Source organism: Balearica regulorum, chromosome 2 (assembly GCF_011004875.1).
Source record: "Balearica regulorum gibbericeps isolate bBalReg1 chromosome 2, bBalReg1.pri, whole genome shotgun sequence".
NCBI classification, from domain to species: domain Eukaryota; kingdom Metazoa; phylum Chordata; class Aves; order Gruiformes; family Gruidae; genus Balearica; species Balearica regulorum.
In genome coordinates, this window is record NC_046185.1 from 62214618 (window position 1) to 62286706 (window position 72089).

At 38.4% G+C, this 72089-nt stretch overlaps 1 long non-coding RNA gene across 2 annotated transcripts; it reads left to right on the plus strand.

The window, feature by feature from the left end:
• The first annotated feature begins 21861 nt into the window (after positions 1 to 21861).
• LOC142600409 (uncharacterized) lies at positions 21862 to 33855 on the plus strand. Of its 2 annotated transcripts, XR_012833878.1 has the most exons (5): positions 21862 to 21984; positions 22550 to 22735; positions 27617 to 27712; positions 33099 to 33448; positions 33606 to 33855. It is a non-coding gene; the product is annotated as an uncharacterized LOC142600409 (long non-coding RNA). The 2 variants fall into 2 exon arrangements; XR_012833879.1 differs by lacking the exon at positions 22550 to 22735 and having other exon boundaries at positions 21871 to 21984.
• The last annotated feature ends 38234 nt before the right edge of the window (positions 33856 to 72089 follow it).

Genomic DNA, 72089 nt, shown 5'->3' on the forward strand with positions numbered 1-72089 from the left:
AACATTATATGAGATTCCATTGTAGGGTAGTGCTTTGGTGGCTGTGTTTTGGCCAGGGGTTTGGTTCATAGTTCTTCTTCCTCAAAACAATTAATTGTTTATTCTACCAGTGCTGGGTGTACTTTGCTTCCCAGAAGAATTCACTGGTCAATCAGTGCAGTCCACTTGCTCCATGTAGGGGTGGTGGTGCAATGGCTGGGTGGCACCTGTCTCTGGATACCCAGTGTGGTATTGGCAATCAGGGCACAAATGTAACGGTTGAACTGTTCCAGTATTTCAAGTGCTGCTTAGACTCCTCCATAGGTGGTAAGGATCTCTTTCTCTTGGGAGATGGGATCAGATATGCTGGGCCAATGCACCCAAACTGTGTGATAAATATGGGAATAAATATGAGTCAATTTGCCACAGCTAGATTACTTTTTAATTGTGCAGAGTTTGGGGGTTTAAGTACTGGTCTTCATTTCATATAGCTGTAATAGTCCATCAAGTCCTTCCTTCTCATCTTCCCAAATATGAAGGGGAAATATCAAGTAGCTCAGAAATAGAGAACTCTTGACTATGTGGCTTTGACAGGTGTTGCTAGGAAAGAGGTGGCCAAGTTGGGAAAAGCAGAATATGAAAACACTAAGACAGAAGGACATCCCAAAATATGTCAGTTATCACTCTTAATTACTTTTGATTGACGGTGGCTAAAAGAAGCTCATAGCTGTGAGCAAGAAAACAATCTCTTCTAGACTGATGTCTGCTACGTTTAGGAATTTTCTGAGATGTGGGAAGGGTAAATTCAAGTGCTGTTACATTCAATATCTAATACCAATTTGTCTTTTGAATTGAATTATCTACAGACTCTAAATTTTGTCTAGCAGTGTAGATTAGAAAAATGTTAGAACTAAACTGAAAATAGCTGTTCTCACTGAATGCTGTTTATATCAGAATTAAGCATCAGACACTCAGATTGAAGAAAAAAATCAGTCAAAGATAGGGCAGAAGACATGGAATGCAAGCCTAAAGTGGAAAAAAAAAAAGTTGTTTCTAGATTCTTTTTCCAAAACAACTGAATTTAGGAAATGGAAGTTGTTAGAAATTTATCTAGTGGTATGGTGAAGGAGTACATCTCGCTGCTAGGCATTACCTGGTGTTTCAGTCTCTGCCGTCACCAAGTGGCAGTTAGACTTCTTAGCTGATCATTCACTGGCACCTGTGTAAAAGAAAAAAAAAAGATTTTGCTATCAAGAATACTTTCATTTTCTCATGCTGTACTGCTTCTAACTGGACTACCTCATGCATTGTGTTACAAAGAGTTGTGGACATGCTAGAACAGAATTGGACTTTTAATTTGGATTTTGTTTTGATGTGACTACAGAAAGTTACTTTCACCAGATTGGCCTGTGTGAATAACACTTTTCTCCATCTGGTTGACAAACAGGAAATAAAGTAACACAAAGCCCAAACGTTAGTTTAGTTCAGATTGCTTTAAATTGGATTTACAATTATTTTATCTTGCTGAAATAACCTTTTTATTTATTTAATGCAAAACATTCCATACAAATCTAAGAATTTCATTTTGCTGCTTTCATGTCCTAGGTATTGGTTTACTTCAGCATAATCTCAGATATAATACAGAGCTGTAAGAATACTGAGCATTAAAACCCTTGCTTACATGGCTGGCAAATGGCAGAGAAAGGTTTAAAGCTTGTCCCTGGAAAAAAGTTCCACAGAAGCACCAATACCTACTTTTGTCACTTATTTTACTTACATATTTATACCCTCAGAAGTTATCAAATTAATTCTAAAATGTCTACTATCTTAGCATATCAAGATTGTTTGCTTTATAAATTATTTTAAAATATGCCAATTCTACCTTAACAGTAATACGTTATCCTTTTATTGCAACTGAATCAGGTGGCTTATTAAAAATATTTGATTTTAAACCAGTTCTAGGTCTATATATTGATGTCAAACATGTTATTACATTTCTTTCCCATTTCTCAATTAACTAAAGCTTTCTCCTAACAAAGAAATGATAGCATAATTCAGTCACTTATATGCCTTCTAATTAAGTGGACCTCTCAAGGGTCTAATTTTCTGCAAAGTTAAAAATCCCATTCGTGTGAATACAGTGAAAGAAAGTCAACAGCAGGAACTGAGGACATTTTATTTCAGAGTACTTAAGAACACAGACATCTCTGCATTTCCCTCTAATGTAGTTTAACTCTCTCTAGTAGAGATGAGATTTCAGCTGGGGTTCCCCTGTGTAAGGAATGATTCAGAGGCTGTATCCTTCAGCCAGAAAGATTAATTTCACTAACCTTAAACAGAAGCCTAGCAAATGTATTCAACTAAAATTATTTGTTGAATTGCCAGATAACTCTGAAATAACCTCAGCTTCATTTACTGACAAGTGTAGTTTCTCCCCTTGAACCCAAATAAAACACATGTTGAAGTCATGGCTCCAGGCATGAAGAACTTTCAAAACAAGCCTCCTCTGGGTGACACCAGTGCAGACTGATCCTCTCCACCAGAACTAACTGGCTTGCTCCAGAAACATTGTGTTAGTTGTACTTTGTGACAAAAACTGTAGGACTTGCAACCTATAGTTGCAACTTTCAACTACAAAGAACTCTAAAGACTTAACTCTCCTCTCTTTTCCTGTAATGCCATGTAGTTTCAAAGGTCCTCAGTCTGTCAGAAGGTACTGGGGAGATTGTGGCTCATGGTAAATAGGGCCTGTGGAGCAGCCACATGGTTCCCTGATTTTGAAAGGGAACTATACAGTCACTTGCAGTCTAAGCACTCTCAGTTTCTTCAAACCAAAGTGCTCAACTTCATAAAACTTTCTAAACCCATCTTTAACATAAAGTAAAAAAGCGATGAAGAGCAGTGTTTGTATCAGTGGTAGTATTTCTTTGAACAGAAGAGCTCCTCTAGCAGTGTGATGGCAGAGTCATGTATAAAGTGTCTTTTAGCAAGTAATGATTGCAGGTTGCTAAAATTCTTGTTGAATATTTTAAAATAATGCTGTTACCGCAGGAAATTACAAATTGAGAACTCTCTCCTTGGAAACATAGGAAATCAAGCTGGTAAACCAATGGGTTTTAGTTCTGTAATGAAAGAGTTCCAACCTCAAATTTTGAATTTAAATCAATGTAACCTTAACCTGCAGAAACAGAAAACTGTAAAGAACAAGCATTGTACTAACTTTGAAAGTAGGACAGAAACTAAATGTAGAATTCAGCATGATATGATGTTTCTTAAAGGTAAAATTGTGGTCATGCTGAGATGTGTGATTGACAGTGGAAAATCTCTTTGGACTACTCAAAGATCAATTTTAATTGGAAGTTAGGTCAGATGTAGGAAAGTAACTTTTGGTAACCAAAAATTTATGCCTAAAACTAACTCAAAATAATGATCAAAATTACAGGATTCGAAGGCTCAAAGTGACCTTAAAAAGTCTTATAATCCATGTGACTACTCTTAGGCAAGATCAACTATAGCTAACCCATTTCTGGTATGTCTAAACTGTTCTTGGACCTTCAGTGACAGAAAATTCAGTTTGCCATTGCTAAATACTTTCCCAATATTATTCTTAACTTTAAAAAGCTATGACATTCTTTTCTTTCCTTACTTGCAACTGAAGTGTAGTTATTCTTGTTCTATCTTTCCCAGATATGGAGAACAATTCATCCCCTTTCTTTGCAGTTACTTTATTAAGAATTCAAGACTATTGTTGTTAACTTACTTTGCTTTCCCCTCTACAAACTTGAACAATTTCAATTTAGTCTTTTTTTTTTCTTATAAGAAATGCTTTCTAGACATTACTGTTAGACTGTTTTGAAATGGTTTATATTTTTATTGTAATATTGTATTGAAACTGAATGCAGTACCTCAGGAGAGGTTTTGTTATTTATGAATAGAGTGGAAATTTTACTTCTTGTGTCTTATAAAAGGTTATGGTTTTTTGCATGGTGGTTTGGGGGTTTTTTGGGTTTTGGTTTGTTTTTTTTTTTTTTTGGAGTATGCTATTGGTTATATTTGGATTTACTGCTTCAGAAAATCACTTGTTACTCTGGGATATTATCCCCTCATTTCTCTAGATACAGTCTCTGCTGTAGCTTGCTAAAGCTCTCATCTGGTTTGTATATGTAGCTTTTATACTACATTTCAGCCAGGCAACATACAGCAACTGGGACTGGGAATGCTGAGAGAGTCCCTCAGCTGCGGTGACATAGGTCCTGCAACAAATTCCTTGTTCTTATAGGGCTCTCAACCAGGTAGTTTAATTTTCAGAAGAGCACACTGCCCACAGATCCTTCTGATTGCATTGCTTCAGCACTCTAAAAATCAAGACATAAGGTGAATCAAACATGGGTCATTAACCACAGGTCTCTAGAAGTTGCAGTGTTACTGAGCATAACTCCTATTGAAAACTCTTCTAAAATCTCACACTTACGACTACCAGTCATTGCTAGAGCAAAACTATGAACTGTTTTCATTTTTCTCTTTTCCAGTTAGTGCCAATTTGATTCTTATGAAATTGAGGTATTCACAGGTGACTTCATGATTTATAAAAGTACAAGCGTCTCAAAACTGAATTTGTGACCACTCCATCTATTACTTATCTACTCCCCTCCTGAACCATCCTGGCTACACCCCAGCTGATAGAGGGAGGTTCTTTTTGTAACAGTATGGGCAAATATGCATTGAAATAAAGATCTATCAAAGAAGTATCCGAGAATATCTAAGGAACCTGAAGGTGCACAAGTCCATGGGACCTGATGAGATGCATCTGCGGGTCTTGAGGGAGCTGGTGGATGAAGTGGCCAGGCCACTCACCATCATATTTGAGAAGTGCTGGCAGTCCGGCGAAGTTCCCACTGACTGGAAGAGGGGGAACATAACCCCCATTTTTAAGAAGGGTGAAAAGGAAGACCCAGGGAACTACAGGCTGGTCAGTCTCACCTCCGTGCCTGGCAAGATTGTGGAGCAGACCCTGCTGGAGACTATGCTCAGACACATGGAAGATAAGCAGGTGATTGGTGACAGCCAACATGGCTTCACTAAGGGCAGCTGACGTCATCTGCCTGGACTTGTGCAAGGCATTTGACACTGTCCTGCACAACATCCTTGTCTTTAAATCGGAGAGACATGGATTCGATGGATGGACCACTCAGTGGATAAGGAAGTGGCTGGATGGTCGCACTCAAAGAGTTGTGGTCAATGGCTCAATGTCCAAGTGGAGAACGGTGACGAGTGGTGTTCCTCAGGGGTCGGTATTGGGACCGGCACTGTTCAACATCTTTGTCGGTGACATGGACAGTGGGATCGAGCGCACCCTCAGCAAGTTTGCCGACAACACCAAGCTGTGTGGTGTGGTTGACATGCTGGAGGGAAGGAATGCCATCCAGAGGAACCTTGACAGGCTGGAGAGGTGGCCCCATGCGAACCACATGAAGTTCAACAAGGCCAAGTGCAAGGTCCTGCACGTGGGTCGGCGCAATCCCAAGCACGACTACAGGCTGGGCGAGGAATGGATTGAAAGCAGCCCTGAGGAGGAAGACCTGGGGGTATTGATTGATGAGAAGCTCAACATGAGCCGGCAGTGTGCTCTTGCAGCCCAGAAAGCCAACCGTGTCCTGGGCTGCATCAAAAGAGGGGTGACCAGCAGGTCAAGGGAGGTGATCCTGCCCCTCTACTCCGCTCTCATGAGACCCCACCTGGAGTACTGCGTCCAGCTCTGGGGGCCCCAGTACAGGAGAGACATGGAGCTGTTGGAGAGACTCCAGAGGAGGGCCACGAAGCTGATCTGAGGGCTGGAGCACCTCTCCTATGAGGACAGGCTGAGAGAGTTGGGGTTGTTCAGCCTGGAGAAAAGGCGGCTCCAGGGAGATCTAATTGTGGCTTACCAGTACCTGAAGGGGCCTACAGGAAAGCTGGTGAGGGACTGTTTATCAGGGAGTGTAGTGACAGGACAAGGGGTAATGGGTTTAAGCTGAAGGAGGGTCGATTTAGATTAGATGTTAGAAAGAAATTCTTTACTGTGAGAGTGGTGAGGCACCGGAACAGGTTGCCCAAAGAGGTTGTGGAGGTTCCATCCCTGGAAGTGTTTAAGGCCAGGTTGGATGGGGCTTTGGGCAACGTGGTCTAGTGGAGGGTGTCCCTGCCCATGGCAGCAGGGGGGTTGGAACTAGGTGATCTTTAAGGTCCCTTCCAACCCAAACCATTCTATGATTCTATGATTCTAAGTAATTTTCATAAGATCTTTTGGACAGTAGAGAAAATGTAAGAGGCTCTAAGTATACTCTTAGGTAAAGAACTCAGATTCTAGAATAAGCACTACATCACTACTGGTCTTGATTTTATTTATTTATTTTTTTAATAATTGGAAATTTTATTAAGAGAGAAAGAAATTATATTCTTCAAAGATTTCTGAAGTCCTTGAAAGAAAAACCTTGCTGGGATGCCTATGAGAACAGCGCTTTATAAACCTGTGCAAAGCATGATCCTCACTCAAATATCTTGTAATAAGTTTAAGTTGCACTGATGTCTACAAAAAAAATTAACAACAGGTCGAACTCCCAGTCTGCTGTGATTCTTGCCTGTTGTGCTGGCCAATACTGTCTCACAGTTGTTCCCTAATCTGTACGTATTGATCTACTGTGTCTTGTCTTATATGCAAATGCTAAGCTCTGTGGGACAGGAATTAAGTTTTTATACTATGTTTGTGCCTAGGATGTCCCATGAAAAAAGATCAGTAAGTGCTACAGCCATATGAATTATAGAAATCCTGTTGCTTGTTTTCTGTACTTCTGCTCCGTAGCCAATGTACTGCCAAATCGATCTCAATCAAAAATGCTTTCAGCATGAGAGATTTGTTCTGTTATGTTGTATAGGAGCATATGATCATTCACAATTATCTTGTCTGCATCTACTGCAATTTGTTGCAAGTGAGCAAGGCAGTTTATTACCAAGACCCTGAGCATCTCAGTTTAACTCTGAGTTTGAACCTGTTTCAGCTGAGGGAGGGACCAGGAAACCTCAGGAGGACCCTTCCACCCCAAATGATGTAAAACTCTATGATTGCTTTTTTTTCTTTTAAAATTATTTTTCATTTTTGTTCAGAGAAATTTTACTCGGTGGGTTGATATGTTTTCCTTTTCTAGGAAAAGATGTTATGCTGGTGGTTGGAAGGGTCGCTTCACTGTTTTGTCTCTTTTCTGCTCAAAGGAGTTGCACAGTTGTCTAAACTTATGGTTTCAAAGACATTAGGCTCCCTAATGCCAGATCTTCAGATTCTTCCATGGCTGACTCAGCCCTTCATTCTTTTGAGAAAATTAAACTGCAGCTTTCTGTGTACATATTTTTCAGCTGTCATCTTAAAAACCCAATGCCTTAACCATTTGGTCACTACACCCCTTTTTCACTCCGTCCTACTACTACATGGCTTTCTGTACACAGGTTTTAGTTAAGTGTCAGCACTGATCCAGCTTCTCAAAACACATAGAAAAAACTATAACCCGTTTGAATGGATAAATTTGGTAGCATGCTTGAGTAAATGGGATAAATAAAAAAATGCTAGTATATTACTGGAAGTTTTAGAAGACAGGTAAGAAGCAACAGTGACTGACTTTAAAATAATCCATTTTATTAACAAACATTTATCAGGCAAAATGTCAGAAAAGATTAAAATAAAGAACTTTGATGCTTCCATGCAGAATTTTTTAGGCTCTTAAAGTCCAAGCTTATTCTGCCTGACAGGAGTACAACTAATGAAGGGCTTTCTGAGGACTTTTGCTGTGATCCTTGGGATTATAAAAGAAGAGTGAAAAATGAATATTCTGCTTGCTGCAATAGTGATGTTCAGACATTCCTAAAATGCCTTGGCTCAAGCTGTTTTGCAGCAGTTGCACAAATTTGACTTGGCAAGACCATTAATGATTTGACCTTCATTTCAAGTTTACTTTGTGCTTGCGAAGAGCAGTGGGTAGTGATGAGGAATATTATTTTGTTCCTAGCGGCAATTAGGTTGTTCAGTAGCCATAGTGCTACTTACAAGGGGAAAATCCTGTCTAACCATCAGTACACTTCTCGGAACATTTACAGCATTTATGGCTTGCAATTCTTGCTCGCTCTGTGGTCCTCCCCTTGTTCTTGGCAAGTGTTTTAAGTGTTCCAAACTACCACTGGGTCCAAAATCTCCATTATTTGTAGCATTAAATAACAAATCTAACATTCTCATTGTGAAAACTAAACAAAAAATGTACATAGAATAAGACTGTCTATACTGCAGTACTAAACAGTCACATAGTCACCTCATGGCAGCACAATTATCCTTTAGAAGAATGTGTGTGTTCCTCTGAATCCCTTAGGACTAACCGCTGTGAAAGAAGAAGAAACGAAAACTAAAAGAAACTAGAATAAACAGAGTGGTGTTTTAAAATGGTCTGGCAATTTCTAATTCTCAAAATAAAAAAATATCTCAAAGTGAGAACATTTTACCCTGTATTTTCTGCACACCAGCAGAAAAGGTAAAGGAAGAGGCAGAGCATCTCATCTGAGTTACTACAAAAGATTCCGTGCCTGCCATTTTTCATTCTTTTGTAGAATTTAATTTAAAAAAAGAAATCTTCCTACTGTCTGTTACATACAGCTGATCAGCTTGCTCAGGTAGCAACAGTGTGAATGGAACCGGTTGCTGTGAGGAGCACTTATGTGTGTTGGGCTCTTGTCCTAGCTGAACCCCCTCTCTCAAGCTGTGTCTTATCAGTATGTGGCGTTCCTACATAAAGACGTTTGGCAGTTTCTCTTGCTGCAGGGTACAGAATATACTGGTGAATTATCTAATTCTTCTCTTTGTTTTATAATATGTGTATGCACACACAAATCTATATTTATAGCCTTATCCAGATCTATATGGATATAACTATACCTGCATATATCCATATATATACACATATGTATGTATACGTATGCATGTACTTTTTTATATATATATTCATACATGTACACTGCAGACACACATGTATAGATATATATTCAAAGGCTTTAGAGGTTTGGGTTTTTTTGGGAGTTTTTTGGGTTTGTTTTTTTTGCCTGGGTTTTTTATTCTACTGTAGAGATCTAGCTTGTTTTGGAAAATTCTTCCATAATATTGCTCTGCTTTGAAAATAACAGTATGTTACCTCATTGCAAAACTTAGAGAAAATGGACTCTGAAATACAAAGTCAGGAGAGGCGGATGGAATTTTAATCTGCTCTGTGAGAACATAAGGATGTTTCAGGTTAGAAAAATAATTTGATTTTCCTGTGCTGATGCCTGCCTTTCAAACAAGAATTTTGTAATGATTTCTCTCTGCTTTATATAAGCTTGGTCCTTGGTTAAAATTTACAGTTCCTCTACTGTATTTAATATATACTTCAATCCTTTTCTGGATCTGGAGCACTGTGTGATGGTACTTTCTTTGATCTCCAAACTTCTGCCCTAGAGCTTCCCACTCAGCCTTTTTGGAAACTGGTTTCAGATGACCTCCTTATCCTGAAGGTGTTCGTGATTATTCTTTAATTTTTAATATCTCTCTCCTGTCTTCAAATTAACCATTTTAATTTGATCTCCCTTTTACAGAGGATTAGTGTTTACTTTTCCATTTTGTCTGAGTGACACAGTGAAAGAAGACATAACTATTACAGTTTATATGACTAAAAATAATATCATATGGGCATTGAGGAATGTGTAATGCAGATAGTACAATATGTAACTGCAGATGAGCTGTGTAACTATTTTGTTTGTGTAGAAGGAAAGGTTTAATTCAGTTAGATTTCATTTCCTTATCTTTAGCTCATATTTTTCAAGGAGAGGTCATGAATCTGAGAACAAATGTGGTACATGACGAAAAATGCCTGTTTCGCATCTTAACAACTTCCAAATTATCTGACTTCTACTGTATAGGACACTGTGAATCTGTCTGTGCTATGATGGCTTCCAGTAAGTCCCTGTCACACAGTGGATGCTTTAATTTACAGTACAGTCCTACCCAGAGTATGGCCTCCAAATGAGCACGCTGCAGTTGATGCTGCAGTTGCTGGGAGTACGGTCCAGGCAACTAGGTTCTCCATCTCCTTAGATGGACAAGTGTTATTCCTGGCTCACGTCTGTTTCCTGTCCCGTTTGCTTGCTCCCCCGCTGTGATCTTTGACTCTCCTGAGCCTGGTTTCCAGCTCCAGCCATGCCAACCCTGCAGGTGGTACTTGATCCTCCATGGAGAGGCACATCTGCCAGTGGTTCTTCCTGAGCCACCGAGGCTTCCTTCCATCAGGCTTAACATTTTGCAGTGAACCCTTTATTTCGTGATCCGGTGGAAGTCCATGGTGAGAGAGAAACTATGGAAATACTCTGAGGAGTGAAGTACCGACACTATGACAAGAGACCATGTGGTGGGGGCCAAGTAGAAGCAGGAACCTGAAATGTGCTAGATGTTCTTGGCAGCAGCATCTTGGGAAATTTTTCTCTTCATCTTAACAAAAATTTATCTACAGTATTGATAAGTGATTTCTAGTGTTTTTATAGCCTTTTTGAATATTTGAGAGAGAAAAGTGTGCCCCCCTCCCCCCTGGGGGAAAAAAAAAAGAAAAAAAAAGAAAAAAAAAGAAAAAAAAAAGAAAAAAAAAGAAAAACACATCCTGAAATCAACCCCCCAAATCCCAAACCACCAAACCTGAGCAAACCAAGTATAAAGAGAGAAAAAAGACCACTCCACATTCTGTGGCATACTTTTCTGACAAGTATGTTTTGTGTGTTGTCTGCTGTTTCCAAATATTTTGGTGGTATCATATTGCACTGTTCGAATTGCAAGGCCAAATGAAATGTAGGGGAAATCCTGTACTTTCTGAAGAGGTTTTTTAGATCAGTTCTCTCCTTAAATAAACATGTATCTACCACACATCATGCTGTAGACACAAAGCTAGGCATTCTTGACCTTGAAAGGTCTCCTCTACTTCCCATGCTTCCAAGTACCAAAAACTCCCTCAGCTTTCCCTTAACACTTGCACCTTTTCCTGCCTGTCAACAGTTTTCAGGCATATACTTTCCCATGAAAGAGTGCAAAAGGGTGGCTGTGACCTGTGGTCTTTCTGGAATTTACAGTAGTGTTGAGCACTTCAAAAATGTACATATGATCCATAGCAAATCAGTATATCAGGCAATGGGTTCATTGCTAGTGAGGAAAAAACCTTAAGTAACAGCTGAATTGTATCATAAATATAGATATTATGTCATATATATATGTCAGGTATTGCCACATGCACCCAGTATGTCTGCCTAAACACATTGGAAAACTGCTTCTGAGACCTCGGTAGCCAAAGTTGTGACATATGTGCCCATCCTCAGTAATTGAACATATCAACAGTGTTCATTTCAAATACAGAACACGTTAGCAAAAAAATGGTCACGAACGATCATCATACCAAAATTTTGCAACAGAATAATTTAACCTGTGAAGAAACGAAAAATAAAGTACAACTTTTTTAAAGCCAAACTGCTGCAAAATTCCCTAACCCTCCCCCCCGCCCAAGTTTCCTTTTTTCCTTCTCAATGCTAAACAAATTATAGTAATATTTGTTTTGTGATCACTGAAATGAAAGTTTGTTTTTTAAACAACTGGGGGATTGTAGCAACTTGATCTGAAATTGTCACTTTTTAATGATTTGGTGAATTCCAGTGCATGAGTTCTGTAAAGTTACTTTGATCAATGTCTATTTTTCTATGGAGTGGCAGAGAATTTACTTAAATTAATCAGGAAATGTCAGCCTGCTGCTATGAAATAAAATTTTCTTTAATGAACAGAGAGCTATCGGTCTGCAGTGAGTAAACAATATAAGTATTTTTCTGTATTAACAATGGTTTCTCCTCTTAAAAATAAATTTTAGAAAATGGAAAATACTGAGAAAATAAGACTTCTTTCTCACAAACATAAACATCTAGATATTTAGGATGTAATTAGATGATACAAATCACTTGATACCTGGTATTTTTCACAGTGACAGTTTTTCTTGAAATGAGAAGGTGAAACAGCTAATTTTAATGATTTTGTATTTGTAAAAGTCTGCACACACACGAAAAATCTCCAACTGTCACAGCAGCCAGTAATTGGCAGAGAGGCGCTTTGATAAAGGCAGGAAGAGATCCCTGCTGGTTCAAGACAGGTGGACATCAACTTGAATCCAATTTACATCTTAAAATGCACAATAGAAAAGATTTGCATTACATTGCCTAGATGAAAGGGAGCTCTTAGTCTGAGCTCCTCATTTACTTTCCCCTCTTCTTTTTTTCTTGCCCAAGCACTCAACTATTTGTAGCTAAGTTTTAATGAAGATACCTTTTTCAGCTGCTGTTTGAAGCAGCTATTTACTTGACTAAGACTCAAATCTGAACTCATGCTGGGCTAAAAAAGAAAATCCAAACTGATAATTGGACATACCTGAAATCGGATAGCCTGCTTTACCCACAGCTTGAATCAAGTGAGTGTGTATCTTCAATGTCAAGTTATTTTTATTTGGTTGTCTGGTTGAGGTCCCTTGGAAATCTTTCTGGGGCTTCACCAAGAGAGCTGTAGTGGAATGTGCCTGCTGTGAAAGGTACAAGAAAGGGCTCCTGGTGGGCATCTTTGGAATATCCAAGTGATCCTAGCTACATGTTCAAATGGTTGATCCATATTTAAACTGTTAATTCAGACCCAAACTTCTATAGCATCCTGAAGTTTTCTGATTAAAAGTCCAACACTGTATTAAGTGAAGGAAAAGTAGGCTTATTCTTGTTTCAGAACGGATGCTGAAGACAGGTAGGTGGGGAGTAAGTAGGTAGCCTCAATTTTTGTTCCTCTGTAGTTCCTTCTCCCATGTTTGAGTCAGGACTGATGGTAACCAAAAGCTTGCTTACAGAAGCCTAAGAATTTTATGTGTGCATGTTTCAGGTACAAATTCCGATCTTGCAATCAGCAGTGTGAAGTCTGTGAAGCCTCTTCCAAATTTATAACATCATGGTTTAGGCCCAGCCAGCAGCAAGGTACCACACCGCCGCTCGCTCACCCCTCCCCCAGCATGGTGGGGAAGAGAAGTATAACAAAAGGCTTGGGTCGAAATAAGGACAGGGAGAGCTCACTAATTATCGTCACGAGCAAAACAGACTGAACTTATAAAAAAAAAAAAAAAAAGAGATTCATCTAATTTATTACTAAACAAAACAGAATAGAGCAATGAGAAAATAACATCAAGTCTTAAAACACCTCCCCCCACCCCTCCCATCTTCCCAGGCTCAACTTCACTCCCGGCTTCAACCTCCACCCCCCTCAGCAGCACGGGTGGGGAGGGGGGAATGGGGGTTGCAGTCAGTGCAGCGCACATTGTTTCTGCTGCTTCTTCATCCTCAGGGGGAGGACTCCTCTCAACGTTCCCCTGCTCCAAAATGGAGTGTCTCCCATGGGCTACAGTCCTTCACGAACTGTTCCAACATGGTCTCTTCCATGGGGTGCAGACCTTCAGAAGAAAACTGCTCCAGTGGGTCCCCCACAGGGTCACAAGTCCTGCCAGCAAACCTGCTCCAGCGTGGGCTCCTCTCTCCACGGGTCTACCAGTCCGGCCAGGGACTTGCTTCAGCCTGGGCTTCCCACAGGCCACAGCCTCCTTCAGGTGCCTCCACCTGCTCCAGTGTGGGGTCCTCCACGGGCTGCAGGTGGAATCTCTACACCCCCTCATCCTTCCTCCATGGGCTGCAGGGGGACAGCCTGCTTCACCATGGTCTTCACCAGGGGCTGCAGGGGGATCTCTGCTCCAGCGCCTGGAGCACCTCCTACCCCCTCCTCCTGCAGTGACCTTGGTGTTACATCTTCTCACTTCTCTCTCTGGCTACAAAAACTTCCCCCAACTGCTTTTTTTTTTTCTTTTTTTTTTTTCCCCTTCTTAAATATGTTATCACAGGGGCACTGATTGGCTTGGCCTTGGCCAGGGGCGGGCCCATCTTGGAGCCGGCTGGCATTGGCTCTGTCAGACACAGGGGAAGCGTCTAGAAGCTCCTCACAGAAGCCACCCCTATAGCCCCCACCCGCTACCAAAACCTTTGCCACGCAAACCCAACACATATACGTATACCTGAAGTTAGACTTAGACAGACATTCCACTATTTGTTAAATAATTAATTCTGAGTTGGCATCCTTTTTTAAATAATCCTTTCTTTACAGATAAGACTCAGTCTCTTTTCAAAGACAAAGCAGTAGATCACAAAGGTAAATACAGTCCATTGATTTTAAATGTAATTTTCCTTCTTACATGATGCATGTGATTTCATATTTTGTAAATTTCCTTGAAGTGTGGCTATGTATGATATCAGAAAAATAATCTAATATGCATTACTGCATAACTCTTTCAAATTTTAGGGAACTTTTATCTAACTTCAGCATGCATGTGAAATTGAGAGTTAAAATGAATGGAGCTACAGAGTACTTTGGGTGAAATATTAGCCCACTGAGTACAGGCTATTTTTGAAAATCTTTCAGAATCCTTTGTTTCTCAGGTGAGAATGTCTTCAACAGAAAATGTTGGCAAATGTACTTCCTTCACATACTTGTGTATTGGTACAGCTTAAGATTTATTCAACATTTTCTTATCTTTAAACATTGAAATATACTTTCAAATTATTTTGGGGCCCCCAACATGAGAAGGACATGGAACTGTTGGAGCGAGTCCAGAGGAGAATGACAAAGATGATGAGAAGGCTGGAGCACCTCTCCTATGAGGACAGGCTGAGAGAGTTGGGGTTGTTCAGCCTGGAGAAGAGAAGGCTCCGTGGAGACCTTACAGCAGCCTTCCAGAACCTGAAGGGGCCTAGAGGAAGGATGGAGAGGGACTGTTTACAAGGGCATGGAGTGATGGGACAAAGGGTAATGGACTTAAGATGAAAGAGTGTAGATTTAGATTAGGTATTAGGATGACATTTTTCACTGTGAGGGTGGGAGGCACCGGAACAGGTTGCCCAGAGAAGCTGTGGATGCCCCATCCCTGGAAGTGTTCAAGGCCAGGTTGGATGGGGCTTTGGGCAACGTGGTCTAGTGGAGGGCGTTCCTGCCCATGGCAGGGGGTTGGTACTAGATGATTTTTAAGGTGTCTTCCAATCCAAACCATCTTACAATTCTATGAAATGTTCCCATCAGGTAACTGAATCAAGCTACCTAGAAAGACTGACAGGAGTGCCTGGCTCCATCCAGCCTATCCACATGGATTTTCCTTCAGTGGAATCTAGACTTTGAAGGCAAAGGTGTACAGGGCATTCTAAAGTTGTCTTAATGAAGACACTACAGGAAGACACTTCTGAAGATGGGAGCATGGTCACAATTCAAGTATTTGAGTTTGGCCTCTGACAAACAAGTGAAGAATCATGCAGCCACTGAAACTGGATATAGGGTACCTAGTTATGGAGCACCCTGCATAACCCGTGGCCAACCCCTTTTTCAAGTGCTGAGACGAAGGACCTGGTCCATGTGGATCTGGAAGAAAGTGCCTCTTTTCTAAGACCATAGCTTTTATTCTTGTATTTCCTGCAGTGGATATGCTTTGAGGCACAGCTCAAAGTCACTGCTCTCCTATCAAACGTTTTACCTGTGAGAACTTGTTCGTAACTTCTTACCCAGAGAAGAATGATCAAGATCCAGGATAATGGAGCTGCCTCCCATGGCCCAATCTGAGCCTTATCAATGATGCAGAAAGAAGGCAGAGTAGCAAATATAAATTACCTTCTTTCTTCCCCAGGGCTCCTCATACATTCTGTGTGTGAAAATCACATATGGCCTTGTATGAACATGGTGGGCTGGCCCTGGCTGGACACCAGGTGCCCACCACAGCCACTCTATCACCCCCCCTCTTTTACAGGATGAAGGAGAGAAAATTTAACAAAAGGCTCATGGGTCGAGATAAGGACAGGGAGAGATCACTCACCAGCTACTGTCAGGGGCAAAACAGACACAGAGGAAACTAATTTATTACCAATCAAAATCAGAGTAGGGTAACGAGAAATAAACCCAAATCATCTTTCCCCCACCCCTCCCTTCTTCTTGGGCTCAACTTCATCCCCGATTTTTCTCTACCATCTTCCTCTGAGCTGCACAGGGGGATGGGGAATGGGGGTTGTGGTCAGTTCATTGCATGTTGTCTCTGCTGCTCCTTCCTCCTCAGCGGGAGGACTCCTCACACTCTTCCCCTGCTCCAGCATGGGGTGCCTCTCACGGGAGACAGTCCTTCATGAACTTCTCCAACGTGAGTCCTTCCCATGGGCTGCAGTTCTTCACAAAGTGCTCCAGCATGGGTCCCTTCCACGAGGGGCAGTCATTCAGGAGCAGACTGCTCCAGCATGGGTCCCCCACAGGGTCACAAGTCCTGCCAGCAAATCTGCTCTGGCGTGGGCTCCTCTCTCCGTGGGTTTACGGGGCTGCAGGTGGATATCTGTTCCACCATTATCCTCCATGGGCTGCAGGGCAGCAGCCTGCCTCACCATAGTCTTCTCCAGGGGCTGCAGGGGAATCTCTGCTCCAGCATCTGGAGCACCTCCTCCCCTTCTTTCTTCACTGACCTTGGTGTTTGCAGAGTTCTTTCTCTCACGTATTTTCACTCCTCTCTTCTGACTGCTGCTGGTATTGCTGCAGGTTTTTTTCTTCCCTTCTTAACTCTGTTATCCCTGAGGTGCTCCACTGTTGCTGATGGGCTTGGCCTTGGCCAGCGTCAGGTCCACTTTGGAGCCGGCTGGCATTGGCTCTCTCGGACACAGAGGAAGCTTCTAGCATCTTCTCACAGAAGCCACCTCTGTAGCCCCTCTGCTGCCAAAATCTTGCTATACAATGAACTTGTAGTTGAACAATTCAGTTACACTTCCCATATGTTCTTTCACTGTGTTTGCATAATTTTTCAGGTGAACCTGAGTAATGAAACGTTAATGACTAGGTAAAGCATGAATACATGCCAAAATGATATTGTCTTGTTAATTTTTTATATCTAATTTAGTCCGAAATTTACCTGAGTGTTAGACTAACAGGCTGTGCATTTCTGTGTTGGATAAAGAAACAAATTGAAAGTATTTTCTAATATCTTTGCACTATCTCTGAATGGTAATATATCGATGAGTGCGGTACTCCCAGCTCTGGAATATAATCTCTGAAGTGAAAAAAAAGAAAAAAAAAAGGGTTACTGGTGTCATTTCTGATTTTATAAGGTTACAGGCTACAACCTTGGGAGATTTTACTCTAAATTTGATTTTTATTGTTTCACAAAATGGGACCTGTTTTCTGACAGTCAATAAAACTGCAGGTGATATACCTCTTATAATAGATGTGAATGGACTATTACTCTTTGCTATAGCAGTTTAACTGCAGGGCAAGCTTATAACGGCTTTTGTTGGAAGAAACACACAATCTTTTTTTAGCCACAGGACTACTTCTTTGTTTTCATCAAGTTCACTGGTAATATCAGGATGTACTCAACTGAGGAGGTCTGAAATAAGCAGAAAGTTCTCTGCTTCTGAACTTCAAAACAAACTGAAAACTGAAAATCAGTATTGGTAGGCTAAAATGAAAGTAGTTTCAACACAGTATCAATAGCCTATCCTAAGATTTAAAACAATTTATCACAGGAAATATTGTATAAGTTTTATGTAAATATCAGCAATGTAGAAGTCACCTTCATGTCTTGGTGCTTTCTCTTAAATCACATGAAAATTTTCTAGTTATGAAAATCAGTATGAGGTATTTATACTTTGAATCACAGAATCACTGAGGTTGGAAGGGATTTTTGGGTATGGTCTAGTCCAAAGTTCCTTTTCAAAGCAAGGTTAACTAGAGCAAGTTGCTAAGGGCTGTGTCTGGTTGGGTTTTGAATATCTCCAAGGATGGAGACTCTACAACCTCTCTGACCAACCTATGCCAGCATTCCAAAACCCTCACAGTGAAAAATCTTTTTCTTGCCTTTAAATGGAATTGCCTGTATTTCAGTTTGTGTCCAATGACGTTTGTCCTGTCACTGGTCACCACCAAGCAGAGTCTGACTTCCTCTTCTTCATTCCCTCCCATCAGATACCAGTTTTCAATTCCCCTCGTTGTCCACTATCTAATCTATACTTCCTGTAAAACTTGCTAGTCCTAATGCAAACCTTCATGTTTTTTGCTGAGGTTAGACTCTGCCCCATCCTTTAGATCATTAATTGAACAGGATTGGACCCAATACTGACCCATGGGGCACACTGATAGTTACTGCCCTCCAACTAGACTTTGTGCCACTGATCACCAACCACCCTTTTTCTGGGCCTAGCCATTCAGCTGGTTTTCCATCTGTCTCACTATCTGCCCATCCAGCGCATACCTCATTAACTTCTCTATGAGAATCTTATGGGAGACATTGTCAAAAGCCTTTATGAAATCAAAGTACACAACATCCACTGCTTTCCTGTCATCTACCAAGCAAGTTACTTCATTGAAGAAGGTGATCAGTGGGCTGGTCAAGTGTGACTTCCCATTGATGGATCCATACTGAGTACTCCTGATGACCTCCTTGTTGTTCATGTGCCTGGAAATGGTTTCTAGGATTACTTGCTCCATCACCTTCCAAGGGATCAAGGTGAGGCTCAAGGTTCTCTGGGTCTACCTTCTTGTCCTTTCTGAAGACAGGAGTGCCATTGGCTTTCTTCCAGTCCTCAGGCACCTTTCTCAATCACCATGATGGTCTAAAGATCATCAAGTGGCCTTGCAATGACATCAGCCAGGATGCACTTGTGGGTGCATCCCATTAGGGCCCGTGGATTTATGTATGTCCAGCTTGCTTACATATTCCCTGACCTGATCCTCTTCCACCAATGGTATGTCTGTCTTACTCCAGACTTTCTCCCTGGTCTCTGGGACCTGGGATTCCTGGAGGCCAGTCTTGCTAGTAAAGTCTGAGGTTAAGGAGGCATTCAGGACATCAGCCTTCTCCATGTCCTGCGTCACTGTGGCCCTGCCCCATTAACAGCAAGCCCACATTGTCCCTAGCCTTCCTTTCATCCCCTATGTACTTACAGAATCCCTTCTTGTTGCCTTTGACATCCCTTGCCAGATTAAATTCCAAGTGGGCTTTTGGCTTTCTTGACTGCATCTCTGCATGCTTGCGCAGTGTCTCTATATTCCTCTCAAGTTACTTGTTCCTATTTCCACCCTCTGCAGGCTTCCTTTTTGCGTTTGAGTTTTGCCAGGAGCTCCTTATTTATCCACGCAGGCCTCCTGGCATTTTTGCCTGACTTCTTGCTCAAAGGCATGGACCATTCTTGAGCTTGGAGGTGATGATTACTGAATATTAACCAGCTTTGTTGGGCCTGTCTTCCCTCCAGGGCCTTATCCCATCAGACTCTACCAAGCAGGTTTTAAAGAGGCCAAAGTCTGCTCTCCTGAAATCCAGCATTGTGACCTTGCTTTACACCCTCCTCCCAGCGAGGCTGCAACCATGCAACTGCATGCAGATCTTTAACTCATCATGTTTGTTCCCCATGATGTGCACATTTGTGTACAAACGTGTCAGAGAGGCACCCCAGCATGCTGATTTCCCAGAAAGGGGTCTGGTTTTTTTCCCCATAGTGATGCCTTGTATGACCATTCTGGCTCGTGTGCCAATGATCGAGGTTACCCTGCTTAAGCTCCATTTTGCTGATTTTATGCATCACAAGTCAAAATTCTGAAATGAGAGTTTATAGCAGGATTCTTTTTCTGCTGGTGTCTAGGCCCAAGTTGCTTTGGACAAACCAATTCCTCCTTCTCATTCCATTTACAATTACAGTACTACTGTCTTTGGCATCCTTTCTATCTTTACATGAACTATGTGCTCACTCCCAACTCTCCTTCAGACTCTTATCCAACTGCAGTACTCAAGGTAGTTGTGAAGGATAGGCAAAAAAGTTTAGTAAAAATACAGGCCACATACATACATAAACATTTTTTTTTTAGTCTTTCTCATCTTTCAGTTACTGTTTTCAATCCTAAACAGTGAATGTTTGTAGAAAGTGTCATATATGTATATCTGTATAATACCAAAGTACATCTTCTGTTACTTTGCAGGGTGTTAAACTACTGTAACTTTGACCATGAGTCTGTGAGGATTGTATGATCTTCAAGCAGTGGAAAATCGTATGTGAAGTGTATTGTTTGAAGTCTTGGAAAATTTTCTTGTATCTAATTCTGTAGAATAGTAGGAGTTTAATGCATTAACATACCAGTGGCAAAATAATTCACTCCACTCTCTTAGTTTAAGAGAGTTAAAATACAGATGAAGTAAACAGAGTCAGCATCTTTATGAAGCTCTGTATCAACGCAAACCCTTTGCCTAGTTAGAGTAAAGGCAAGAGTGAATAAAATAGCCATAAATGTTCATTTAATGGTGTAGATATTTCCAGTATTTACAAATTTTTCCTAGTATTTTTAGTTAATATCTTCCTATTTCCAGTTATATTTTTTGAAAAGGTCTTCTGATCATTAATAGTTTCCCCGTACATGTCTTTTTTTCTTTCTTTTTTCTTTTTTCTTTTTAAGTACTTATCTATACTTATGTTTTAAATGGACTCCTTACGGGGTAGAATTGGAATCATTAGAGAGGAGCAATTGAGAAAAGAAACAAATAAGGAAAGATGAAAGACATAAAGTGTGTGAAAGAATCAGATTTTGTAGTCCAAGATCAGAAAGCTCAGTAAAGCATGTAAATAACAGTAAATGTCACCTGGCATTGGCTTATATTTGTGAATCTCATATGATGAGCTCATCATCACAAATGTTTAACATCTCTCTGGTGGGTTGGTCTTCACTTGCAGCTTTCTGATGTTTTACCTCCTTTATCCTTCCTTTAATTCTTTTGTAGACTTTTTGTTCATCATGTGGGATATTATGATATCTTACTTTGGGCGTAACGTGAGGATCTGAGCTTTAAACTGCAGCCACAGCACTCCTCTGCCTGCAAGCTACCCTGGTTTCTATCCCCTTGTAGCACACTTTGTCCTGTCTGATAATTATGGAGGACAGGGAACTCTGTAATCCCTCCACCCTTGATGTCTCATTTCTTTATCAAACTCAGTAACTTCTTGTGGTGTTGATCTGGCAATCACCTCTTGAAAATTCTCTTTATTCTTTTTCAGCTGCTAAGTACTTGCCATGTTTTAATAGAACAGGCCCTCTGGCTGGGGAAAAGTTGCCAGTTAAAGCTTGTAAGATGGATCCACTCTTTTATTATTATTTCTTTCAGCAGCTCTTCAGTGTCTTTGATGTTACCCATGCATTTGCATTAAAAGCTGTCAGTGATTTATTTTAACAAAATCCAATTATCCTTTTTAGTTCCTTGTGAAAAATTAATGGATGTTTCCAGTTTAATTGTGAATATAAGCTCATGGATGGAAACACACAAGTCACTAACAGAAATGTGGCGTTAATAGTGCCAGCAGCGACAATGAGGGTTAACAAATATCTAATGCTGTGCAGACTTCCATAACTTGTGTAGAACTATTTGGGTCCAAGGTGAAAAGCAGCTGTTTTCAAGGAGCTATGCTAGGATAATGCTAAAATATCATGTTTCTCACACAGTTCAGTATCTCCACATGGTTCTTATGCTGTGTAGATATGGGAAAAAGAAATGACGCTTCCAGGAGCTGGCCTCTTCCGCTTTCTAGGGTGTTTTTGTTGAACCTGATCTCTTACAACTTCGGTTTTTCTCTAGTTTCACAAAGAACAAAAATGGGAACTTCAGTCTCCTGAAGTATTAAATCATCACGCTCTCAGCTGTGTATTTTTAAAGCAAGCTTCCTCTCCTCCAGCAAATCCTTGATTTCCCCATACTGCTAACAGCAGGAGGCTATGCCTCCACTACCATCAGTTTTTCTTTATCTGAAATATAGGATTGGTTTCTTGGTACTACTGAATTTTTTCTGTTGGTGCAATCAAAGAGAAAGGAAGGGGTGAGTATCTCTCTTTTGCCTTAAATTTGGGCTGGTGTGGACCTCAATATCATTATAAAGTTATTATTTGCACCAGCCAACCACCTTTCCAGGTTGGTTGTATTATCTATAAATTAAAGCAATCTGGTTGTCTTAATGCTGAAAAAGGCTGGTTATAAACAGCCATGAGATGACACCAGTTTTATTTGGGACACTTTATAACTGAAAGTTGAGATGATTCAGTGATTGTCACATATCCCAGCTGAGACTCATTTGTGTCCCCATTTGAACACAGTAGGGGTAATGAAGTACCAAATGTATGTGTAATGTCATAGAATCATAGAATGGTTTGGGTTGGAAGGGACCTTAAAGATCATCTAGTTCCAACCCCCCTGTTGCTGTCAATCTGTTATGTCTCAGTGGTACAGATGACAACCCTTTCCCCCACTCACTGCACCCCCACTGTTTAGTTTTTGCAAAGAACCTTGTGGTGGACCTCAGCATTTTTTCATTAGCTTCTCTCCCCTGAAACCAGCACACAACCTGATAACTAATTTGTACAAAAAGCCTCTATTCTTATTTCAAGATATCAATAACATCTCAAAATGGAAAAGAGTACTCAATGATTATCACTTAGGAAGTACACTAATGCTGGACCCAGGAATGGTCTTCAGCATCACAGGAATAAAGAGGTGTGGGAAAAGAGACCTTAATTAAATATTTATAGAGAACCTGATGCACAAGACCTATTTGACTTTCATTTCATATCTGGGTAAGATAATACTCTCCTTTATCAGATTTGTAATGGGATTGATCCATGTTATTGTCTATCCATCATACAATTTGATAGAGAATCATAGAATCATAGCATGGTTTGGGTTGGAAGGGACCTTTAAAGGTCACCTAGTTCAATTCCCCTGCAATGAGCAGGGAAATCTTCAATTAGATCAGGTTGCTCAGAGCTCTGTCCAACCTGACCTTGAACATACCCTCATTTATCTCATTGCATAATTAAAAAGCTGAGGGTTCTGTTCAACATCTCTCCTGTATTAATTCAGATAAACTCTCTCTTCTACCTTACCAGTTTCTCTCTTCTTATCTTTATTTTTGCTACTTCCTGTTTTCATACGGGTCTGGTTGCCTTTGCATCAATACCTTTGCAGGAGTATTTAAATGTTAATTATAGATGATGATATACAAAATGTTATTTAAGTTTGCTCTTTTCTTCCATTCCAATAATAAGAACTTTTTACAGAGCTGACCCCAGATGGATAATGCTTAATAGCAGTTTAGTGAAAGGATCCTACTGAAAATGCAGTAAACATTTCATATAATCCAATTTCCTTATTAAACAATGTCAAGAACTTAATCAGTGATATGACTGATGGTACATGTCAAACCAAGCTCCTGGGAATACATATTGAATACAGAGTTCAAAAGATTCAAGGTTTCAAGACAACAAATTTGATCCATGTTTTTAAGATGTCAGGATATACATCTGCCCTTTAGCTACAAATTAGCAACAGAAACCTTCCTTTGTGTTTATAGTGGTAGTGTAAAAATCTTTGCTAACTAAATGATAAAGTACATAAAAGTAGCTTTGTACTTGATAATCAATAGTTGGGATCCAAAGCATTTTCTTAAATAGTAGACCTTTTTCAGGGTCAGTAAGACTTCAAAATGGCATAAAATCTCAGTGAGGAAATATTCACAGAAAATGAATTTTCAAAATTCTGGATAGCTTTATTAGCGTTTTTTCTTCCTCCTTGGCTAAACTTTGTTTTGCAATTATTATTGCAAACTTACATGTTTGCAAATCTTGCAGCCCTGTTCAGTTAGCTGCCGCAGAGAAAACCTGCGGACATGCTGTGGGGGAGCAGCTGAGTTTTGGGTGCTGCTGTGGGCCTTTACATTCACGCTAGCATTCCCCCAGCCCACCTGGAAATAACTGCTCGGAACCCAGGGAGATTCCCAACTTCTGCAGCCTTGTCTAAAGTAGGCAAAATATGTCAGTAGACGTTTAAAATTAACTATTATTAGAAAATAATAAAAAAGTATTTATCGGTAGGTGGGCTTAAGCAGAACTGCTGACAATACGCATCAGTTTACAGCATAGTTCTAAAGACTGGCTATGATCCAGCTTTATATTAGTTGTGTTAAAGTATTTATCGTTTATATTGAGGCCTATGGCAATGATCATTCTGAAGATACGCAAACCAAATGTACTTTGGAAAGGTTTAGGTAAAACTCTGTTAACTTCTAAAGTATATACAAGAATAATTTAAACAACAAAAGTGAGCAGGAGCTTGGACATAAGCATATAATAATTAATATTTATCATTTATATGAGAAAAAACATACATATGGATTAATCAGAACAATGCAAATTGCAATACACTGATGTATTAAGGTTATGTTCTTGCAAAGTAGGCAATCAGTATCCTTGTAAGATATTTCAGACTGTTTTTTAAGATACCTACAAAGTCAGTATATGAGAGCATAACACCACCTGTGATATAGTATTATGAATGATGTAAGTATAATCCTAATTAAATTAATTGAATTATTTATGGCAAAGCAATTAAAGAACAGACACTTAGCATATTTTAGTGCCAGAGTAAGTAGATTGAAGGAAACACTGTACTTGAACAAAATAGAGGTAACTATGCATTGTGCAGTAAAAAAGATTATATACATCTCAGACAACAGGCACATAACAATTTCAGTTGTTTAGAATAAGCATTGCTAACTTTACTGCATAGATTTCTCCAAAATGTTAATCAATCATTACAGGTTAAAGTTGTTAGTGGAAAATCCCATTGGTGCTTGGATAGTTAACTTTCAATTAAACAGTTTGGTGATGCAGACATTTCACATATTCTTCAGAGATCCACATATTCTGGGCTACAAAGGAATTGAATTTTGCCTGTATTAATGGATGTCATGGAAGCAAGATGGAAACTGGCATTTGTCCTTCAATGTTTTGCTTATAAAGCAAAGGAAAAGACACTCAATTAACACAATCTGAAAATGAAGCCAAAATATTTCCAAATTATTTGGAAAAGAATGGATATAAGATTGAGAAGTATCTATTTTTTCTCCACCTGAAAATGATACAAATATTCATATTTCCTTTAATAATACAGCCAGAAAGATATAACTTTGTAATAAAACCACTGTGCACTTTGGAGTTATGTTTTGGTAGTGCTTAAGTAGTGGTGCCAACCTCAGACCACGTATAAGTCAGACCACACGGAAGTGAAAAGCAATGTCCCTTCCACCTGTTCTGCAGGACAGATTGCATGCTGCTGGGTTTCAGGTGTTCTCATGGTGTCATCTCTCTTTTACAACAGGAGTCCGAGCTCTCAGAAAACTATTTTGCATCGTAGGTCCTTTATATTGTCTAATGAAGGCGACCTATTTTTCAGCACTTTAGACTGCATTTTCCTCTTCTCTCACTTCATTGTAAATGCTTCTCACTGTACACTGATAATGATTTCACTCCTCTGTGAGAGATTTAAAACTTCAAACTCAGTGCTAAGTGTGAGTATTTTTATTTGGCTCATCACAGTTTTTCCTCATGGAGGCAGGTGCTACAATGCCTGAGAAGACAAGGAATCCACAAAAAGTCTCTGGCATTCTTTCAGTGAAGTAAAAATAACATAATATAAAATGAATAATCAAAATTAGCAGGAAATAAAATGGGTGAGTCATGAAGAAAAACGATGATTAAAAAACCATAATGAATTAGCATTTGGAAGATTGAGTTTACTAATATAAATGCCAAAGCCAAATAAATATCAAAGCCAAATAAGTGCCAAGTACCTCAGAGAATATTTGACTTACATACATCATCAGTCTGTTGTAAATAACAAACACACACTTCAGTGTTAGTAGCATAGTGAGTGTTGAAGGAATGGCTAAAAATAACTAGTGGGATTATGCTCAATGAACACTCATATTTGCTGCCTATGATCAGCTGGTTGAAACTGGCTCACCAGTGCTGGCATAGGCACGGCTTTGGTTGCAGACGAAGGGCTGACATTTGGCTTTAGTGGTTAAAATGCAGTCGATATAGCAGCATCACATTCTGAAATTTCTGATGAAATGTATTATGACAAATCCCATTATCTGTAGTGCTTAAAATGACTTTAAGCACCGTTGCCTCTGTGCCATTATATGCTGCTATGAGCGTGACAGGCAGTGACCCACCTTTGCGTGCACCTCTGATCGATGTCTTTGTAACCCTGTTCTGTACAACTGTGCTCACTTGTGATTTTCTACCTCCTGAAGGGTGTTCAGATGAATGTCTGAATCATCAGTGTGAATGTCCGAATCGGCAGCAAATGAGATATAATTTAAATAGCAGTGGTGGTATGGAACACTGTGCATCGAAAGAAGTCACAGTCATAAGCAACACTTGAGCATCACACCTAAAATACCTAAGCAAGCTGTGAAGGAAAAAACGTGTTGTATTATTTTCTCCCCAGGTTGCTTCTGAAGATGCTGAAAGGAGCTACTTTTCTAACAGGAAGGAATAACATTTCTTTCCTGAAAAAAGAGAGTAGGGACTGAAAGCATTTAATCACTGCATTGGCTTGAAAATGATTTGGAGATAAAATGACATTTAAATGAATCAAACTACTACCTGATCCAGTGTCTAAACCAAGATACTTCACTGGAATGATGGAAGCATTTTTTTCCCCATTATCATGAGAAAAGGCTAATCAACAAAGTAGTCAGAACTAAGAGGTCTTTGTTCATATGAATGTGTACATGGGCTGTGATCCAGTAGGTAGAGAAGTATGCTGCAATGTGCCAAAAGTACAGGTGATTATCAGCAATAACATTTCTGCAACTTCTGATTGACACATCTTTGAAATGTAACAGCAGGTAGTCTTTGCTACATAGAACATAGAACAGCATAAATCTTTGCTACACAGAACTAATCTTTTGTCAAATGATCTAGTCTATTTAATTTTATCTTTTCTCCCACACATTTTTAGTAATTTCTAAAAATATAGCACAGCACCCATCTGACTCTCCTATGTGGAAACCTACCAGACTGAATTATACTTATCAGTACCTTAGAAATCATGTTGACTTCAGAATTTGAGCAATAATATCCCAAGAAAATGTAATTTTCACAGCCGAGGAAAAAGGAAGCAGAAAGCAAATGGTATTATTTGCTGTATTTCTGTTTGGAAAGTCACAGATCTCTGCCAATTTATCCAGTACATCTATGCTGACACCAAGTATCAACTGCAATAGACCAGAATTATAACCCTTTTACAGAATTAGCCTGGTCAGAAATTTTTCTATGGTACTAAAAAGAGCATTTTAAAAAGAAATTAACCGTCTGCCTTAAGATGAATGATTTTGAGTGGACCATAATTCTTTTTGTCTCTCATACCATAATTCTCTTTTATCTGTTGTTGTATTTTTTTTTTTTTTCCTACCAGGAAAAAAACCCCTCTGAAAAAAACCTTTCTAAAATGGCATTCCAAGTACAAAGAGATGGAGAAGAAAGCACTTGAGCCCTGACTGTCTGGTAATGGTCTCACCAAACTGCATGCAGGAGTGCAGTCCTCCTGGGATCATCACAGGCATAATCTGTTAAACTAATTTTATATTATCTCTTCTGTTTGCATAGGCTAAAGGTGTCTGAAGATGCTGTACTCTTGACACACTCATGGCAAAGTGACAACAGATTTGGCTTATTGATGGGAAGCTGCCCAAGCCCAAATACGTATGTATCATCTGTGCCTTCCTCTCTACACACTGCTCAGACTTAGGCTGCACTTGTTTTGTTACTTTTAAATTCTAAGTTTAGACAGTTCAGTGTTTTGGATAGATTTCTGTTGGCTTTTGGAACCAATGAGAAAAAGCAGAAGCGTCAGATGACACATTTTGCTTCTGACAATTTAGTGACATGGCAGAGGTTTCTGTGAAAATTTGACCACTCCAACCATGCTCACCATGTTCAACACTATTAGAATGATCATTCTCTCTTCTCTCTAGGATACCCTGGGCCAGTCTCCTCACACTTCTGTGTTTAGAGAGTCTTTGTTTACTAATGATAGAAATATCTGGGTTTAATTAACAATCTCACATAGAGCATACAGTTGTATACTTCCAGAGAAATGACAATTCACATTAAGATATTTATTCTGTATGGTCTTCTAATACACAGATGTGAAAAAAAAAATCTCCATTTTTATGTATATCTCAACTATTTTCTGTGATGGGTGAAATACAAAATATGGTCTAACTGCTTGGAAAGGACAGTATTTACAACAGGGTCAGGATTCCACCTGATGGACTAGACCTCTGGAATCCACTGTATGCTTGTGCAACTCCAATGATACAGAAAATAATCAGTTCTGATTCAGAATTTTTGAAGCCTACAGAGGGTGGAAGCAAGGGCAGGTAGCCTGGGAAGAATACAGAGGAATTGTCCAAGCAGCCAGGGATCAGGTTAGGAAAGCCAAAGCCCTAATAGAAATTAGTCTGGCCAGAGATGTCAAGGACAACAAGAAAAACTTCTATGGGTATGTCAGTGATAAGAGGAGGATGAGGGAAAATGTGGGTCCCCTCCGGAATGCAATGGGTGACCTGGCTACCCAGGCTATGGAGAATGCTGAGGTACTTAACAACTTCTTTGCATCAGTCTTCACTGGCAAATGCTTGAGCCACACTGCCCAGGTCGCAGAAGACAGCAACTAGGAGAATGCAGAACCGCCCACTGCAGGAGAAGATCAGGTTCGAGAATATCTAAGGAACCTGATGGTGCACAGGTCCATGGGACCTGATGAGATGCATCCACGGGTCTTGAGGGAACTAGCGGATGAAGTGGCCAGGCCACTCTCCATCATATTTGAGAAGTCCTGGCAGTTCAGCAAAGTTCCCACCGACTGGAAGAGGGGGAACGTAACCCCCATTTTTAAGAAGGGTGAAAAGGAAGACCCAGGGAACTACAGGCTGGTCAGTCTCACCTCCGTGCCTGGCAAGATTATGGAGCAGACCCTGCTGGAGACTATGCTCAGACACATGGAAGATAAGCAGGTGATTGGTGACAGCCAACATGGCTTCACTAAGGGCAAATCGTGCCTGACAAACTTGGTGACCTTCTATGATGGGGTTACAGCATTGGTGGATAAGGGAAGGACAGCTGATGTCATCTACCTGGACTTGTGCAAGGCATTTGACACTGTCCTGCACAACATCCTTGTCTTTAAATTGGAGAGACATGGATTCGATGGATGGACCACTCAGTGGATAAGGAATTGGCTGGATGGTCGCACTCAAAGAGTTGTGGTCAATGGCTCAATGTCCAAGCAGAGACCAGTGATGAGTGGTGTTCCTCAGGGGCTGGTATTGGGACCGGCACTGTTCAACATCTTTGTCGGTGACACGGACAGTGGGATCGAGCGCACCCTCAGCAAGTTTGCCGACAACACCAAGCTGTGTGGTGTGGTTGACATGCTGGAGGGAAGGGATGCCATCCAGAGGGACCTTGACAGGCTGGAGAGGTGGGCCCATGCGAACCACATGAAGTTCAACAAGGCCAAGTGCAAGGTCCTGCACGTGGGTCGGCACAATCCCAAGCACGACTATAGGCTGGGCGAGGAATGGATTGAGAGCAGCCATGAGGAGAAAGACCTGGGGGTATTGATTGATGAGAAGCTCAACATGAGCCGGCAGTGTGCGCTTGCAGCCCAGAAAGCCAACTGTGTCCTGGGCTGCATCAAAAGAGGAGTGACCAGCAGGTCGAGGGAGGTGATCCTGCCCCTCTACTCCGCTCTTGTGAGACCCCACCTGGAGTACTGCGTCCAGCTCTGGGGGCCCCAGTACAGGAGAGACATGGAGCTGTTGGAGAGACTCCAGAGGAGGGCCACGAAGCTGATCTGAGGGCTGGAGCACCTCTCCTATGAGGACAGGCTGAGAGAGTTGGGGTTGTTCAGCCTGGAGAAAAGGTGGCTCCAGGGAGATCTAATTGTGGCTTACCAGTACCTGAAGGGGCCTACAGGAAAGATGGTGAGGGACTGTTTATGAGAGAGTGTAAGGGGTAATGGGTTCAAGCTGAAGGAGGGTCGATTTAGATTAGATGTTAGGAAGAAATTCTTTACTGTGAGAGTGGTGAGGCACTGGAACAGGTTGCCCAGAGAAGCTGTGGATGCCCCATCCCTGGAAGTGTTTAAGACCAGGTTGAATGAGGCTTTGGGCAATGTGGTCTAGTGGAGGGTGTCCCTGCCCGTGGCAGGGGGGTTGGAACTAGATGATCTTTAAGGTCCCTTCCAACCCTAACCATTCTATGATTCTATGATTCTATGATTCTGTGATATTTTCTCTTCAAATATGCTGATTTTTTTGAATAATTCCCCCCTTCCCCCCCCCCCCCCCAAATATTTCCATGTTATTAAACACTTCTTCCAGAAGACTTTTCAGATCTGAGAGTGAATTTTTGTTCAGACATGAGAAGCCTGTGCAATGTAACCAGTTACAGAGGAGTTAAGCCAGTAGTGGGAATAAAAAATGGTTTAATCGGAGCAAGATTTTGAATCATATATTATACTGCAAATTAATGCCCTTAAAGATGCATAACAAAACATGACACATTCCTGTTCCTTTGTTACTTTCCCCTAAAAATAATTGCCTGTCAGATTTTTAACTTGTTTGGCATCAGATTGAAAAAAAATTTCCAAAGCATTCTTCTACTCTGTTTTGCTATAACATAAAGCAGAAATAAACAAAAATCATCATTTTATCACTGTGATAAGTTTAAACACAAACTGGGCCCATGCCAGAGCATGCAAGAACTCATTTGCTTCATCTGATTCTGCAGCACAGGATGTGAGTTTTCACAGGGGAACAGTGCCAAGAAGCAGGGACTGCAACTTCGTAAATTGTCTTATCAAGAATCTTTTGAGATCTTTTGAAGGCTCCTCCCCAGTCTCCGAGCTCAGTCACTTGCGTATGTTTTCAGTGTGAAAGTTGCAATTAATATAAGCATCTCCTTTTCTGGCAGTCCATTGATTAACAAAGAGAAGCGGACAGCTTTCGTCAGGAAATATAACCAGGTGTCTTACCTTCTTCAGACAGAAGTTACCTGTAAGGCCCATGCTTGATCATCTTCCTTAGCAGAACCTGTTGGGGGTGAAGAAATGTCATTTTACAGTGGTCTCCTTTCTTTGCTAGCGCATGTATCACTGGGATGAATACTAGTTTTGAGAAGGTCGGTGAAAAGAGATGTTTCTTTACATTCATTGCAAACATATATGTAAAATACAGATTGCACAGAAAACATTTCTGGTGGTTAGGGGAATATGGAGAAGCCTTGGATAATTTTTCCTGCTTTCAGCCAGCTTCTTGTGACCTATGGGTTTTGCATCCGATCTCTTGATGATTTCCTGGGTTGCGGTCAATCCCTTTTTGAGAACAATCAGTTCTTAAGCAAAGCAACATACATAGTTAGCAAATCTGTGTAGCTGCCGAAATCCATCTCAGGAGATGATAACGAGTATTTACTATTACATCTGACATCTCCAAGGTTTTACAAGGGAAGTGGACATCCATACCTCATTAACAGTTGTGATAATCAACACTGGCACTTATAAACTAAAGCTTTACAGTTTTAGTTATAAGCTGAATACTCTTTTAAGAGTTCAGTATCTTTGTCATGCTGTGCAACATATTACCTTTTTGGTCATTTGTTGAATAAACTCACCGTTCCCAGCTGCCCAAGTCTCCAGAGGAAACTGCAAGAGGAACTTCCTCTTTAAGCATCTTCCTAGAGAAAGCAGTGGTATAAGGGAAAATCACACATCAAAGATTACAAATACTTACTCATTATAAACATAACAGGACTGAACTTGTATTTACACTCAGCTTAATTATGAAAATTTTAAGATGACTGGAAAAGATGCATGAATGAGAATGGTGCAATGTGTACCAAAATTATGAGTCATATTTGCAGAGCTAGACTTCTCATCTTTAAATTTAAATAAGCCTAAAAATATGTTCTAGGAAGTGAAGTATATAGAATGATTTCAGGATGCTTCTTCAGTTCTGGGGATTATGATATACTGGACTTCACAAGTTTGTTAATTCATATATTGTATTACTTTTATCTTTAAAAATATATGTCATACTGAAGTAAAATATTGTAAAATATTTGTAGAATCTGTTATGTATATTTTGAAAGGATAAACATATTATCCAGACGGATTGCTTGGATGCATTTTCTATTACAGTTAAGCAATCATAAGTATGAAATTTCCTCTTTATCCTGTAACAGCAGTGTAGATACTAAGTTTCATAAACTTGTCCTTATTATAAACCTTCATATATACTCTTTCTCTAAATTATTCAGTGGTTGATACAACATGACACTATGTAGAATTTGTGTTTTCTGAGGATACTCCACTGGTTTATATGTGTAATAAATGTGACAACAAAGTGAGGAATGAAGGAGAAATTTGCTTTTTCAAACAGGCATTTTATCTGTTCTATAAAACGTTACTATTGAAAACAACCATGAATTGTGTCTGATTTTGGTGCTACTGGTATTTCACTTCATACAGCCTCTAGGAAAATTGAGGCTAGCCCACCTTATACTCTGCATGAAGCAGCAGTCTCCAGATCAATGCAATTTGAGAAGTGCTGGTGACCTCTGTGGGTGTAGCAATGGGCAAAACTCATGGGTTTCTCCTCCCTTACATACCAAAACTGCTTAGTTTTGGTGCCTGAATTCTGCTAGCAGGAGTGGATCTCACCATAGCAGTGGGGTGACAAAGCCTGCCTGCGGCAACTGACAGCACAGCTTTTCGAAGGAGGCCACGCAGAACTCTGGGATGTCCTATACAGCTCTGTTTCCTTCCTCTCTCCTAAAATGAGTGCCTAATTTACATTTCTTTGCGCTAGTAATTAAGGGCAAAGCGTGTGTAGTAAACACAGAGAAAGCAGGAGAAACAGGCAGTGTGGACCAGCAAAACATGCAGAAAAGCGACTCAGCGGGGCTTTTCAGGCAGGCTGTTCTTTTTTTTTTTTTTTTTTTTAATTCTGTACACCCAGTGGAGGATGAATTTGTTTGTTTGTTTGTTTGTTTCTATTTTTTTCTTTTCTTCCCGTGGCAGAGAGATCCGACTCCCTTTGAAAATCTGAGCATATTTTCCATTTGTTTGCTGTTTTGCTCACGTCAGCATGAAGGCAGACAGACAGTGTGGTTATTGGAGCTGAATCCCTTCAGAGTTCATCACTGATGTCACCGAACAAAGTAGATCTAAATACAGCTGGACCAGAAATAAGCTCCTCTCACCACAGTAAAAGGAAGAGCGTGGTTAGTGTGAGAGTCTTGAAAACTGGAATGGTCTTGTCTTTTTTGTCCCTAACTGAGACTGATTTCAAGAGGTCCTTCCACAGCTGAGGATGTGATGTGTCCTGAGTACACCCTCTCCTCCCCAGTCAGGGAGTCTGCAGCTGACCTGTAAGTAGAGTCTTACCAGGATTTGATTTAAATTGATGTATTAGTTTGAAATAAATGGCCCTTTTGTGGTTTTATGCATTTCTAAGTTGTGGGGCTGTCTCATTAATTCAAGTAGTGATCCAGAGCTGTGACTGAATCTGTTTTCTCTGTGGCACAGCAAAGGAAGGCCAAAGAAGAGCTTGTGAGGAACCACAAAACCCAAGCAATGTCCTGACCAGCTGCCTGACTGCAGCCACCACGCAGTGTGCCCTTGCCTCGCCTATCCCTCCCTGAAAGTAGCCTTGCCCTGCTGATCCAGATCAGTGCATGAAGCTTTTTTCTCTAACTTTCCCCTAAAATAGCATGTTCCATGTATTATTTCTTAGTAAAAAGCCTTTTCTTGTTATAATAAACATGAGAATTGAGAATGTTTCTGTCATCTGTTGTGGCTGTTAATCAGATTTATCAAGAAGAATGATTATTAGGACATAAAAAATCAATATTTTGGCAGGTTTGGATGACTATAGACAATTTGTATTTTGTACTAATATATATTTAAGTAACATATAAACCTGGTACTAGTAAGCATTAAGGTCTATGTTTTCAGTGCTTCCTTCTTGTATTAATGTTTCTTTAGGGATAGGAAAAACAGAGGTTTGACATTATAGGCTAGTGGCTGATGTTACCAGAGGTGTTTTGCCATTACTGTTTTCTGGTACACAGTCTGAATTCTCTACTTTCTTTGCGTTTATCCGCTTTTTTTTTTTTTTTTTTTTTCCCACGTGCTTTGGAATGGAATGGTGTGGTGTCTAAAAGTAGAATTGCCGACTCTGGTAAATCATTACTGCCACCATTATTTTTTCTACTCTCTCTTTCTCTGTCTTTTGCTATGTATCAAGAAATGTCGAGTAAGAAAAAGCAGTGTACTACTTCTACCATTTCACTGAGATGGTCACTAGAGGGCACTGCATACTGACAGTAGCTTCATTTCCAATTTTCAAAGCTATGTGAGCATATAGCTCATTTCAAAATCTGCTCTGGTTTCAGACTGGAGACTATTAGCTCTATTTACCCTATCTATAGCAAGATATATTGGATTAGAATGGGAGAAAGAGTGAAAAAAACCCACTGAGTAATAAGAAGAGCACACTCTATTGTAGTAGTGACTGCAGATATTAACAAAATTAAAAATCATTTAGTAGAATGCTCTATAGCAAATATATCTTTAAGGCATATCATTTTTATTCATAGGATAGCCTAATACACACCATAACCTTGCAGCTGTATACTTCTGTAGTGCTGATACACATCTAAAAGCCATTATTTGCTGCTTGCTTGTTCCATTGCTCCCTGCCCCCCCCCCGCCCCCCCCATCCAAACCTCCTAATTGGTGTTAATAATGAAATCTCTTGGAAACTTCTGTAGACCTGCTAAAGTGTTTTGTAGTCTTACCTCACAGAGGTGGGAATATGTGCTTTTACACAGATTTGCTTGCCTAGTGTCAAGAAAAATGTGAGTTCAGAGTGCTTAGCAGCAGACAGATTGCCTAGGAAGTGTAAAAGCTCCACATTTACCAGGAGAGGATTACGGACAGAACAGATCAGGAATGAAATATTACCAGGTAAAGTAATTCACTATTTATCAACTTTGCCCCATGGGACACCCTCTGAAACCATCCTTACATGCTCAGTTTGCCCTAACCTGTAGAATAAGTTCTCCAAACATGTACTGCAGAGGGAGAGATGCTGTTCAGCATAACTGGATGGTGTGCCCCGTGTCATCTTGCAGCTACAAGCTTTCAGTTAGACAGAGTTGCCTTTCTGGGGACTTATATAGCTTCAGTTTAAGTAAGTAAATGAAATAATTTTAAATAAGTAAGTAATTTATCTCACTGGTCATTAGAATTCTTGAAATGTAGCACTTCATAGGAATTGTTAACAGAGGGATACGGATAAATGGAGGACATATCCTCCATCTTTAGTAGGATGCTATAATAATGAATTAGCATTGTGATAATTAAAAAAAAAAGAAAAGTCTTTCAGATGCATGCAATTTTAAATGCCATTTCAATGATAATATCTAGAACATTTCTAGAACTTGAATCACCAAACAGTAGGCAATCTTTGTGCTTGCACTTTTTTTCTATTGCCATTCATTCTTCTGCAAGTATAACTTTATTTTGCCCTTAAAAGTCATAAAATGTCATTCCTAGTATCAGCTGATGTCTATTTATTACTAATAGCCAGGAAAAAATATTTTTATAATATTTATAAATTTTTATATTACTCTAATAACTGGAGTTGCTGTTTGTCTTATTACAGTATTTTTCCACTGTGACTTAAAAACCAGTGAGTTTATTTTTTCTTTCTTCTTTTCTTTGTCGTCTTCTTTCTTCTCACACACACAAACAAGGCTATTGAGGTCTATAGGTAAAGATTTTATAAAACACCTCAGGTGTGTGGTGTTGGTTTGAATGTCTCATGAAAAACAGCCCATCTTGAATGATTTCAGAGAATCACAGGAGTCGTTGAGGTGGGAAAGGACCTCTGGAGGTCATCTGGTCCAATCCCCCTGCTTAAGCAGGGTCACCTAGAGCTGGTGGTCCAAGACCACGTCCAGACGGCTTTTGAATATCTCCGAGGTGGGAGACACAACGACCTCCCTGGACAACCTGTGCCAGCCAGTGCTTGGTTACTTTCACAGTGAAAAAGCATTTTCTGATGTTCAGAGGGAACCTCCTGTGTTTCAGTCCTGTCACTGAGCCACACTAAGAGCCTGGCTCCATCCTCTTCACACCCTCTCTTCAGGTGTTTGTGCACATTGATCAGACACCCTCCAGCTTTCTTTTCCTCAGGCTGAGCAGTCCCAGCGCTCTCAGCCTTTCCTCACAGGAGAGATGATTTGATTTAACCCAGACGGCAGCTAAAACAACCACAGAGCCGTTTGCTCACTTCCCATCTCCCAGTGGGATGGGGGAGAGAATCGAAAATGAAAAAAAAAAAGTAAAACTCGTGAGTTGAGATAAAGACAGTTTAGTAGGACAGAAAAGGATAACAACAATGACAACAAAAACAACATCAACAACAATAATAATAATAATAGTAATATACAAAACAAGTGATGAACAGCACAATTTCTCACCACCCAAAGCCAATGCTCAGCAAGTTCATAAGCTGCCCTGCCTCCCAGCCAACCCCTCAGGGGGGTCTGACATCATACGATATGCAATATCCTGTTGGCCAGTTTGGGTCAGCTGTCCTGGCTGTTCCTCCCTCCCAGCTCCTTGGCACCCCCCACCTTCTCGTTGGCAGGGCAGTACAAGAAGCTGAAAAGTCCTTGACTGCTTGGCAACAACTAAAAACATCATCAGTGTGTTATCAACATTATTCTCATCCTAAATCCAAAACACAGCACTATACCAAAATCCAAAACACAGCTGCTAGGAAGAAAATTAACTCTATCTCTGCTAAAACCCGGACAATATAGATGCTTCCAGAAATAATGCAACGCCAATGTCTCTGCAGCTACTGCTCCTTGATTCAGGGGATGGTGACAAGAACTAGAAAGAGCACTTGCAAACAATAAGTAAAATCTGTATTTTTCTAGAATTTCTTGACCAAATAAAAAAACTTGGTTGAGGAGAGTCTGGCTGAACTGGGAGAAAATCCATTTATTATTTTATTCCTGATCCCCTGCTAGACTAAGGTAAATGTCATACAAGGTATTGACATTTCAATTTATACTAGACTATGATCTAGTTCAGAGAACAAGTAGAAGAAAACACATTGAACTGTGTCAGAATGCAGTCTCCAATTGAATCCTGTGTGTACATATTTTGAAAATGTCTGCCAGCTTGTGGATTTTTAGTGTACAGTGAATAAAGTCTAAAGAAGAGTTCATATGCCACAATAAAGTAAGAACTACGACTGACTACTTTCTGGGTTTGACATGCAAAGCTGGCATGAAGATGGTGAAAGTTGTATCTGCCAACACATTAAATCTGTCACAGATCAATCAGCCAATAGTATCACATGACTATTAAAGGCTTCAGCTTACTGTCAGTAAAATTGTAATTACAATTGTAATTGTAATTACACAGTATGTGCCTGAGACCTACTGTGTATCCAGATATGTTTTAAAAGGTGATGCACTACTCTTTTGAGCATCGCTGTTATATTGCTGGTACTGTGTTGCCTGGACACATTTTTCTACAGGACATAAAACTGAGACTGGGAGGAGTGTGCAAAAATATATAATTTTCCCAAACAGATTGCTTTTTTAGGGTTATCATTGATAATAAATACCATATTGCTTCTAATAATTTTTTTGCTGGACAAGAGTATATATATATACATATATATACACACTCTAGACTACACATTCTGCACTCTATTTCTGGGAAGCAAGCACATAACTATTATTGTTACTCATTACTCTGCTTTATTGAGTTGTATCAAGGATGAGGCTAATAAACAATACTAACAATTAGAAAAATAAAATTGTTCTATAATTACAACCTGTAAAAATATTCTGATTAGATGATAGATAAGCCCAAATTTTGTAGAGTATTGAAGTGCGGGTCCATTATTGCTGCTGATTTTGGTGTTATACAGCTTTAAGTGAATAGGCATAGACTTAACTAAATACTACTTAAATAATAAGCCAGGAACTTTGTGGATAAACCTTTTCTTCCTCTGTAGGCAGGGACTAGAGTCCTATTTTTTCACAATATATGAGTGCAGGTGCAGACCACATCAACATACTCAGCTTATTTGGGCTGTGCAGTTGGCTGGTACAGTTGTTCCCCTCTCCTTGGGGATTTATAACTATAAAGCACAATGTCAGCTTTTGTTTTAAGCAAGAAGCTCTAATACTTTTCTTTATCTAAAATAATCTTTAACCAGTAAAATGTTGTAAGCCCAGTTACTAGGGTTGAGTTTCTTACTCTAATGTATCATTCTCTGAAGTTCAAGGCTTACTCATGCTCTCAGAGACTCCTTAGAGCTCTTTTTGGGACATTATGAAGCTTTCATAGCATCTATTGATGTTGGAAAGGAGCATCAATTAACTTCACAGTTACAGGGAGTTTACAGTATCTGGCAATAAGCCCACAAATGTCTTTTTGTTTGCTAGCAGACTATTTTTTGATTGATTTTAAGCTTTACTGCAATCTATTCATGACTTGATATTCTCTCTCTATGTTATATTAGTAATTTTACTGTTTTCATTTCTCCCACTGTAAAGTGAGCAGAAAATCCTGTCTGATGTCCTGGGCAGGATACTGAACAATCACTGTCACAGTACCTTAAGTGAAGTCATTTTACTTTGTAGTTGGGACAGGCTAAGAAATCATGAGCCATACCATTGGCTTTGATCTCATATCCTTTAAAATACATCAGAATTTATTTCCAGTTCTATGGACAGAACAGATGCAACTATTTGATATCCATTGCAGGAAATTAAGCATTACAGTTGCGCAAATCGAAGAAAATTCCTGACTTGATCAGATTCCTGTGTATAAGGAAGGATGACATCTTAAAAAATGATATCTTAAAAAAAAAAAAAGATATCTTAAAAAAATCATATTGACATGCATTTCAGAAGGGGAAGGCAGCCCTTTGAATGGCCTTGAACAGCTGTATTAGCAAAGATGACGGAAGTGAAAAATTTTCATTGAGGTCGGCGTTCATGTGACAAATATCTGTTTGTTATGAAACAGTAAAGGTAGATTAACAGAGACATTGAAAGCTTTACCTTCAGCTCCTTTCTTAAAAAGACATAACATCTGATGTAATATAATAGATTTTTTTAAAACTATTTTGGAACAAAATTTTGCTGTGATGTTATTGCTATGTGCACCTACAAAATTGATTTTCCACACACATCCAAAATTCGATGCAATTAATGTAATAGACATAACAATCACATTGTTAGTTTGTGAGTCATCATATTCATACTTGTATTATGTCTTTTCTTTTACATAGCTGTTTTTGACTTCTTCTACCTATCTATCTCCTTTTTCCCTTTCTGACCTTCCTGTATTACTGTCTCTTTCAATGCTTTATGGTTTTCACTGGCCCTCTTGTTTTCCTTTTCTATTTTTGGTGTATCGTTTCAGGTCCTTCTATTGCTTTCTTTTCAAAATATATCACATGCAGCTTTTAATTTAGCACAGGGAACTACTCAGAAGCCTGGTGAAATGCTTGCTAATGCTTAGGATATGACACACAAATGTTACCAAACTCCATTTAGTTCTGCAAGGTTGTACTTAACAAATTCCCCTTTGTGAATTCTTTTTGAGACATTCAAATGTGTGAAGGTATAGTGGTCAGCAGGGACAAGGGCCAGGCTAAGTTAGCACAGAATAACGCCCTTCATATTTTTTTGACAAATCAAACAGAAATTGAGTAGCTCTAACTGTCCTTCATTCCCTTCTGTTTCTCTCCTTCAAGAATCAAACTAAAATTTGAAGCTGGGAAATGGCATCTGATATTTGGTTAATCATATAGTGTTACCAGGCAGTCATCCTTTCTTATAGTGAATAAAGCTAAAGTATAGAAACCAGTTCTGTAATGAATAAATGACAAACATAAAGAGGCATTGCGGATAATCTGGATCTTGAAGATCGTTTATCCGTACTGGTTGATTTTAGAAATATGTAGCAATGCTAGGCTGGTTTTAATGGCATCTAAATTGCCATGCAATTTCTAAAGTACAGAAATTAAGGTGATATCAACAAAGCCCCTATGTGCACTACCTATAGATAATTCAGGTGTGATAAACAAGAAAACATTAGCAAGACTACCCTTCTGATGGCAAAAGATGGATGATGATATTGGCAGCCATTTAAATAGTTGTAAAATGTGCCTATCAAACTGAATTGTTCAAGCCCTGGGACCATTTTACCTGCAGAACTGGGCAAGTAAATCACATGAGACAGATTCCATTGACTTTGCAGGAAAAGGAAAGACAAGCCTTTTTTTATTGCTATTGATGTTTGCTCTTATTGACTAAGCATTTGCCACGGACTCAAGTACCACTAGACACATAAATACAAGGAGAACCTTGTGCGTGTCCTTTATCTGACTGGGGGAAACAATTTGCAATTTACATCCAAGGGATCTGCAGTGTTCCTCCAACACGCAGAACGGTTTGAGAAGAGTGTGCTGAAAATTGGTTCAAATAATCCTCCTGTCCTACAAAGTCCTTGCTGAGTTCAAAGAGAATGTTTTCCTTTATAGTGCAGAAGAAAACATTTGACACTCTATCACTGTGATTTCACTGCCTGAATTATCTCTGAACTTTGCTAAGTCACAGCCTGGCTTAGTTTGTTAATGCTATATTTTGTGAAGACGTTAGGGCATGGGGTCACCTTAAAAAAGACTGATGCAGGAATTCCCTTCCTCATATCTTTTTGTGGGAAAAACAGCCCTAATAAAAAGTGTGCAATGGGAGAAGAAAATGCAAAAAAAAATGTAACAACCTGGGTGATTAAGAGGAGGAATCTTTCTGAATGATCAAGATACAAGTCAAAATCCATTCAAATAATACAACTCTCAGCTGTCACATCCCTCTCTAGAAACCAGAGGAGCTCATGGTTCCAGAAGGAATAACAGACTTCAGCTGTTACATCTAACCAAGTTACTAATATAGCTCTGGAGGTAGAAATCTGTAATTTGTTACCAGGGGTTCCCTGTCCAGACCTCTCAGGAGGGTCATTACAGTGAGACTAATTGCGGATTGACTAATAGCCAACAGAGAATACAGGCTTTCAGCCAGGACCACAGCTGAAGATCTGGGAATAGAAAGTGTGTTCTTGAAATTAATAGCCAATCATTATTTTACACAGGCCTCAGCTTAATTCAAAAGAGATTTACAAGTATAAACTTTTCCTGTACTATCTGTAGCAAAGCAGTTATTGTATATTGCATGATACACATATATAATGTGGGAACTCACATATAATTTACATAAAAAGCTAATTTTTTTTACTTTTTTTGTGATTTATTCATTGTCAAAGCTTAAGCACTTGAAAAAATTAAAACTGAGAAGAGATTCTAAGTCTACTTTCATCTGCTGATGAAATATTGTACGCTTTATGATGCAATATAGTGAATCATTACAAAGCACAACATAAGTCAAGATTTGTTAGTACTGTTAGGAAACAAATGCATATCTTTTGAGTAACCTAAAATAAGATAACATCAGCTACAACAGTGCAATGAATGTGAGTAGATGACTTCCCTCTTTTTATTATTTTTTTTTTTTTTTTTAATTTGCACTGTTGATGTAATAGAGGTAATAGTATAGCAAGAATAACTAGTCCAGTCAGGTCCAATTTCATTAGTATCAGTAAAAACCATCGGTTACTGTGAGAAAAAGAACATGCAGGTTTGGAGCTAGGTGAGTTACCTGGGCTAAAGTGGTCTTCTCTTCTGCAGGGATACCTGGCAAGCATGCCTTTGTGCTTAAAGAGAGAATGGGTAAACTTCAGAGGGAAAGTGATTTTGTAGCTGCAAGAATTACAAACACAGAAATATGGATCTGTATCTACTCCTGCAAGGTGACACTCCATTGACTTCACTTGATACTTGCTTTACTGAGAGTTGGTCTGACAGATTTTAATGCAGACTGTGTAACAGAATAAAAATTGCTTTCTGCAAAGCTGATGATATAATGTTGTTGTTTTAAACAGATAGAATGAATCGAAACAATTTCTCTCTCCTTCCCTCTCTCTCTTTCTCTTTCCCTTTCCCTGAAAAGGTTTAAACGACACTGGTCTTTGAAGTATTTGATCAGCTCATAGTTGCAAGTTAAGTGGCTATTAAGTTGCTTTTATTTTTGTGAACCTGTTTGCTTGACTATCGCTGGTAGGAGAGCTTTCTAATCATGCCATTCCAATCTGAAGAAAATCTACAAGAGGCATAAATAAGACATGGCTCAAATCACCTCGTAGCTAGTGTTTGTCTCAAATAGAACAGTCTCTGAGGCATTTGTCATTATAACTAGAAGAGGTTTATGGCCCTAAGAGCAAAGGTCAGAGACTGTATATACTTCTGCATTGCACATAACCATCATTTACAATGGCACTGGAGTGTGAAATGGTAGTCAGATTTTGTTGGATTTGTTTTACTCGGCTTCTTCTCATTTAGTAAAGTTTATGTACCAATAAAAGACTGTGATGAAATTTTCAGATTTCTCTTTTAACTGTTGGGTCACTACGCTGTTCTGCAAGGGTGGAATGCTCAATGATTTGCACCGTTCTGCCTTGGGGGGGTGGGGGGCTGGGAAGGAGCAGAGTGAGGAAAGTGAAATAATAAAAATCTCAGGTTGTTTGACTGAGGTTTTGTGAGCTTCCACGTATGTCAATGTTTCACATTTAGCACACAGTTCCCAAAGAAATATCTGCTAAATGTTCACCTGATAAAGTCAGAGAGGAGTAGATACTGAATGAGCAAATGAGTTAGAGCAGCCTGGGGCTTGGGATTTCAGTGTTGCCATTCTGTGAGCTGTTTAAGCTAATGATGTTTGTGCAGGTAATTCTGGGCTTGACTCAGTATCCACGGAAGACAGTAGGAGCTCTTCTGTCAGCTTTAGTGGCACTTCAAATAGGCTCATAACTGAGATAGGGAAAGAAATCAATTGGAGAGAAATAGTCTCCCCAGATGTCTTCACTGATAACATATCTCTGTGTGTTTATGTATGTAGAAATATGAAAAAATAAATAAACCTGTCTTTATTGCTTGTATGGAATCAGTTGCCTGATCCCCAGAAGATTATATATTATTCTTTCCTGCCCCTCCATACTTTTTTTGGTATATAGGATTTTCAGTAATCATAGCAACGGCAAGTCTTAACACACTGAAACCAAATACATCCATGATTTTATTGCAATGTTTTCAGCATCACAGCAATGAGGATTTGTGGCTCTTTTTGCATATACATATTTGACAACTCATAAAGGGGTTTCTTGGACCACTGCATTCATATGTAGACATGATACTTCCTGAAAGTTATTTTCTCAATCACATAACCACCTTTAGAAGACTTGTAACTGTACAATACCTATTGCTTGGCAATTGAAAAACTTGACATAAATATTTGCATTTTAGACCTTAGCCAATATTTGAATTTTACAGCCTCGCTTATCACACCAGCAGAGCCATGTACTGAAATTAGCATAACCTTGAATGCTCCAGCTGGGCTTGTAACAGAGATTTACAAATACCATTTCAGCAAGCAGCAGCTAGAATCTCACCAAAGTTTTTCTAAAAAATCAAAAAGCTTAAATCCACCCCCTTCCCCCAGTAACTCAGAAGATACATAGTGAAATGACCTAAAAACTCCCTTGAGAAGTGTGTTGAAAGGGAAAGTTTTGTATTCTGATCAGGATAGATACAAACCAAACAAATATTCCATGGGAAAAAAAAAAACCCAACAAAACTAATTAGGAATTTTGCAGCAGAAGAGCTACAGTACCTGGCAGACCCCTGCTATTGAACTGCATGATGCTTTGCCACATAGATCTTCCCCCTAATTGTGATGATTTATTTTTATTCAAAAGCAGTTAAACCTCATTGTTATGCTGCCTGCTCAGCACTGCCCTTGCCTGGAGACTGCTATGGCTTAAACCTCAAATATGTTACACAAGAAATTGTAAATAGTGGCATGAAACCTTGGAAAAACTAATGGGAATGTAAAAGAAGCATTATAGTTTAAAAGTGGAAACTGTAAACATGAGTACAGGTAACCTCTGCAACAGAAAAGTGTGTGGCAGAATAGAATACATGGGGTCAATTTGCTACCCCTTATAGTATAATGGTGAAACCCAGGAAATCATATCCATTTGAAAATATTTGGAAAACTCTTTATTCCCTGAATACCTCATTCTCCCTTGATAGAAGATAATTGTTTCCTGTGAGGCAAAAGAGGCCTCCTCTGCCCTCTCCCCAAAGCTACCTCAGGGAATAAATACAGCAAAACCTTCTTCCAAGTCCTACAAAGCCCTCACAAGCTTTGTGTGTGCCTTGACTTTGCAAAGGGGTCAGTCAGTTATGCCTGCCATGGATTACGGCTCAGTTAGTGCATGCAGATTTGTTGATGGTTTATCAAATTTCCCATCACTGCAACGACTTCATAATCAAAAAGATTACACAGAGGACACCTTATAAAAATTAGGTATAATCTAACCTGGAATTTCAGCTCATCTGGAGTGAGAAGGGATGACTAAATGTTTATTCATGAGGGATGGCACAAACGCAGGTTGTGCAAAATTATAGAGCTGCTTCTGGGTGTTGCGGGTAGCCGTTACATGCGAGGTACATTAGGACTAATCAAACCTCACTTCGTATGTCAGAGTTGTCTCAAGCTTTCTCAGGACTACCTAATGTAGCTGGAGGGCAACGCTGTGGCATTCTGTGAGAGCCAAAGGAGAACGGTCTTCCAGGAGGGCAGACTACCGCTCCGGCTGGTGCCTAAGCCTCGGTGTGTGACACGATGCAGCTGAAGAAAGCAGGTTGGTTCTTGATGCTGTCCTGACTCTAGGTGGTTGCAGAAAAGACCATCATCACTTCTCCCCTGTCCTACCTTGTTAGTTTGTAGCTTGGATTTGAGGAAGGATGAGTTCGTGACACACATGGAAAAGTTAACCTGCCATAAATTTGCCTACAAAGCTATAGCTTTCTATTGTCGCAGGATTGTTGTAATGAGATACAACTGTTAGGCATAAACTGTAATCTCTTATGTGTAAAGGCTGATTCAAAATTATACTGTGAATGTAATAAATATAATAAAATACAAATATATTTTACCCAAAATATTGCAAACTACAGAAACAAGCAGTTCTTAGTTTAACATTGATCAACACAGAAATCAGCCTCAGTAATGCTGAAACAGGAAATAACCCTATGACATAGGTATGGGAGACCCAAATCTGCTTATATATGACATTAAAATTTGGGATAGCCACATAGAAGGAAAAGTAAAGATAGTAAATATCAACAGAAGAACTGATAACCTACACAAGAAGCAGGAAAAATAACACACACACACAAAAGAAAGTGGCCACAATGCTAAGTAAGCACGTGCTTGAGAGATTGAAAATGGTACTCAAAAATAAATAGAGAAGAATTAAAAAGACCAATATTAATGCATCAAGGGAAAAAAATAGAAATAATCTGTGGTCAAGAGGAGGCTTAGAAAAGTTTTAGGATAAGAAGAGGACTGTTGAGACTAGGCAATGGAACAGAGAAGCAAAGGTGAAGACGTACTAAAATTTCACATGAGATTAGTACTATAGTTAGGCATTTTTTAATTATGTGAGGTACAAGAAATTGTGAGGCAACAAATATTTAATAAATGTCCAGCATTATTTATTCATAGGGGACAGAGCCAATGGAAAAGGAGAAAATATTAATTAATTTTTCACTTCAGGATTCCCAGTAGAGTATGTAGAACAGATGCTAAAGGCAAACAAATCTCTTACATTGCAATTGGATATTACCATACACAATTATAGTCATTGAAGAGGAGTAATATAAAAACCCAGGCAAAAGTCATACATACTCATGCTCTAGACCACAAAGCAATCTGTAATTCTAATTTTCCCTGCAAAGTAGGGATTTTTTTTTTGAGTATTTATTTTGTAATTGTCTCGTGTACAAACTTCTGAACAGATATTTGAGGTCTTTGTCCAAATACCTTATTATCTTAGGGTGTGTGATGTATCTCTGAGCCAGTGTTTCTGAACCTTTCAGGAATGAACCTTGATTCCACCATATCTTCTCCCCACCTCCTCCCACTGGGTGCTGTTCCCTGATCTCTTCTCCAACCTCAACTTTTATCCCTCCCTCTCTCCCTCCTGGGGTTCTGCTGCTTCCTTCTTGCTTACCTTCATCCAGAAGAAAAAGCACACAGAGGTTAAATAAAATCCACAAACAATCTGCACCAGATGCTGCTATATATCACGCCTCACCTGTAATCTACTCCAGAGTATCCTTTACCAGCCTGTGCAGTGACATTGGCCAGAAACTTAATTCAGTAGGACAATATCATTGACCAATTTAAACTGGAAGCTGAAAAAAATGGTGAGAAACAAAACTATAGGCCTGTATATTTATCACTGTCTTGTCTAGAACGGAAAGTGAGAAAAAGATTGGAAAAATATTTTAGCATTTTTTAGGAATGTTTTTCAGAAGTTTTAGAAGCTTCTGAAAATTAAAAAGGAAAATCTCATTATTTAAATAAATACCTAGCTGCAAGATACCCATCTGAAAACAACAGGAGCTGGTGGAAGTACTGGAAGCTTCGGATCAAGTCCCAAGTATCATATGTCAAATATATCACAGGATTCCTCTCTAGGAATCAACTTTTCAGAAAATAGGAACTGCTTAATATTCAAACCTTTTGGATCCTGCTGTAGAGGAAAAACAGCAAAGATGTTAGATTTTTCACTTGCAGACTGCTTCCTGATGAATAGGAAGTACTTACATATGAACTACTGCTGAAAAGTGTTTTGGAAATAATTCCCGTGATAGCAACGATTTGAGAGCTCATGAAAATTATGAGATAATGAATCAAAATAACTTCTGCTACACAGCAAATCAGTGAATCAACTGAAGCTCAGATAAACAGACATCAGCCACATTTCTGGAGTAGTTGATAGATCCCACCTATTTCAAAATTGTATCTTCTCCTCTGTGTTTGGGTTCATTCCACTTGGTGGCATTCCACAAATGTCAGCTGTGCTTAAAAACAGAGAGTTTGGGATGTTCATGGAGTCTTTAATTGCGAAGACCTCATCAATTACTGACTATTCTCAAGCATAGGAGAAGAGAAGTTGGATGTTCCACAAATTCTGATTTCAGATGACCAAAGCATCTTTCGTGCTGTTCTTAACTAAATAGTACCCATTTTATCTAGAACAATAAATGAAGCATTCACAATAATTCATTCGTTCTCAAAACCACTAAAGCACTCTATCTAGTATGTGGTGATTTTTCTGGAATAATTGGAATGAAAAATTCACAAATTTGCAGTCATAGGTAAACTTCCAAACTTTGGAAGAGAAAGGAAAAAAATAGCTTTAAATAGCACATACTCTGTCATTTGAAAACTAAAACTTCACAGAGAAAGAAGTCCATAAGACAGGGTTTTATATAAGTTTTAGAAACTTGTTGAAGTTCCTAATTTAACTGTAGCCTTTCTTCAGCAGTGAAATCAAGTTCAAAGAGGACCTTAGAAACCCAGCTCAATTTTGTTCTCAGCAAAACCTGGAGGAGGTCGAAGAAACATTTTTCTTTAGTCAGATCTTTAAGGACGAATCAGAATGTAATGGAAAGATGTTTAACAGGCAAGGGAATTCACTAAAACTTTACACATATCTTAAATATAATAAAAAGAATAACATTTTAACAGGAACGTGTCATATTTTGCACCTCTGAGGGGACAATGACAGACAGCAGACCAATTTCGAAGGTACCATAAAACAAAGACTTTCAAAGTGACCTAGGTATTTTAGACTCAGTTTTGTCAGAGGGCCCATCCAGCTAGCTCCATGCCTCTTTTTACAGATCCGTGAGTCCTAGAATATGACCAAATTTCTAAGGAAAAAGAAAAAAAAAAAAAAAGTATGCTGCTCATTATCTTTTTATCCTTTATTATATTGTATTTTGGTTTTGGTTATCTTTTTCTCCTTTCCCTCAGAGTAACTTCTTCTCATCAGTTACAAGATAAAATGTGAGCAAGTAGATCTAGCAAACATAAATATATTTTAAAATTGTCAAACAACCTCCTTGTTACCTTTCAGTTTACTCTTCAACACCACCTTTTTGATATATGCTTATTACTAAACTATTGACTTAACTGACTAAACTGAAATTATTGGTAAGATACTATTTAGTTTATATGTAAAGTATGCTCACTTCTTAATGATTCCTGTATTTCTCTTCCAATTTTCAGTTGCTCAATGAAATAGTGTTTTGGCTATTTGTTCTTCAAATTTCCTTTCAGCCTCTGTAATTGCTCTATTACTTATCACACAGTATAGTGTTTCTGCCATTTTCATTTTTGGTAGGATATCCAAACATGTGTTTGTTTCAAGAAAATTGAGAGGGCTGTTGTGTTTTGAATGTATGAATGTATGAATGTTTTTACTGTTTTGAAAGAAAAAAAGTGACACTTTTTTTTTTTCTTCTCATAATTTCTGTCGTTATAAGTGTGGTTTAAAAAAGTAAATTTATACTGTGGAAAACAGCAGTTCTTACTTGTGTGGGCATGCTTGTTTGAATGAATTCCTACATAGTTCTCATCAGGAATGGTCAGCCCTGAACAGCACTATCGGAATGATAGTATCAGAGGCAGTTGACTGTCAATGACCAGACATCAACTTTTTCCAGCTGACAGCTGAAAGAAGAAGTACTAGGTAGAAAGACATGTACAACTAACTTGAAATGGAGGTCTGATGTGTCAGACAAGATTTTGAAAATTGGCTACTGAATGAGGATGAAAATTCTGGAATACAGAGAAACAAATAACGCTGCTAACATACAAGGGTTGTTTTTCTATGATAGCTCTTAAAAGTTTCTAGCTGAAACTCTAGCTGAGTTCTGAAAAGATGTCCAGTAATGATGCAAATGCCATTCATTTGATTACTTGCCTGGGAGGCATATCTCTTTCTTAATTCTACTCAGTGATATCTTACTTGCTGGGGTGGATCTATTTTTGATTTTTTTAAATTGATGTTTTGTACAGCTCTCACCATGTACAGTATCATTGCAACCATACCTTTCATCTCAGAGAAATGGGGTTGAGGGTAGGACTGGTACCCCAGAGGTAAGACAGCCAGCCCTCTCAGAAAGATTGTGTCAAGTACCAGTTTCTTCAGTCCTCAAGGTCTGCAAAGAATATCAACTCTCTCAAGGGAAGATTCTTAGACAGTTATACAGAATATGAACCAAATATTTTGTTTATGTACAGAAAATTGCTACATGATTTTAGTAAAAGGAATTTGATGTGATTTTGGAATTCACCACATCAGACCATAGAGACACTTTCGTATAAGACAGAGGCTGCAGGAACTGCTATGTATAGTTTCAAGGACACCAGCTGTGCCCTACATAGCTAGAACTCATGTCACCAGGCTACTCAGGGACACTGTAATGTGCTCACAAATGGCTGTATTTGGGGGCTAGTGAAAATCTACAGACTGACAGGCTGCTGAAGACCAGAATTTACTCAGTATGACAGAAGCCCAGGATTTCCCGTGTCAGCTGACACAATACCTTCCAGAGCCCGTGTTGGCTCACTTGGAGTGAAGCATCAGCATGTCCAAATCCCATTTGCTATTGACTAAGCAGCAGAGCAGCCAGGTGCTCTCCATCAGCTGCTCCTGAGACACACTGAAGAATGCAAATGCCACCTCTGCGGGTGCCAGCACTTCGTAAGCCCTCTCTCATCAACAGCGTGGAGGTACGGCCGCTGTGTATGACAGCACGTCAGAGCTGTTCTGGTCTAAACAGGCACAAGTCTTGCCACCTGACCAGACAAAAATCCATCTGTTGTTCAAGCAAGCAGAAGGTGCTCAGTGCTTAGCAATGAAAAGATAGCAGAAATCCTTACACAAACAGTGTATGTTTTACCTTTGTGAGCCTTCCAAAAGGTCACCCCACCACCTCCGATGGTAGCCTTCGCTCATGATTTTCTGTAGACTGCCCATTATCCAAGTCTGGCTCCACCTAACTGCCAAACCTTTTTTAGTGGTATACGTGTCATCAGCGGTGTCCGTGTGCATCTGAGGGGAGGGGGCAGACAAAGAGGGGAAGCGCCGACGGAACAGGCCATCAGCTTGCAGCAGTCTGATAACCTCAGGATGATCTCTTGCAGAACCAGGTCAATGAAAAACATTTCCCAGCCACCGTTCACCTGAGGGGCTGTCCATGCCTGCCCCACTCCTGCTGCTCTTCACACTCTACTTTTGCAAGCAGCGGGCAGCCCCAAGACGCATTCCTCTGTGGAGGTCTTTTGAAAGGACTCATCCTTTCCAACGCGGCGGCGTGTTGTTTATTTATGGTGCTGCTGCAGCAGCAGGCGTGGGGCCTCTGCAAAAGAACACATGGTTGTGTAAGATAATAAAACAGCCAGAAGGCTTTCTGCGTGTTCGTGTCACAAAAGGCTCTTCAGAGAGAAACAGTTTTAGTGTCTGAAGAATGAAGTGCTATTTCAGAATCTGGAGGCTGTGGGTTTTTTTAACTCTACAATTGAATGATTTGTCCATATTTTTTATGTAATATACAGAGCAGCACAATATGCCTCCTTGCTTCCTTAGAGACCATTTGAAATTTTTAATACTTAAACCAGAAAGATTACATGGAGCTCATTGCCACACTGACATGAACACAGAGATTTTTTTTTTTTTTCACTTAGCTGGGGACTGAAAGGGGCAATGGAAAAAACTTTCAAAAGGAGTGTGAGAAGGAGGATGAACTGGGAGGTTGATAGTCAAGATCTAACTTAAGGGTGGGTTGCAATTTTAGACACCAGATTACCACGGCATGGTTTTGCCTCCTACTTGACTACTTCAATTTAAAGTTGTTTATGATTTCATTTCTAAATCTAAGAAATTAATTTTAAATACTGCTCTTTTTTAAAACTAATTGCTTTTGTCCAAACTTTCTTTTGTAGCAGGCAGCTGAGATTCCTAATTTTAAAGAAAAAGAGATGCAAATGTTTGTATCACAATATTGCAAAATCTTTTTATTAAGATATTTTGAAGTGACTGTGGAGCAACTGCTATCATGAAGTCAGCTTGAACATAGGGTTTACCTCCCAAAAATTGTAGAACAAGTCAAGTGTTGAGCAGACAGTAGAGAATTTCCCACAGAACAGAAATTATACATGTTTAGAAATTATTTATTTTTTTTTAATGAGCTGAAAGCACAATCAAAAAACTCTTTTGTGGAAGAAAAATACTTCCTGAAACTGTATTTAGAAACATTGAATCTTTACTGAAATATAATACAAAAGTTGAAACAGTATTCAGTTTCAATCAAGGCATTGCAAATCACTTGTAGGCAGAGTTGTGTTTATAGTGGCAGATCCTTATAAAAGACCTTGATGACATTTTTCAACAGTAAACCGTTCTATTACTTTTAACAGTTAATATTAATAATTTTTAATGGTTAATTATTGGTATTTCCTAATTGCCAGTAAACTAATTTCCAGGTTGAATGCTCATCCTGCTATTTACTGAATGTTGGACAGGTTTCTGTATAAACGCTGGCCACTGGAGCTCACCCATTCTGCAGAGACTCTCACATTTCCCGTTTCTAAATCAATTCACATGGCAGGTCAGAGAAGCTCTGATACATTTTGGTAAATAGGGTGATTGGTGCTGCTTAGCAACGTCCTGGGTTTAATGCTTGCTGTACATTGTGAACAAAATACATTTGTTTCCATTTACAGAGTTCTATCACTGGTGCTAAAAAATAAATTTATATGAAAGCATATGTTTTGAAATAATGGATCAAAGGTAAAAAAACAGATTAAGCAGCCAGTATAAGTTATTACAGTTAGTCATGTATGAAGATTTTCCTCACCTACACTAACCTCTTAGCTTATAAGGTACAGTATCGAGCCTCCACACCCTGTGTCATTAGTAGCAAATCTTAGAGCAGAGTATGTCTTTTCACCTCCAGCTGTCCAGAGCCACACGGTGCAGATGCCTAGAGGACTTCTATCCTCTCGAGATGGCTTAACCTCTTCTTTGCTTTCTCTTTATATGACCCAAATTTGTTATGATTTGATGCTAGGGCATCACTTGGTTTGGTGAGGTATTATATTACTTCTCTCACCTTTTCTTTGAATATTAACATTACTATTTGATACCTTAATGAGTTAATTGCTGGCTGCAGACTGCTTTCTACTGATTACTGCCTCTGACTAAAGTGTACAACTTTTTATAAATTGTATGTGAGGAAAAATATTCATGTACTACCTCATTATAAAATGTGTGCTTTTTCTCTTGATACATACTTTTCTAAAATATTTGTATTTCTTAGTTATTATGTATCTATCTCAGACATTTTTGTTTCAATTATTTTCAAAAGGATTTTTTTTTTTTCCTAAAGATTTATGAGAATACTCCATTTACAATTATAATTTTGAAGAGGAAGTGCTCTTTGGGAAGTTAGTGGCCATGTGTTTGATCAATTTATTTATTTTTATGTATAAAATCGGGGACTCAATTTTTAATAAGCTTCCTGGTGAAACTATCACAATAGCTAGAAGGGCATAAGTCACTTTCATTTTTCCAAAATAAGCTACTAATGTTATTAAACCTCCATATTATAAAAACATCAAATAACGTGAAATAAGAAAAGACTAAGAGAAAGAATATATTTCTGTGTTAAAAACATTATTATTACTATTTCAAATCATGTACTGGAGGGAGAAAGGCAGTTCTTGTTGAATGTAGTGCTAAGGAAGAGATACTGTATTGATAATGCAGGTGAATGGAGTCCAGTGCTATACAGGTAATGATTGTCCAAGTCTCTGCAGCTTCCTCTCAACTGTGTTTATGTCACCTCAGGCTGTGAAGTTTTAGCTTTGAATAGTTTATTCACCTTGACACCTATTCAGCTTATGGAATACCTGGGGCAACTGGTCACATTATTTCCAGTGAGTAATAGTGGATCTGAATTTTCTCTGCTTTGTGAATCAGTCCTGCTTTCCTTTATGGAAAAGGTCTTTAAATGGTCATGTAATGTGCATTTGAGGCACTCTGTTTCTCTTCTGTTTCTGTTATATAGCATATAGGTCTTACATATAAACAATGTAAAATGTTATTATATGCTCTTTTATTCTACAAAATCCTGATTTACTTCATCACCAACATATCTGCTTCATCACTTCCATTATATACGTATTTTCCACAGGGCGATATTATACCCTACTAGTATGCATTCACAAAAATGTGGAAAAATAATTTCCCAAACAAGCTTTTTACTGTACAGTTAGTCACCTAAGGCATATGAAAATGTTTTTGTTCCCTGAAGTGAGTCATTAAAAAGTTTAATGAAGAGAAGTATGAACTGCTGTTAGAACTATAATGATTAATATGTAATCAAGAGAAATAATATCATGTAAAAGAAATATTTTTAACAGACTGTTTAGGTCTAAAAGTTTCCAGCTATGTAAGTATTTAGAAGATTTGGAACATTTGAGATGGACAGAATGGCTGTCTTTTGAATCTCAGCAAGCTGAGTTTATACTTTATCGAAGTGTTTCTATGATGTGTCATATTTTTTAGATTGTTTGTTCTGCTCTATCAATAACATTAACAAATTTGGTAGTGTCCTTTATCTGGGAAATGAGCAGTGACTCATTTTAATAAAAGCATAAAAGCATTGGAGAGGCACTAGATAAAAACCTCCGTAAGGACAAGGAGGAAGTCATCAACCACATCACCGGTCTAATGGAGAGGCACGCTCCTCCTTATCCATTTGCATCATTGAAATATTTTCTCCATAAATGTAACATTTTTACTTGAACCACTGGTAGATGAACTATTGAAAAAATACCTGAAATGACCCAAGATGCAATCTCTGTGGTTTGGTTGTGAGTGCCTAGCAGACTGCCTGGCAATTGCAAAGGCAGGCTTGAAAAAAGACATTGCAGTCTTAGGCTGCAGCACAATGGTTTTCTAATATTGATTTAGAAGCTATGTTGTGCATCAAAAATTGTATCCCATTCCCTTCACCTCTCAGAAACATTACGAAATCCTGATTTTATTTACTAATTGTTGTATTTGCAGTCTTTGAGACCAGTTCCCAGAGAGGAGGAGCTGGTCAGCTAGCTGTACGGCAAAGAGTTTAAAGAGACAACTGCAAAATTTTTAATATTGTAGACTTTTACGGAATGTTATCTGGATTTTAGGGTAACCAGAGACTTTATAAAATATTTTCCACACAAGCGTTGACAAAACTGTAGAAATATAAAGAAACCTCAGTTTCTCTGAGTAACAAAGCTCTTTACCAAGTCTCTGAATAAAGAAACTCTTTACCAATGTTTGACTCATGCTGTGACATACTAAAACATAGGCTTTTAAAGTTAAGTTTAAAGAATTCCTAGAAGTGACCATATTTTATTTTTTTTAAATGATATGCAAAATTCTATTATAATGTCCACCTCTGATTTATTGTAACAAGATATAAAGCAAAGAAAATATAGGATTAGGGGGTTTACACAGAATTTACATCCTTCATTTGTAAAACTGACACCAATTGAACAAAGTTTAATCCAGCAAGGCAAATCTGTTTATAGCACAGACTAACTTCTTCATTTCTGAAGTTATTTCACTGCTGCAGAGATCAACAGCCCATGGCTGTGAAAGCAAAAGAGAAGCACTGTTAATTCATTAGCAGGTCTAAGTAACATGCTTAAAATGTGGTCAGTCTACATTAATACTCCCTGGATGATGAATCAGAAGAGTATTCTCTGCAGTACACCAGATTGTAGTTGGCAGAGAAAGAGATGCTTTGGTTTTGGGATAAACATCTTAATTGCATCTCAGTCTGTGTCTGAAAGAAGTAGGAGCTGAAGAATTCAAAAGGAATGCTTCTCCGCTCTTTAAAACTCGTCTTACCAGGTACAGCTTTCCTTCTTGACAGAGCACTAAGAACATTTCCTCCTGTTTCAATGTACCTTAACATGCATCGAAACCTAAGGGAGGTCCTTCATAGTTCTCCTCTCTCCCTGCACCTTTCCCAAATCTGCAAGTGAAAATTGTGTGTGTAATGTATTCATTCCCTGCTGTTTGTTATTGGCATTTTTTTTCTATAGTAAGTAACTATACTGAAATGTGGATTTTTCCTGAAGCACCAGCTCTGGGAAATTATACATTATGATTCAGCTGATAATTCCCAGATTGGTGGTCAGCATGGAAGGTAATGCATCCTCAGTATAATGATAGTTGGTCTATTTTTGGTCAGCAGATGTAATTTATCTTGCTGAAAATCTATGACCAGACAATGGGATTCCTTATTTTCAGTTTCTTTACATGTTTCAAAGAATCAATGCTTAAAAAAATAAATAAATAAAAAAAATTCTTAAAATCAATTATTATTTTTAAATAGAAATGTTCCCCAATTAAAATATGAGGAAATTATACAATTCAAATATGACTATATAGTTCAATATGGACCTTGATTTTAAGCAGCTGTAAGTGGTACTTCTTAGAGTACTTCAGATGATATGTATATTCTGAAGCAAAAGTCAAATCCCTGGTCAAAAAACTCTCTGGCCAGAAATTTTATTTCTTTACAGTATGCTATCATCACAATCCCAGTCATTTTCTAAATAGCATTGTGGTGAAAGTTTGACTTCTTAAATCCTCCTCAGGGGCCCATCAACCTGGCTGCTGTGATGGGTATGACTATGACGGCATGTAGCCATGTCCAGGCACATCTCTCTCAGGCATTGCTTTGACACTGCTATTTAGTCTGCTTTGCATTTATGTAAAACTCAGAATCAGTATTTGCCCTACTGCTTCTAGCCCAGTAAAGTGAAAAAATTACATAGTCTCACATAGATCTCTACAGCAATATTGACTGCTTTCTAAAATATAGGTCTGCATTCCTTTTAGATTTGAACAGGTCTGGACATAAAAATTTCTTAGATATTGCATGTATAAATGCAAAATCATTTTTCATCTTTAAGTAAAGCCATGAAATGTTGTTAAGTCTATTAATATTTATTTGGTTATATATATTATGAATACTTTGTAGATTTTGCTCTTTTGATCACAAAATACCTAGTGCTGCTTGTTGACTAACTCTGTACAGGTATATATGTCTTTATCACATATTATTACTCTTAAATTATGAAAATTCTGATCTAGAACAAGAACTTGTGTACTTGTGTAAGATGTGCTTAGGTTTACCAGCTACTGTCTTTAGACTTACTGCTTTGTCATGGATTTGCATTGCTCTTCTGTTGGAAAGCACTACTGTCTTCTCAATTTGTGTTATATTTTTCCCCATTCACTTCATGACTTGGCACAGACTACAATGGGCTGCAGAAATGGAAATAAATTGTGGCAAGGGAACTTCTCAAACTGGCAAATGATTACAGCAAAAATAAATATTAAGGAAGTGTATATCAGATCCCAGACTACCTCATCCATCTTCAATAGTGTGCTGCACGGTTCTTTGGAGAATTTATCACCCATAGTTAGACTGCTTACAGGTCTTCCCATTTTTGTTGTATTTCAGCCCAGTCTTTGTATTGGAATAACAATGTATTGTGTCATTATCACTTCTGATGGTACAGTACTCTAACACTTTAAATTCTATTTCTATGCATCTGATTTTGGTATCTTACACTGAATAAATCAATATTATTTTCAATATTAACAGAAAATTAAAAGATGGAAGTAAGATGAAACTTTTTTTTTTTTTTAATAAGGGAAATTCTCTGGTTACTCATAGGAAGGCATTTGTAAGGATACAGTTTTGTATTTGCTTCTCTAATTTTTCTTGGTATCCTGCAGAGAAAGATTTTGTCAAAGTCAGATTTATTTTTATTAAGATCGTATTTACCTCTAAGCAAATGAATAGCTATGCACGGCTTATTGTTAAAAAAATGCCATTTATTCTGTGGCAATCCTAGAATGACTATCAGTTTGATATTCAAGTGCTTTTTGCTGAGGAGAAGAAATAAGTGCATATGAGTCTATAGCAGTAGGTATAAAACATGAGCACAGAGAGGAACAGTATAAACAGCAACTTAAGAGCAATTTAAGTTTGCAAAGATGCATAATTTGTCAGCCTTGAGCAGTATTTTATCAGTCAAAATCCAACTCTTCAACAATTAAGCATTACTTGGCAGATAATTTCACAAAATAATCATTGCAAACTAAGACCTCAGTATTTTTTTTTCATATTTTGGTTGTCAAACTTACAAAAAAGAATGTCTAAACATATTTAGCCTGAAAAGCATATGGCCTTGCAATAAGGAAGCAGCCTCGGCCTCAGAGCGATGTGCATGTCTGTTTGCATACATTTAATTCCTCTCAATTACGTATCATTCACAAAAGAAAATATCTAGAATGACGGATTTGATAAGTAAAAGCTTTCAAATGAATTGGTATGGAACAGTTTTCAAAACCCTGTATTATGCCTTCATTTAAAATTAGTTGCTCTACAAGTCCTCTCCTCAAGCACAGTCCTTTGAATTTCTCAGTAAACAAGGATGTACCTGACAAAAGGATGTGGCTGGAGGTGTGTCTTGTATTGGTAACATTACTGCAGAAAGATATGAAGAATATAATAGCTGAAAAAGGTTACACAGGCATGTATAATTGACTATGGCAATAAAAATATTGCCTACTCTTTTCTAATAAAGTAGACATTGCTTTCCTTTAGATTAAAAAAATAATAATCCTTTAGACTCAAAAAGAAACAAAATGAAGCTGAAATATCTTTGCTGCTAACTTTCCAAGTTAAAAGCAGAAAATCTATATTGTGAAGTGCCTCTTCTATGGCTGTGTGTAGTATTTGCCATACCATGCAGCTTAAAAGAAAATACCCTCTTATCTTTGGGCTTCAAGTAGTTTGCAATTGCTTCTCCTAATTATGAAAGGAAAATTGGTGGTGTAAAAAAAAACCCACAAAAAACAAACCCACAAAAAAAAAGATAATGCAGATATGGGGAAAAAAAACCCCCAACTTTTGAAGGTTTGTTAGCTTCATATTGATATTCATATTCTTCACCCACATTTTCCAAAGCATTCATCTGAATTATTTGCTCAAAATGAACACTAACATGGGAAATACAAAATGAACACTAACATGGGAAATACAAAGAGAACCACTGGATGGAGCTGTTTGTTGTGACTTTTGTTTTACTCTGGGATATTAGAGATCTGTAGGTACAAACAAGCTGACAAAAAGGAAAAAAAAGAGAATGAGGTATAAATGATATGGGAAATATACAGAAACTTCATCAGAATCCAGGACCTTAATAGATAAACTACTGAATCAAGAGAACTTTTCTGAATGGGACAGGACAGAGTTTCTGAGTATTCTGCAAATAAAGACGAGGAGAAGTAAAGTAGGAGCAGGGGAAAAAAAAATCACTGCAAAAAATTGCCTCAATTATTACAGTAATATACTATTCAGGTCTCTAACTGGATGTTTGGTGCTTCAGTGGTGAGGTGTTTGCATGTGTTTCTTTCCCTTTACCTTCTTTTAAATTTTAACACTTGCAACACAGTGAAACAGCCCCTTTTTATTGACAAGAAATGAATGATAGGAAAAATAAAGAATGACACATTTTCAAAACAACACTAAAATCCTCTTCACTAGGCTTGCCCAAGTTTTCTTTAGATGCAAGTTTACTAACTGCAATGTAAATTTAAAATAAAAAGGCAAAATCTGTGCAATGCAGCAATAAACTCTTAATCATATGCTCATTAGTACTCAGGGAAGTTTGTTTCTTTGTGAGGCAAATGATTTCTAAGTTCAGGAAGGTGGTGGTAGTGGGAGAGTTAATTCCTTTATTCATTTGTTTCATCTGTCTCAGAGCAAAATGTGGGAAGGTAATTGTGAAAAATAAAGGGAAAACCCTAGTAGAATCTCTAGACAAATTCAGTTTATTGAGTCTCTGCTAGAGTTGTTCAAATAAGACAAGAATTTAAAGAGGAATTTAACAGAATCATTCTTAAAGTGGTATGTTAATTCCCACCACAATCACTACTGCAGCCTTAAAAAATATGTGAAAAAGCAAGTCTTGAATAATAAAACTATTAGAGGGATCGTTCAGAGAAGTGTTAATGTTAATTAAGGGCAGGCAAAAATAAACTTGAGAAGGACAAAGCTTTAAACTGAAAAGATTTGATTGCTTTTTTCAGGAAAAATAAAAATAAAATAAAAGAAACCTTGTTAAGGGGTTAGTGTCAAGCTACAGAACCTCAGAAAAATCCTCAAAAATATGACAGTCATTGTCCATATGACTATTGTACCCTTTGATAAAAGGTGTGGGTGTGGGTGTTTATAAAACACAAGATGGCAAAAGTGAAAGAGATAAGCCTTTGAAGAGATCCATAAAATATTTATTGAAATCTCTTCTGTGTACTCAAGAAGCACACTGGGCTAGTGACGGAGATTAAATGTTCAGCATCTACATTGAGATATGCTGAGGTTTTAATGTACTGAATATTGATTGTATGATGAATCCTAGCAGTTTGTTTCCTGTAGTTGCTCACAAGAGGAGGGAGAAACTAAAACACCACGGAAGATTCATGTACACAAAATAGGGTGTTAATGGCTTTGCTGAAAGGAGAACCTTCTCTTCAGTCTGTGCATGTCACTAAAAATGTCTAAAAGCCTGTCAGACTTGCTGAACTTTTTTTTACTCATGAGGGTTCAAAAACTTGAATATTCAATTTATAGTTACTTTTAGGATGGAAGCTTCCAAATAAAATACTGGGCTCTAAAGATGTCTCTTAAGACAAGGCTTTTTCTTTTGTTTTCAGTCATCTTTCAGCACTTGGGTAATAAAAATTCTGTTTCAGTAAGAATATACAGTTCACCAAAATTAATCATTGGCATGGCGTTGCAAATAAGAAAAATATAAGAATGTAAGAAAATCGTAGTTCATATTTTCAGGCAGATATTCCTGGTACCATCTCAGAGCTTTACCAACACAATTCCCTTGCACTATGAAGCTTTCAAATACAAAAATCTCCCAGATCCTCAGCTTTCTTGACATTTTCTCAAGGCTAACAATAGAAATGAGTTGAGAAAAGATGGCCAGCCTCTTCAGTTTCAAGAAATATTTATATCTGGTAAATCCATTGGCAAAGAACTCTGTCCAGCAAGCTGTCACTCTCACAAGCTGCAAGTTGAATTTGGCCTGTGTGAGTGCTTCAGGACACCTGCACTTTCTACACACTGAATCTTATCTCATCTTCCAGTAATCACTGGGACTCTGCAAAGTAGGCTTTTATGGTTGGATAGACGTTAGGTCCCACCGCAGTAGTACTGTCACAGCTAGGAAATAAAGGAGGCAGCTCTGGGTGGCAGGTCAGGAAGCTCCCTTGTAATGGTCACCCGTTGTTGTTCCTCATCCGCAGGATCCTGTTGTTCCCTCCTGCAGCAGAGATAGATGCTTCTATAGAACAGGGACTTTGGAAAGTGATCCTATGTACTTCTGAGTGGTTTGAAAGACAGTAAATCTTACTCCCTTGCACAGCTGGAGGGAGAAATCCTATGAAAAAAATGAGACTTAGAAAATATCTGTTAACTAATTCAAAGTAGGGACCTTACACAGATCATAAGCAGGCTTACTGGAGCTCCACTATCTGTTGTTTTTTATTGGAAAAAGTGGAATCCTTTATATTTTTAAATTCAAAAATTTTAAATTCTTCCAAATGTTGATATGTGCCAATAATGACACTTATCAGTATACAGTAACATGCTTGTAAATATGAACAGTCCTTCCTGTGCTGATATGAGCAATGTTTTGGGAGGCAGGAATGTGGTCTTTTCACTTACTTACACATCTGTTTTAAAATAACGTTTTGAAAACTTATGGTACTATTGAAAACCTGTTTTTGTAACCGAATGAATAATCATGGTGATGGAAAGGGAACATTCTGAGCAGAATGGTATGGTGATGTTTGGGCGATTGTGTTTCATTTGTGGTTGCTAACCAATTTGTGGCTGCTAATTATGTCCATTGTATAGCCCTAACCTGACACGAACAATAGAAGAGATAAAGCATATAGCTGGCAGTGGGTGCAAGTAATATTTTATTTTCTGTCAAAATCATGTCCTTTGACTGTACTTTGTTCATTATAATCTAATTATAATACTAAAACACACCTCCATTCTAAAAGCTACCTGCCTTCGATGTATGACCACCCCTCACTGGGCATGTTCTTTGAATTTCTTGAAGTATATAGCTTTAAATCAAAGCGAGAAAACTTACCAATCACAATGAGGTAACTATGTGATGTAAAAGTAATTTTGGAGTGATTTTGTAACCTAAGGGTATAAATGTATAAGGGATTAAAGGCTGGGTGTGCATGTTAGGAGGAGAGATCCCCCATGCACCCAGCACTGAATAAACCAGTGTTGGCTTTCTAAACTGCATTTCTGTTTGGAAAGTTTTTATTGTCATTTGGGCGGTGACATTTTCAATATGAAAATGAACTGAAAAAAAAAGTCTGATAAAAATACTTTTACAGTGAATAATTTTTACTGCTTCTAACAATGAATGACATCATTAGGCCCCCTGTTCATTTTCATCAGCTAAAGTTCAACTGGGACAGTAATTCCAGTAAGTCCTGCTGATTTTTCTACAGAAAAATTGCCTTAACCAATTTCAACTGAGATTCTGGTGAGTAATAGTCAAAAAATAGCAAAGAAATAATGAAAAGGTTCTTACAAACATCACAGGAAAAATATATGCATGTAGATTTTTGTGGCAGGATATTTCTATATGCTGACCTATCATCACAGTCTACACAGTCTGTAAGGATGTGTTCACAAGCCCTCTTCATGGGTGGAGGGGCTTCCAAAGCTGAAGAAGTTCTAACACACTTATCTTAGTGATCTTCTCACTGGAGATATCTATGCAGCCTAGTCTACCAGCTGAGCTGTTCTCTTACCCATTTCAACCACAATGAGCTGGCCGATCAGCTTAAACAATATGTCTTTGTCCATCCGGCTTATTTTGACTAAGTGGCTAATGAGCTATTAAGTAAACAGTTGAGCTTTCAGACCTTCAAACCAAATTGAATACTGTGACCAGCAAAAATACCTTCAATCACTTTCCCTGAGAGATGCATTCATTTATGCCAGGAGTTGAATGCAGTTCTCAGTAAAACAATAAAGTGGTGTAAAGTTACGAGACTCCATCACTCACACCTGCGCTGAAATGGCCCATTGCTTACCCATCCAGATATCTAAATACCTACTATTACTGTCACTCATTTTTTGAAAAATCCTCCTGGCAACCAGGAAAAGGTCATGTTTATAGATCATTTCTTTCTTCCACAGGCTACAATTTACTCTTCTTTATCAGCAGGAAAATGGGACAAACAAGCAGTAACCTGCTCACGTTGGCTGTTGAAGACTTGAAATATTGGTGCTTTCCTTACTCGAGATGATAAATCTGCAAAAAGAGAAAACTTGGGTGTTTTATTCACTTTCTTATGTTCAACTGCTCTGTGATGCTCATTATTAAAAAAAAAAAAAAAAAAGGAAAAAAGAAAAAAGAAAGGAAAGAAAGAAAAAAGGAAGTTGATGAGTCTAAAAAAATAAAATCAAGCAGCCAGAAATCATAGTTTTTAATCACATTTCTGTAGACATACATAAAGCATGGAATAAATACCATGGAGTTATTTAAAAGACATGTAGATGTGGTGCTTAGGGACATGGTTTAGTGGTGGACTTGGCAGTGCTAGGTTTACAGTTGGACTTAATGATCTTAAAGGTCTTTTCCAACCTAAACCATTCTATGATTCTATGAAACATAAAAAAAAAAAGGAGATTTCCTTCTGTCTCATTTCATGTCACCTAGAAAGCTACTTAACCTAGAGTTTTTTTCGTTTCTTTTCTGCTGACTTTTATGTTCTACAGCATTGTTTAGAACAAAACTTTATACTTTTATTATTTCTTTACCAGTCAAGACATTTATTTTATAAGTAGTATGCAGAATATCAGACACTATTAAGGCCAAATCCAAATGATATATATTCTTTTTTCATAGACTGAGGATTTTTCAAAAATGTCTATGATCATATATACCATAAAAACCTACAGCATAAAGTTAAGAGTCACCTCACACTGGACAAATAGAATGGATTAAAACCCATTTTTTTTCTGGCTCTGTGTGACACAATTGAGCAAATGTTGTAGCCATTTCCTGAGCTACACAACTTCCACCTTTATTTACAAAAGAATGTATACACATTCATAAATGATCTGGAAAAAAAAGTGAACAGCTATGTGACACAATTTATTGATGATACTAAGCTATTCAGAATAGCACTCATATTCAGTGAAGTTGTGAAGGATTACAGAAGTATTCTACAACTAAATGACTGGGTAGTAGTATGGAATATAAAAGTCAACATATAGAAAGGTAAAATAATACAGATAGGGGAAACCTGCCCCCCTCTCCCTCCCTCCCAATTCTACCTTGATGCATGCAATGATGACCTTGCTGTTTTTCGTCTGCAAAGAGATCCTGGTGTTATTACATATAGTTTCATATAAGCACTGGCTCAAGAATGGTTATAAGTAAAACCAAGTTAGAGTGATTCAGAAAGCAATAGGTAACAAAGCAGAAAGCCTGTCTGAGCATAAATACTCAGCAGGGCTTCATCCTGGAAATTGTGTGCTATTTGTTTCCCTTTTCTTAAAAGACATATACCAGCTCTTAAAAAGGCACCGAAAAGAGCACCAAGGTTGACCCTGTACTGTTACAATCAAATGTGAAATGAGATAATTCTTTCTTACAATTCATCCTTTGGAAAAGGACATCTGACATTTAAATTTCTGGGAAAAGTTTTACTTATTTTCTGATAGCACTTGCTGAGTTAACTCTTAGAGAAAGATTTTGATTTTGAAGTTCTTATTTCTTTCTCTTTTAAAGAAAGTAGAAGACAAGATGATTCATATTGCTGAGTCTTAGCTAAGGTTCTTTGTATAAGCTTGTTAAAAGCTAACATGACATTCCTGATATTTTTGAAGTAAAAGTGAGTAGAAAAGATTTAAATAAGATTAACTCAAATACTAGAGGTTTCAAGAATCAATTAAAAATATTCTAGTAAATTTTCACTGGTGTGAGCTATACCACCCATTTATGTTTCAGAAAGGACAGTGTCAAACACTAAGGATTCTGGAAATATAGACTGAACCCTCCCTGCCTCCAAAAAAAAAAAAAAAAAAAAAAAAAAAAAAAAAGGAAAACCACACAACCATTACTTTTACACATACAGAGATATCTCCTTAGAGAATACAGGCCTGTTTTCAGTTTTACCATTATAAAAAAAACCCAACCCAAAACCAAACAAAAAATCCCACAACAACAAAACAACAAAAAACCAACAAAACTCCCACAAACAACAAACCCCACCACCAACACACGCACACAAAAAAAAGAAAAAAAGAAGTGAAAAACGGAGTTCTTACCTTTCTGCTTTTCCCTGTAGTTGTAATAAAAATTTGTTAACCATTCTGGTCCAATTGAACACACCTTGATTCTAGCTTTATTAAGAGTATCAGACAAATACATGAGGTATACTCTGGAAACTGCATGACAACAAAATCTGTAATTTAAAGTTCCACAAGTGAGAGCCATTTTACATTTTAATTCTTACACATGAAAAAGAAAAATCTTTATAGGAATTTTAGTTTACTTTAGTATTTAAAACATGACTGTATTAATGTAATTTTTTTTTTTTTGAACACTTGGTGAGAAAACTTGACATTAATGTAAAAAGAATAGGAAAATTCTGCCTCGGATATGAATATGTGTCTTCTGGTGATGTGAAAAGCTCTAACTGCATATCTAAAGACAGAATTTGTCTCATAGCATTTAAATCAAAGTAAAATAACCAGTTGTGTTATTCTGTAATGTGTTTGGGTTACTAAAATTATATATAAGGAAAAGTAAATAATGTCAAATCATTTTTGTTCTCAAATACAATAGCTATACCAGAAGTATCCGTCAAACTAAAAATGCACTGATGTGAAGGTAAAGTACAACAAAGTTTTTGCAACATCAACAGTTGTGACTCAACCCAGCAGGCAGCTAAAGGAACCACAGAACCGTTTGCTCATTCCCCCCACCCAGTGGGATAAGGGAGAGGATAGGAAAAAAAAAAGAAAAAAAAGGTAAAACTCGTGGGTTGAGATAAAGACAGTTTAATAGGACAGAAAAGGATGATAACAATAACAACAATAATAATATTAATAATAATGTAGAATACACAAAACAAGTGATGCACAGCATGCTCACCACCCTCTGACCACCGATATCCAGCTAGTTCCCGAGCTGCAGTCGCACCCCTGGACAGTTTCCACCAAATTATATGTTGAGCACAATGTCAAATGGCATGGGATATCCCTTTGGCCAGTTTGGGTCAGCTGTCCCGGCTGTGTCCTCTCCCAGCTTCTTGTGCGGCCCCAGCCTCCTCGCTGGTGGGGCAGTACGAGAAGCTGAAAAGTCCTTGACTTGGTGTAAACATTGCCTAGCAATAAACAAATTATCAGTGTTATCAACATTATTTTCATCCTAAATCCAAAACACAGCACTATACCCACTACTAGGAAGAAAATTAGCTCTGCCCCAGCTGAAACCAGGACAACAGTCCAAGGACAGAGAGGTTCAGATGAGATGAGAGTAAAAATGATTAAAAAATGCTGATGCTTTAATATAAATTTTAGTATATTATAAAAAATATAATAATGAAGATACAATCACAACTTCAAAATGTGATTGACTATTTGTACTATCACATTTTTGTACTTATAGTCAATTTAATCTTAATTCACATTTTTGTAATTGTTTTAATCTTTGTCATGAAAATAGGTTAATTTTATGCCATCTTTGTTTCTTGCATGGAAACAAGGCATTAATTTCTTCTAATTTTTATACGTGAAAAGGTTATTTTGACATTTCTAAGTGATGACCAGGAGCTTCACACAGAGCAGTTCTAATTCCTCTGCTGAAATTATCTATTCAGAGTCTCTTCCAGCTACCTGGCACTGCTACAAAGGGAACGTGCTGTTTCTTTTGTGTCTGGACAACTGTGGATATTGCTGATGGTCTCCAGTCTTTCTGCCCATTTGTCATAACAATATACATACTTAAATAACTACATGTTCATAAGTAACAGCCAAAAAATTCCTGTTTAAATTTAAGAGTTTTATGAATGTGAAATATTTGTTAATACAGAGAAACTAAAATTATATACATTTTTACACAGAGTGTTTTTCTTCAGAATATCACCTTGTCCAATTTTATGTTTATTGTTTTCCTCTTGACAAGTCTGTACTTTAAAAACTTGTAGTAATTTGAATTCTTAATTCCTGGGTACAGCATGGAGTTAGAAATGCCATTTTGTCTGTCATTTTACATGTTTATCTTAGTGCTGGTTTATTCATTAGCTAATCCATTGTGTGCATTTCTATGTAACATCATTACGTTGAGCTAAAACAATGTTTTTAGAGTTTGAAAATAACTGTGGTGGGTTGACCCTGGCTGAGGGCCAGGTGCCCACCAGAGCCGCTCTATCACTCCCCTCTTTCGTTAGACAGGGGAGAAAAGTACAACGAAAAAAAAACTTACGGGTCGAGATAAGGACAGGGAGAGATCATTCTCTAATTATCATCACGAGCAAAACAGACCGAACTTAGAGAGGGAATTCATCTTATTTATTACTAAGCAAAACAGAGTAGAGGAATGAGAAATAAAACCAAATCTTAAAAAAAAACCACCTCCCCCCACCCCTCCCATCTTCCCGGGCTCAACTTCACTCCTGGCTTCAACCTCCTCCCCCCTCAGTGGCACAGGGGGACGGGGAATGGGGGTTACGGTCAGTTCATCATGCGGTGTTTCTGCTGCTTCTTCATCCTCAGGGGGACGACTCCTCTCATCGTTCCCCTGCTCCAGCGTGGGGTCCCTCTCATGGGAGACAGTCCTTCACGACCTTCTCCAACGTGAGTCTCCTCCACGGGGTGCAGACCTTCAGGAGCAAACTGCTCCAGCGTGGGTCCCCCACGGGGTCACAAGTCCTGTCAGCAAACCTGCTCTGGCGTGGGCTCCTCTCTCCACGGGTCCACAGGTCCTGCCAGGAGCTTGCTCCAGCGTGGGCTTCCCACGGGGCCACAGCCTCCTTCAGGTGCCTCCACCTGCTCCAGTGTGGGGTCCTCCACGGGCTGCAGGTGGAATCTCTACACCCCCTCATCCTCCCTCCATGGGCTGCAGGGGGACAGCCTGCTTCACCATGGTCTTCACCAGGGGCTGCAGGGGGATCTCTGCTCCGGCGCCTGGAGCACCTCCTGCCCCTCCTTCTTCACTGACCTTGGTGTCTGCAGAGTTTCTTACATCTTCTCACTCCTCTCTCTGGCTGCAAAAAGCTCTCTCTAACTGTTTTTCTCCTTCTTAACTATGTTATCACAGAGGCGCTGATTGGCTCGGCCTTGGCCAGCGGCGGGTCCATCTTGGAGCTGGCTGGCATTGGCTCTGTCAGACACAGGGGAAGCTTCTAGCAGCTTCTCACAGAAGCCACCCCTGTAGCCCCCCCGCTACCAAAACCTTGCCACGCAAAACCAACACAATAACCGGGATATATATTGATTGAACAAGTGAACCCTTCCTATTTTCTGTATGTTGGCAGTGAATTAATAGTGGTTTTAGCTGTGGTTTGTTACTTCTGCGTAGTATTGTTACTGTGTTGTTTCTGAGCCTCACTTAGCAGGAAATCTTCCCACCAGCAACTTAAAAGACCTTCACGGTCCTGAAATAAAGGTTAGTTTCCTCCTTCAAAGGCTAGGCACACACTGTAAGTCCAGATTTTCAATACTCTTCTGGCATACTTTGTTCCTTTTCTGTAATACCCTTGTCGTAAATCTAAATACTTGATTTTTTTTTCTTTTGTTGTTGTTTGTTTGTGGGTTTTGTTTGTTTGTTTGTTTTCCTTCCCTGAATAGGCATCATAAACTTTTATTTATTTTTATTGTGTCTTATAGCTATCTTCAGAGTTCATGGGCCAGAGTGATTAGTGTCCAGATACAGGATTGGAATGGCTTTGTGTACCAAGTGTTTTCCATTTGCAGAGCTGATTGAGACAAATGGCTATGACTGAGGACCAGATCATGACAATCAAACATGTGAGCTGTCACAAGGACCTCCTGAGGCTAAGAGAAGGAATTCCTGAGAAATTTGCCTTGGAGTGATTAAAATACAATGTTTGCAGACAATTACTTGCTCAGTGAAAATGTAGGTTTTCTGGTAAGAGACCCTGACAGACACTTGCTTTGCCAGTGATCATGAACCTGCAGTATATGGGCAGATACATTATCTTTGCATTTACTTGCAACAATGATTGAAGAATTAATTTTGGACTTGAAAGACCTGCAAGTGACAGCTTTCTAATGATGAGTGTTGTGGTTACAGCAATTTGTCCAAAATATTTTCTTAAATTCCAGACTCCTGCTTTGTGTCTTTATATTGACTTTCAAATTTATTTCTGTCTCTATTTAAACTTGACTGAAATATTGCTGTTTGCAATGTCATTCTGTATATTCCTGTTCACAGAAGCTGTGTTGTTATGCTTATAATTAATATAAGTTGTGTTATATCATACTGGAATTCACACAGGGGTGACTGAAAACAATGTATTTTCATAATGATACTTAGTATTTAATCAGTCCATAGCAAAAGTGTGCAGAGAACTTTATTCCCTAATTTTACAAACCAGTTGATAATCACCAAGGCTATTAATTTTTCATTATTCATTCATGTTGCTCAAAAATATCTTTTAATATTTCCACTTATTTCTTATTTTAATTCTATTTCTCTTGGCGAAGAAAACAGTGAATATGATCTAAGGATCTTATTGCAGTCACAATGGTCTTGAAAAGTCGTAGTTACTACAGGTACTATTGATGGCCTATGCAAGACCTGGGAATTTTATTATTTTTGTCATTCACTCTTGCTTGGAGTAAGATAGCTTGACGTGTTGAATTGAAAATAAACAAACAAACATGAATACTGTCTATACTTCAACCATAATGGATAGTTGTCATGCTCTGATAGTGGAAAATGAAGAATTTTCCTGACATGGATGCACCTAATGAGGTAAGATGCATATCCTGATTTTTTATACTGAAAAGGCAAGGTACCACTTTAGCATCAGTGTCTCCTGCCCCGGGTTCCCTAGGCAGCTACTGAAGAGTTATGCCATCCCTGAATGACGCGAAGAAGGGCAGCAGCACGTTAGGAATCCACTCTTCAGAAAAGGGTAGTTGGGCTGAAATGGATGGCAATCTAGAGCGTGCGTCAATATGACAGTGTTGCAGAAAAGGGAAAACGCCTCCCTGGAATGCGCAATCCTCTGGTCTAGGAAGCACTGGCAACACCTGAGCCGCAGGGCTTTGTCCTGTTCAGCCAGTGAGAATGGCCAGAGACCTAAGAAATGTGATGTACAAAGAGAGATCAAATAAATTGGGGTGGTTAAGTTTGGAGCGGGAAGGATTAATACAGTTTCCTGAAGCCAAGAATCTCCAGAAATCCAGCATTACTATACCACTTTTCACCCAAGTTCCTCACTTTTCTCTGTCTTTTGGTATGCCCTAATGGATGTAAAACATGCATACCTACACAGTAGCTTACTGGTAAGCCCAAAGATTTTGTTATGTGTGCACAGATCTGTGAATGTATTCTTGCCTCTTGAAAAAAATATTCCTTTGTGTCAACTCATCCAAAAGTGAGACCACTATATTTATACAGACATCCTAGTCCCCTACTTTTCTGACTGTATACAACTCCAAATACCATACAGTAAAATGTATGTAAATGTACAGTAAAAGTTGTAAATTGAAGCTACTAATAAAGATTAGAGTTGTTTGTTAAAAATATTTTGGCTGTGCACTGGAAATTAGACAGTCATTATGAAAGTGAATGTGGGAAGACAGAGAAGGAGAGAATATGTGAGGTTCAGCAGTGTTCCAACAAGAAAGTGATTGTGTGAGTAGACTTCCAAAGACCTGTCTGAATAATACCTGTGCGGTGGGCTCCTGATGGGAATGACAGAATTCAGTTCAGTGTCTATCGTGAGAAGGGTAAGGAAAAAAATAATGAGAGGAGAAAAAAAAAAAAAAAAGAAAAAGAAAAAGGCTTCTTTCATTAATCAACTTGTTAAACTAGGGGAACTGGTCTACAATGGGCTGTCTAGGAGACCTACGGAGAGAAGTGGAAATAGAATTTTATTAGAGAAGACTGATAGCTTAAAGTAAAATACCACACACTGGGCATTTTTTTGCTAAGATGTAATGACCAGATTTTGGTGGGTACTAATAATATGAGGTTGGGGTTTTTTTGTGTGTGCTATATTGTTGTATAAAAAAGTCATAATACAGCAGATTATTTGAGAAAGCAACTAGCAGAATTAAACAGGAGGTGATTTGTTCACTGCTTAAGTCTATACTTCACACTTTTGAGAAGTTAGAGGTGAAGGTATGTACGTTCTCCCTTACATGTGGCCATTCTGAGCTCTGAGTTACTCTGCTGGGATATGTATACAGTCTTAGACTGGAAGAATCTGAAGTTTGCTCTGTAAAACTGAAAATTTGATGTAATTATATATATATATATATATATATATACTCTCATAAAAGTTACCCACATGACAAACAGTACATTTTTGGTAACTGAAAATGCACAAAGATTTTTCATTGCAAAGACTAACAATATTTTTTTTTCATTTATGTTTTCTTTTTGGTTTTTAAATTTTTATTAATAGCATATACTGTATAATTTGAACTGATCTTTGTGACTAAGGAGGTACGACTATATGATTTTCGATCTTTCTGGTGTACAAACAAATTTCTATTCCGGTATTCATGAACAAAGTTAAATGTGAGACGGTAAAAGAGATTTTCCAATGCAACTAGTAAATATGAAAAGCACAGCTTTGATTTAGATGGAGTGGAATTATAAATACTGAAAGGCACTGAAGGGTTGCATTTTACTTAAGGTAGAAGCAGACTGTTTGAACAAATACTGCCACATCTTATCATCACAGAAAATTTATTTTGTGGGGTACATTCATTTGATCTAGACAACTTTTTCAGGTGTGTTAATGACGGAAGTGCAGCAGTGCCTATGTCTCTGTCTTCCCAGTTAAAGGTTTCTCTTTTATGCCGCACTGAAATTTTATATATTACACATTAAGTATCATTCTTATTTAGAAAAAAGTTTCACATACACAGATAAAGTTATTAACACATGATTTAACTATACACTCAGAGCAAAAATTTACATTTTCGATAAAAACCTCTTGAAACACTTCCATGCCATGAGAGGGTCATTTGTAGACACACCCTTTTTCATTATTAAATACCAGAAGCTACATTAATGGAATTTTTATTCTCCCCCCTCCCCTTATGCATTGCTATATTGCCTTTTTCTTCCCCTGACTAGCTTTTTACCAAATTTCAACTTTCAATGAAGAAGTACGGAACTTTAAATGATGAGAACAGTGAGAGAAGAGTTGTTCTTTTCTTGGTTGCTTTTTTATCATTACCTCGTATTATTCTTTTTTCTGGTTTTAACTTTACATGTAGCCACGCAAAAGTTCATCTTACCACTGACAGACTCTTTAACCTTGGCTGGTTAAATTTTATGGCGAAGTAATGGAGCACATGGAATCAGTTCTTATAATAAGAAATAGTAATTGAGATTACAGTAAGTGGAATCACTATCACTGATTAAAACAAAACAAGTTAATTTCTGACAATTGTTTGGTTGAAATTTTTTAATGAATATTTGTCTGGAAAAAAATTCTGTATATAGGTGACAAAGAAGGTGATACAATTGCTCTACAAATTCTAACAACTCGTTTATGAGAGCATTCCCATAAGACAAA